The 62,905-nt window shown below is 34.9% G+C and overlaps 1 protein-coding gene across 4 annotated transcripts; it reads right to left on the bottom strand.

Moving 5' to 3' along the window:
* Window positions 1–2,563: 2,563 nt before the first annotated feature.
* LOC132311063 (DNA polymerase I B, chloroplastic/mitochondrial-like) lies at window positions 2,564–32,338 on the bottom strand. 4 transcript variants are annotated; one of them, XM_059808776.1, is made up of 13 exons: window positions 31,984–32,336; window positions 30,466–30,923; window positions 29,993–30,393; window positions 29,639–29,830; window positions 28,682–29,355; window positions 13,663–14,134; window positions 9,266–9,361; window positions 6,020–6,112; window positions 5,721–5,915; window positions 4,520–4,612; window positions 4,204–4,416; window positions 4,003–4,092; window positions 2,564–3,142 (listed from the first exon to the last, which is right to left on the bottom strand). In XM_059808776.1, exons 1-13 carry the CDS (start codon window positions 32,265–32,267, stop codon window positions 2,981–2,983), a joined length of 3,423 nt encoding a protein of 1,140 aa, XP_059664759.1. In that variant the 5' UTR covers window positions 32,268–32,336; the 3' UTR covers window positions 2,564–2,980. The 4 variants fall into 4 exon arrangements, with proteins under 4 accessions (XP_059664759.1, XP_059664757.1, XP_059664760.1 ...); XM_059808774.1 differs by having other exon boundaries at window positions 29,993–30,923; XM_059808777.1 differs by lacking the exon at window positions 2,564–3,142 and having other exon boundaries at window positions 4,000–4,105; window positions 29,993–30,923; window positions 31,984–32,337.
* Window positions 32,339–62,905: the final 30,567 nt, after the last annotated feature.

Genomic DNA, 62,905 nt, shown 5'->3' with positions numbered 1-62,905 from the left:
AGGACTTTTATTTTTCACTTTTTGGGGAGAAGATCAATTGGAAGAAAAGCTACAATCAGATAGAATCTCCATCCTCACAGCGGGAGGTTCTCTATGCCACCATCACTAAGGTCCTGAGAGAAAACGTAAGAGACAAAAGCATGACTAGCTTTGTTAGCTTCATGAGGGGAGAACACCAAGGACCAACTCGTATTCAAGTATGAAATTTATGGTTTTCATTCTTTTTCTTTTCTTCCATAAAGAGAGGAAAACAAGGTTGTGGTACTGGAAATGACCAATCAGTTGTTACATAGAGTCACTTTGAAATATCTAGCAACGTTTGGGAGCACCGTATTGGTGGCTTGAATATGGAATTGGAGGATATTTAGTTCAAGATTGATTCACACTTATTTTATCATATTAACCACACGTTTTAATTCAGGCGTAAATTAAATTTGGCTGGTATTATTGTGTTGCCCTATTGTGACTGCACATTTTTATTTATTTGGTGTTTGACAGCAATATGGTGATGGATATTCTCAACCAGTCCAGGACTCCCTAGTTAAGGGAAATAGGTTTATATGAAAGGGCCATTGGTGATTACTGGACCAGGATTACATTGGGAAGATAATGTTGCAGGTTCATCCTGACAAAGTATGGTTCAACTACCAAGCTCTTGTTTCTTCACCTTCTGTTCTTCAATTGCTATTTCAAATTATTATATGGAACTATGCAGCTGTTTCTCATGTTGGATAGCTAACCGGGGGATAAAAATTGTTATTTTGGGGCTGAAAATGAGGAGGATGAGATTAAAATTCTCTTAATGAGTCCATAATCGGTATTCGATTGGAGTGTGCAAGGTCACTCTTGATGGACACACTGATCTGAATGTGGAAGTAGGGTCATTTCTAAAGGATCTAGACAGACTTGATCCTTAACGACACTCAGAAGTATGGATTCTAGACACATGACAAAAACGTGTCATGCTTCAATACTTTATCTCCGTAGAGAATTGTGTCTAGTATTTCTTTTTCATCAACGTGATTCTTGGTTCAAGACATCGTTCCAAGTTCCTAGATAAAATCAAGGATACTTATACTAGGTGATGGTTCAAGTCCAAAAGACATCATTATTGATGCACAAGACTATACCAATCAACAAAAGAAATTTGAAACAAGTGAGGGATTGTTAGAGTTATGTGTTTCAAATTAATTAATTATTAATTTACTAAAACTCCAACTGATGTCTTAATGAAGTTTTAGTAAACTATAAATAAAGTTTTCTTCATATGATGTATTAACTTATTTTAACTTATATGTTATTTGTTAATTACATCCCCACTTCTACTAGCATAAATAGTAGGTTTACGATGCCTACAAGATACACACTCTCAATACAAGTAAGAGCGAAAAAAGAGATTTGAAAAAATATTTTCAAACTATTGAGTTTGAGTGTGTGAGTTTCATACTTTCAGTTGAATCGGACAGAGATAAATACACAGGTTCATGATGAGAAGTGCAACCTTCATAAATATACAGATTTGATATCTAGCCTTAGTTGAATCCTGGAGATAGTGCTGCCATTGGCTTTCGTTGCATGTGAGAGAGGCTTCAACTATCTTCAAGAAGCGATTACGCGCCTATAAACCTCAATATTTCCCATTTCAATTGATTGGTTCCAACTTATTCCTAATGAATGATTTTTCAACTTATTTCTAATGATTGAATTTATTTGGTGCGCTCTGTGGAGGTAACCCAGAATTTGCGTGATTGTCTATTTTCCTTTGTGATTGTTTTGCGTGATTTACTGCTATGTGGAATCCGTCCGGACCCGGGGCTTTATTCGGGTTAAAACTGAGCACAACCTTCTCGATTTCATCTGCCGTGACCTATAGAATTAATCCTAGCTACTAAACCTTTGAACTCTCTCAAGAGTGATTAGTTTAGCCCAGAATTTGGGTGATTGTCTATTTTCTTTTGTGATTGTTTTGTGGAATCCGTCCGGACTGAGGGCTTTATTCAGGTTAAAACTCAGCACAAGCTTCTTGATTTCATCCGCCGCGACCTGTCGAATTAATCCTAGATACTAAATCTTTGAACTCACTCAAGATTCCGATTAGTTCAGCCTGTAATTTGGGAGACGGTCTATTTTCCTTTTGCGGACTTCCCACAACACAAACTAGCTTAAGAGCCTAACACAATGGGAATTCTGTATATTGATGAAATTTGATGTTCAGATTTGGAATTCACCGCATATTAAAATCTCTTAAGAGACACAATACACGTCAACTTAACATTTTAGTTCTGTTCAACAAAATTACAAGCAATGAATTGACATACCTTAAAATATGCAGGGTTTCCTCACTGCTAAAGTGATTAATTGACCAAACAGTTTTGCTGTGGTAAGCAGAATTAATGTGTCATATAGCAGCAGCAATTAAACTGAAGTTGGCAGTTGATATCCTACATTCTTTAGGGGGGAAAACAAAAAGAAAAAAAAAAAAAAAAAATAGTAATAAAAAATAAATAAATAAAAAATTGATTTACCAACAGAAAAAAAAAAAAAAAAAAAAAACACAGTGGAGTGCATTAAAGACATCCGAGCATGTTAATTTTTCCAAAGAATGATCAAGTGTTCCTCAAAATTACAGGAAAAATTTCAGGAAAAAGATGCTAACAGTTGAGCCTTCATCTCTTGCTTGAATAACAAATTCAGTGTCAAATGAACATTAAAATGGCAAAAATCTTCAACATACAGCAAACCAAGCCCCTGTAGGTTCCAACCCTGGTGAACTGTGGCTTCCTTACTGTCAAATATGGTGATTAATTTTACACCAACGTGATTACACGACTGTACTCTGGTGTCAAAACCTTCCAAGAGGCAAATGCCCTTGTCGGACTCGGAATGGTGACATGGAAGAATCCCGTCCCCAAGGAGCAAGGACTCAGAATAGGGGGTTCTCCACCAAGATCCAATTTGTTTTGCCAATGCAACCCATCAACTACTTGGCAGAATACCAGTCTTTAGCACATTTGGCATCAACAGATAGATCCACTTTGAGGATATTCTTGCCGTCGAAGGGGTTGGACATGCACTCAACAACTATGGCCTTGGCAAGCTCAGCCGACTCAGTTGGCCCTTCCAAGATTACTTCATCGTGAACCTGTTCTCCAAAGAAAAAAAAAAATTCAGTAATTACTGAGCAACACCACTATGGATAAGTTGCAACAAACTCATTCTATGTTTACCTAGAGCAATCTCAATATCACTTCTAAATAGGCTTCATGTTTCAAGAGAATACAGAAACACAGAAAATTGTTTTAATTCTTGCTGCCAAAAGGGTTCTGAAGAGTCAAAAAAAAATACCCTTCGTCATCAGATTCAACTCTCTTCAAATCCTTGGTTCAAGTTATATTGAAATAGTTAGTGTCATGACATTATAAAGAGAGTGAGTTGTGGGGTAGCTGTGAACGATTCAGTATGGAACGCATTAGAATTAGGTTGGACAGCATATTCATTTTAATGTTACCATCAAAGAAGTGGAGGAGACGTTCTGATAAAGGATGGCAGCAATATATTTGTAGCTATCTAGAGATTGAATATAGAGAAGACGAAGCCTGGATAAATTGCTTCCACAATTTATCTGAAGGCGAAAATTAAGTAAACAGAACAACTACAAGGATAACAAAGAATCCAGCCATCTTGAATAAGCACACAGCCTATATAACTAAGATTTTGCAATTTCATAAATTGAGAATCAAATGAAATCCAAGACAAGAATGTTGAAATGCATGAAAAGAAAGACTGCTAAAAAAACATACCCAATTTAAAAAAATAAATAAGGACAAATGATAAACAAAGTACAAATAGATCTGAAACAATTTGTGTGTGTCGAGACAAAGAAAGAGAGTGCATGTTTCTGTGCTTGTTGCGGAATTGTTGGTGTGGGGGGGGGGGGGGGGGGGGGGGGGCAGGCGCTGGGGGTGGTGAGGGGGTGATGAGGTTAGACCAAGCAAACGTAACCTGTAAAAGCAGCTTCCATCCAAGCTCCTTCAAATGTGCATTCTTTGAAATTTCTAACATGGCACACATAGCAACATCAGCAGCACTACCCTGATGCATTAATCTAAATCAAAATGTAATAATCTTGAGAGAGAGAGAGAGAAAAAGGAAAAGAATGTTTGAGTCCATTCTAGGGCAAAAGAATAAGAAGAAGAAAACAACCTGCACTGGGGCATTAATAGCAGCTCGTTCAATATGACCTTTTTGAGAGGGAGAAGCATGAGTCATTAAAGGGAATGTGCGAGCCCGTCCCAGCAATGTGTGAACACGGTTATACTTGCGAGCTTCTTCTTTATGTTTTTCCTGCCATCTCAGCACTTCACCTCTCTCCCTGTACCAGAGATCAACAGTTTCCTTTGCTTCCTTCACAGAAACCTGGGAATATGGAAGGTGATCCCCCATGTCATAGTGAATTACATTATTTCCAGTGAAATAAAGAACTTCACTTCTTACTTTAGGTTTATTGATGCAACGATACCTTCCAATCCCGAGCAAGCCCCATTGGAGTTTTTCCATATGCAATGGAAAAATTCAGCATCTTAGCTTTCCTTCTTTCAGAAGCAAAAGCATCCTGGAAAGCATAAAAATAAATAAATAAATAAATAAAGAAGTAACATGTTTGTATCAGCAACCCATAGCAATAATTTGTGGATGCTGGACCATCGCTTGCAATTTCCAGATAGCAAACCTGTAGTTCCATAAACTTGGAATCAAAGGGGTTCAATTTGACAGAAGGTGCAGAATGCATCTTTGGATCAACTTGTTGGTCAAACCAAACTCAATTGTGGAGGAAAAAGAAAATTTAACTTATACGGCGGAAAAGTTCTATGAGTCTACTGTCTAACAAAAACTAAAGATGCGCAATTCGAACTTCCCTAGAGTGATTCGTGGACATTTTTATTAAAGTTGTGAGAGCTGACTGAAAAATCTGCACCCGAGAAGAACTCTATTTCCAACCCACATTCATCACAGCTTAAGCATATATTTTTTACCACTTTTAGAACTGATTATTATTGTTCCAAGGGCCTCTTTTGAAGATCTTTCAAGTTCCTGTGGCTCTGGCATATTTAGTTTTTGAGTCAGAAGTCTTGTGTCTTATAATTTTATTTGCTTCATAGTTGGGTTGCTTGTTTTCGTAAGTGTGAGTGGCTCTGGATTTCTATCTATGGTTGAAGATTCAACTATTGCAAACTTTAAAGTGCCTATGCTTTTCCCCACCAAACTCATATTACATAGACTTGGGTGTGTGTGTTGGATGCAGATACGTATTTAAACATCAAATTTGTTACATCCCCAAACCCAACCAAGCACACATGGACACAAGTAGCATTTTTTTTTTTTTTTTTGGTTGTCTAACATGGAGTGTTCAATGTAGGAACACAACTAAAATTTTAAAGCAATAATGTACAGATGTAAGAATTTTACATACAACTATGTAAGAAACATATATTATTAGATATGCTAGTTAAGTCATGTCTAATAAGTGACGAGACATATTCTAAACACATGTCACTGTGCAGCGTGTTCGGCACAAGTATTAGCACACTTAGCTAAGAACATGTTGAGATGCAAATCAAAAACCTACCAATAGTAAGTCTTTCAAATTAATATAGTTAATAAAACAATACTATATAATAGATATTTTTTAAAATAATAACTAAGAAGACTTCATAGATTACTTTCAATAGAGGAACTGGGGGTTTATCTTCACCAGGTTGAGGATGCCACTCGAGAAGCACTTGCTTTTGTTCAACAGCTTCACAAATATGGGGATACATATTCATTGCAGTCCTTGAATGGAAATCTCCACCAGCTTTAAAAGCATCCAACATGCTCTTACAGTTGGCAAGATGAGCAAGAATCCTAAGTTCCAGCTGAAATATGAATATATATCTCCATCAAAACAAAATAGTAGATGATGATGAGGCTTGCAAAATCAAAAAGAACTACTTATAGGTAAATGGCAAAGGTTACTTGCCTGTCCGTAATCAGCAACAATGAGGGAATTCCCAGGAGCAGCTATGAATGCTTGACGAATCTTATACCGGTCCTTTTCTAAAGCAGGCTGATTCTGTATGCAAGAACAAGAAAACTTACACCCAGAAATTATGAAAGAAAAGACAATGGAGAAATATGGTTTTGCTCATCAGTCCTCCTAAGTGGATGGCCTAAGTATGATATTTGAATGTCATAGACAAAGGCCAATAATCATTAAGGATATCAGTGTCAAGAGCAGTCAGGGAAACCTTTGCTTAGGCTCTAAAATCTATGGCCACAAATGCATTCGGTGCCTAAGTGCCTGTTTTGTTCAGTTTTCATAAAACAGATCTCAATAACTCGGAAAACAGAAAACTATAAAAGACAGTTCTTTTAAAACAGGCCCTTTTAAATTGGGGATTTGAGGTACGATCTTTATATTGCTATTTGATGGAGGTTCAGGGGATATTCTTTTGGTGAAAAGGAATCTGGCGCTCGAAAACCCCCCTAAAGGTGGCCTTTTTTTGCTTGGACAACAGCTCTGGGGAGAATATTCACTCCCCCAGAGCTAGGATGGCCCAGATGGGTGGGAAATGTTGTGTGTCATTTCTGGGATCCAGTGGGTCATGCAACAATCCAAATTGAGCTTGATTGATGCTTGGGGAGGGTGCTCAGTTCAACCCCAAGTTAGAGGTGCGTGGAGTATCGTCCCTCTTTTTCTTTGGTGGGCCTTGTGGAAGGAGTGTAATAGGAGATCCATTGATGGAATGGAGTCTCCTTGGGTTTGTTAGATTTTCTAAGCTTGGTTCACTATTCTTTTGGGTTCAGGGGTCAAACTGTAAATCTATATAGATTCTTTTGTCTTTTGTGGATAGCTTAAGGCCATAGCTTTTTTTGTACAGTTGTTCTGGGTCGTGTCCCCCGTGTGGGCACTCTTTAATGAATACTTACTTTTCACAACCAAAAAAAAAAAAAAAAAAGGTAACACACTCACAATCTCTCAATTAAACAGATTTTTTATGATTTTTTTATATTCAGTTCTCAGAAAATAGAAAACTGAACCAAGCAGACCCTAAATTGACAATGGAATTTCCAGAAAAATGACAATGCAGCTTGAAAGATTTAACTAAAGGACTCTCATGGAATTTACCATTTAGAAAGCAAGCTATTCTTTACCTAGCACCAAGTTACATATAATTATGTGTGTGAGCGATCTGTGTATATTAAGAAGCACATACACTTCTATGAAGTGCCGTGTCCGTGCCCGATACCGTGTTGGATACCAACACTTTATGGACACTTCTCGACACATTTCCGACAATTCATAGTTGTGTCCATAATTTTAAATTAATTTTTATTATTTCAGATACTTGACCGACACATCTCAAACAATTGGTTAACACATTCCGAACACTTGTCCAACACATCCCTCGGTCTTTGTCTCTATAAAACAAACACATAACAGTCTTAGAAACAACATTATGCACGTACATCAAAGTGTCCAACCTCCTTTTCCTTAAAAATTGACATTAAACATATGTGAAAGTATGCAATAAAAATAAAAAATAAAAAAAAAAACGCAACTATAATGACAAGATAGGATAGTAATATCATATATAATATAATATATTCTTTTTCATATTCAAATAGCTTCAATTTCTAAATTATGTACCTTTAGTATGGAAATTATAAATTATTTAATGGAATATTATATTATTTAATATTCTATAATTGTCTTAGAGTACTAGAAATTTTAAGAGCCAAATTTTAAGTGCAGATGTTTTTAAGTGGTAATTAAAAAGTAAATATTTTTTGGTATCTTTTTGAATTTTCAGTGTTCATGATAAGTGATGTTCTTGTCACTTAAAATTTTACCCCATTTTAAGTGGCGCCTACCATTTTCTGTGGTATTCAAATTGCGTAATCAAACGCGCTTAATTGGATAAGCATTGAAATTGTTCAGAATTAAGCACTGAATTGAGTTATCAAATAGCACCTTAATAGATCTATAAATGAAATTTATATCTACATTAGCCGTGTCCGTGTCCTACATTTTTGAAGTTTGATGTAGTGTATCTGTGTCGTATCATGTCTGTGTCCCATGTCCATGTCCATGCTTCTTAGTCTGTATATATACTTCCTAGCTCTGTTGTCAATCATAGGCCTTTTTGTGATATTTTAGAAGTGTTGGATCAATAGGACTTAGATTAGCATATTTCGTGAATCTGTACCGTCTATTCTTATTGCTAGCTTAATTAGATTTTTCAGAGTTAATTAGTGTCAAGTTAGTTACCTCTTTTCTAAGGGCTGAATCGGAAATAAAACTTCAATTAAGGGCAGAACTGTAATCCTCAAAGCCAATGGTACAAAGGTAAAGATACAATTCACTATTCACTACATGCACTCACCAAATTAGGGTTCAAATATTATGGTTTCATGACTAGGAATTTTGATTGTGAAAAATCTTGAATGAATTGGTTTTAAACCATTTTGGGAACTTACTAAATCTGAAAGTTCCAACAATAGAGCACAGGGCACTTTAATTGAACGGCTGATTAATCAAAGGCTCGGGTGAATTGAAGGTGGTGGTGGTGGTGGTGGTGGAAGGTGGCTGTGGTGATGGCGGTGATGGAAGAACGAAAGAATAAGAGAGAATAAAGGACAATCTTGTCAATCTATGAAAAGTACATGGACAAATTAGTAAAATTAAAAATATACCTTAAAAAAAATGGCTTCCTAAAAGGAGGTATTTCTCTGAAATGGACTTCTTGACCATTGGCTTTTTGAAAAAGGCGTTTGCATATGTGTTACCAAAGGTCATATTTTTGTAAAAGGACTTTTGAAACTTCGAAGGACTTTTTGTGGCCTCAAGAAGCTCCCCAAACATGGCCTAAAACACATAACCCTATTTTACCTATAACTTTATTTTGTCTATAAACACTCCATTATCTCAGAAGAGACACACAAACTAGACAGAGCTGTTATAAATACAGATACACCCAATACATCGAGACTTATTGGCCATGGATAAAGAAAAACCATTTCAACATCAAAAACAACAAAAACTAGCGCGAACATAAAATAAGTGAGCATATTTGAGTGTATATACATTTTTCTTTTAGCATTCATAAATCATATTGCAAAAGATAGGTGAGTATAATAAAAGAGTGTTGACATCTGAATTACTATGGAGCACATTTAGAGATCAACACTAACAAAGGCACAATAGCTGAAATTTATCAAAAACCTGCAAGTTTGGCCTCCTAGCTGATAATCGCCCAGTTTCCGTGTTAATATTCAGTGAACAATGAATGCGCCCATTTTTGCCTGATATATGACTGCCCTGAAGTAGGAAGAAACCAATATATCACAAACTACCTCATACATTTGAAGTTAGAAAAACCGTAACACAATTGAACAAGTACTGACCGAAACAAAGAAAGAGTACCAGAAATTCTACCCCTCCCCGTCTTCCTCCCTTGAGGTAAATAGACCATTCTAAATCTTTTTTTATGATAAGTAGTAGACCATTCTAAATCTCATGATGCATTCTTAATAATTCTTCAGATGCACAAATATTATTAGGTATTGTTTTCCCATTTTACAAATCTTACAATTCTCAACCTATCCTATGATCCCATCCTGAAGATCACTCATTGATACAATATAAAATCCCAGTTTGAACAACCTTGCACAACCAGAATGTGCCAACTATACAAAAATAAGGGGAGAGATGGAGCAAAAGGTGTAAAGAGAAACAGGATTTACATCTGATAATTATACCAACTAAAGCTCTTAAAATAAATATATACATTAGAGGGCGGGACATGGCACAATGGTAAGGTTGCTCCATTGTGACCTGGAGGTCACGGGTTTGAAACAAGGAAACAGCCTCTCCGCATGCAAAGTTAAGGCTGTGTACATTTGAGCCTCCCCAGACCCCATAATGGCGGGAGCCTCATGCACTGGGCAAGCACTTTCTATTTGCATGGATAGCTCTATGTATATATCAACTGGCATACGCCATCAAATCAATATTTATTTCCTGGCCACTGACTCAAAGTAAAATGAAAATTCCAAAAGATTCCAGCAGACTAGATGGTTAAAATGACGTAATCATTGTTCTTCCTCTGAATAGAGTATCTGCTATATTGGGAACACATTATTAATGCTGGTTCCGCCCTTCATTCATTTTTATTTTCTTTTGCTGGATCCATATATTCAAATGACTGAAGATACATCTGATTATCAGATTGACCTACCATAATAGCATGCAATCATAACGAGGATATCTCCCTGACTAATGCAAGAGCTATGCAATCATAAGAACTTAACATTAAACTGAACAGATGCATTGTTATGTCTACACATATCAAATTAGTGCTTAAATGTTTGAAGCCAATATATATATTGAAACTGACCACGGTCCTCTAGTAGAAGTGGTAACTAGAGTTCTACTTCATGTAATAAGGGTCGGGGACTTGAGCCCCAAAAGCAAATTCTTGAAAAGGGATAATGTAATGATGTTCTGACTAGCACCCAGAAAACATTGTTCAAAAATACAGACATACCTCTTTTGGCAATTGCATGTTAGTTGTCAAGTGTCAAAGGCTATCCTACTTTATTGAAACTGAGTAACAGTGTTTCTAGTGAGTTTTCCATTTAGTTCTTTAAATAGAAGTTTTGAGTGAAATTTAAAACCCTAATTTTAACACTCTTGAGCCTCCTCTAATTTCATCTAATAATTCCATATGATGAAAAGTGGAATTTTAGGTGAGCATTGTGCCAGCACAGAATATGAATGCAGAAGTAAATTAGATGTACAACGTTCATGTACATAAAATGAAGGGGAAAAATATTAAGAAATAAAAATACATAATCAATACGATGGACAAGCAATGAAACTTGAATTCAAAGAGGAACACGAATGTAACAGGGAATTGATTATCGAAACTGTCAAGAATTATAAAATTGAAAAAAGAAATTAAGAATGAGCGGCACAAGTATAACATGGTTTGGCCACTACGCCTACATCCACGGCACACAAAGCCCAAAGGGCTACATCTCTTTCATTATATTCTCTCTTAATTTTGTTTACAATGACCACCTCTATTATAGGTGAAAGCATACAAACATGTGATAAATATGAAAAATATATTGGTGGCTTAAATCACTCATATAATTTTTTTATTTTTTGGGTAAGTAAGGTTGTATTAAAAGCGCCGAAGCGAGGAGTGCGTGCAGCCCACAAAAACTCCCATAAAGATATTCTGCAACAACCCCACCCCACCCCTCCCTCCCCCAAAACCAAAAAAAAATATTGGTACATGGAGATTTGAACTCCACTTTAAACTAAATAAGAAGTTGTCGAGTGTCCTTGGTTTCGGGTTTGTCACCCATGATATTCGAGATGAGTAGATCCAATCACAAAATTCGAGTGCGACAAGGAGAGCCGAACGAGTCTACATCATATAACCGAGAGGAATGGTATAGGTAATTAGGTCTCGATCAAATGGTCTGATACCATGTCAAGTAATTAGACTTAATTGAGAAATTAAGCAAGAACGACACAAAAGTATAAACTATAACGTGGTTTGGCCACTAGTTACTACATATATAATATCAACTCAACTCATGTCAATTAACCCTAAACACAACTATGAGATATAGGTATCAATATTTAAAGAGACAACAATGCGAACAAAGGGCATTTAATTATGTGAGCCATAAAATGATGCAAAGGACACAACTATGTCAAAGATTCAAAGTTATCTTAGTTATTATGCAATAATATGCTATAATAGATATATATATATTTATAATATATGCATAATAGGTGGAATTGTTGAAATATACAGGCACAAATTGATGCTAGACAACTACCTGCCCAGCCAATTCATGAATCCCAATTTCGTTTATTTTTTTTTTTTTTTTAGCTTTTTTCATAATTCAAAAAGATAATTATAATAACCACTTTTGCGAACTTTGACAAGAAAAAAAAAACAAAAACAAAAGAAAAATATATATATATATATATTTTTTTTTCCCTGAATGGGTTTAATTTTATTGATACAAAAAATGAACAATAAGTTCCAATAGAAGAAAGCGGTCAGAGAGCTATTATTATTATTATTATTATTATTATTATAAGTTAAGGTAAGGTTATCTGGCTGAACTAGGGCAAAAAAAAAGGGTCTAATCTGGCTGGACCGCACTAAAAAGAAGCTGTTTTGCTTGACCTGTCGAAGAATACAAAATATGTACAGGTTGCAGACCTACAACCTAACATGGTTTGATCCAATCAACATGCTAATTCCACTTCTACAATATCCCTTGGAAGTAAATTATTGTTTTTTAATTACAAGGCACACACCCATGCCCCACCTGGCACTTGAATTCTGCACCGTCCCCTGTACAAATGGCAAGATGTACAACCCAAGTTTAACAGCTGTTGTGTCTGAAAGTAAACTATAAACAGAAACTTCAAATTTTCAATACAACACCACTGCAGAACCAGGCTAATAAAGGCTAAAACATTCCCTTGGAACAACGGACAAATTACAAAATTATAGATAAGTATATAATTTATGACCCTTGTATTTTGGAGAATATCATTATAATAGTGATTAAAGCCCTTAAAAACTCCTTGACAAAATATTGATATAAATGAATCATGAGACTTATTTTAGGAATCTTTCCTATATCATATGTATCACATGTTTTCTTTCACCTATAAATAGAGGTGATCATTGTATACAAAAATTAAGAGAAAATATAAATGATAGTGATGGTAGCCCTTTGGGCTTTGTGTACCGTGGATGTAGGCCGTAGTGGCCGAACCACGTTATAACCGTGTGTTCTTCATGTTTAATTTCTCTCTTCAATTTTGATATCTTTTGGACTTCCTATAGTTGTTGCCATATTTAGCTCCTTTATTTTAGGGATTTGATTATTATGATTGTTGTAAATTAGAAGCAGATTGTAGGGTTTTGTTTGACTTTTTTTTCCTTGTATAATTTTTCTCTTTCCTATATATACTTGTGCAAGATGTAAACATATTAAGATGAAATAAACAGAGAATTTTTCTCACTAAAAATAACATCGTATCAGAGCAGATTTATCATACCCTACTCATTTCAGATCTTCGGATCAACCCGTCTCGGATCTCAAACCAACTCATCTCGGATCTTTGGATCAACTCGTCTCAGACTCTCGACAACTTTGTATTTAGTTTCAAGTTGGACGCTTGAGTTAAAATCTCCGTGTACCAACTTGAGGAGGGGAGTTGGAGAATATCATTATAGTAGTGATTAAAGCCCTTATATTACTCGACAAAATATTCATATGAATTTTTTTTTTTTTTATAAGTAAAACAAAATATTTATATGAGTGAATCATGGGAGCCTTAAAAAAACTTTCTTTCATCGATAAATAGAGGTGCTCATTGTATACAAAAATTAAGAGAGAATATAATGAAAGTGATGTCTGTGTGCCGTGGATGTAGGCCGTAGTGGCCGAACCACATGTATCCTTATGTTGTTTCATTCTTTATTTCTCTCTTCAATTTTGACACCTTATTTGAGATTTCGTGCGAGGTAAGAAATTCAAAATGCAAAACCAGTCAAATATGGCATCATAAATAACCTGCAAGGGAAGGATGAAGTTGGATATTAAAGAGTCTATGGAGCAAACTTGACATAAAGCAGCAATGGCATAGCAAGACTCCCTCCCTGTCTTTCCCCTTCCAAACGCCCCATAAGCTGTTCCATAAGCAGATATGTCGGTATCTTCACTGCCATCCACTCCAGTTGTCCATGAATATCTATCACTTGTTTTTTCATGCAAATTCTCAACAATATTGTCCGACTGCAATTGATGAGCCCCCTCCATAAAATCAAATTCTGCAGAGACCTTCCCAGCAAGTGCCTTCAAAGCATCTCCACTACAAGAGGGCCAACCAGATGCCGTATACATCTCTGTTTTCATATCATCAACAATTTTATGCAGTTTAATAGTACGATATTTTTTGGGAATCTTCTTGCCTTCTTCAATCACTTTATCAACATTGGGAACTTTGAAATCCTTCACAACAGGAAGACTCTCGGTAGGATCGTATCTGTCAAAAGAAAAAATAATGAGAAATGATTATTCAAATTATAAAGCTCTGCTTGGGCTCTATATGTGTCTGAACATGCAGAAAATAGCAACTTTCAAGTTATTTGACATCACCGTTGTGATTGTATAGCATTAGATTCAGACTTTCCCAAATATATATATATATATATGTTGGCCTAATGTCACGCCCCGCCTATGGAGGTTGTGCCACGCAGGCGACACGCAGACGCTGAGGAGGATGCTGCATGGCAAGTGGAGTTTCTAGAGTCTTCCGGAGTAGTCTAGAGTTGTGTGGAAGATTCTAGATATGTGTAGAAATATGTAGAAGTGTGTGGAAAGTTCTAGAGTTCTCCAGAGTTGTGTGGAGTAGTATGGAGAGTTCTAGAATGTTGTAGATATTTATGGATAAGTATGGAAGTGTGAAGAAGGTGGGAGAAGATTCTAGAGAATCGATCTCCGCCATCGGTTCAAATGCATCCTAGCCGTCCATTGGGGATGGGGATGCCTATAAATAGAGGTAGGACTTCATTTTGTGGACAACAATTCCTAGAGTGAGTCTTGAGAGCCTTGTAGAGAGCTTGAGTGTTAGCCTTGTACAAAGCATTCTTTGAAGTAATAGAAGTGTTCTTTCCTTGCCAACTTAAGTGCCTCAGTGTGTGTGAGTGTGCAAGCCAAGTGAGGAGAGGGCAAGGGCAACTACAACACTAGTAAGCGCACGAGGGGAGTGTGTTGGCTAAGGTGTGCACGGGAGTTAGGCTGACCAAGTACTTGCGAGAGTGAAAGCAACGTCTTGGTGCCGCACGGGAGCAGCTAGAGTGGTGCTGAAACTCTAAGCCCGTGACACTAAGGATTTAATCTAAAGGTCAATCTTATATTTTGATGATTACAAACCATTAGTGATGTTTATGTACTAATATTTTCCTTGAGTGCTATATAGTTGATCAATTAATTCAATCCTCAATAATGAGCCAGAAGCATTCCAAGTACTCAAGCAATGGATTCAAGGAAGCATTGAAGTTGCAAGAATTCAAAGATTATTCAAGCAAGAATTCAAAGATTATTCAAGTACTCCATCAAAGGCTAACCGATCATGGTCAAAGATTGAAGAAAAGGGTAGAAAGGATGGTGAGAGCTTTAGATTTAAATGTTAAAGCATATTTGAATATCTTCTGAAGCTCAAGTTTTTAGGTTCATGCATATTTTCTCTAAAAATCAGTTTTTAGAAGGCCTAAAATCTTTCCATGAACTTTACTTATGCATGCTCTCATAATAGGAAGTGCACAGAACAAGATGTGTTTCATTCTTAGTCTTACACAAGGATTGGAGCCGCCTCCCAAATATAGGAGCCTGCTCTTTGCACTCCAGTAGCCAAATTGTGTGTCGTAGAATGCATTTTGTGAATTGGAGCCGCCTCCCATTTATTGGAGTCTCCTCCAATTTTTTGTAGAGCCGGCTCTTCTAAGTAATTTGAATCTACAACGGCACTTTTCTGCATTTAAGTCTTCCAACTACTTCTAACAGACATATTAAGCTACGGTTATCTATATAAGGAAGGCTCATTTACTGAAGTAGATACACCACTGGATAATACATTCAAGAGAGCATTCAAGAGCATTCAATAAGCCATTTAAATTCTTCTCTGTGCTTTCACTTTCAACCATCACTACATTCTCTCATCCTAGAACTTGAGCTTCATTATTTTTCTGATATTCTCTAGTTGTGAGCTTACACTTGTATATCTATTGAGAGAGATTCTTGTATTTCATTTACAAACTTTGCTACAATCTTGTAAGGGTTGGTGTGACCCAAAAGAAGCCTAGGAGAAGGGTGTTCTCCTAGCAAGGAAAAGAAGCAAGGTCTTGCTTCAAATTTGAAGGTTTGCTCTCCACCATTAAGGAGAAGCTCTAGTGAATTTGGGCAGTTTCAAGGGGGATCTTGAGCCGAGGAGTAGGAGTTTCCGAACCTCGCTAAATCACCGAGTTCATTGTTTGCATCTTCCTATCTCTATCTCTTTTATACTTGTGCTTTATATTGCTTGAATTTTTCAATTAATCATTGCATAATAGTTGTTGTAAAATAAATTTCATAAATTGCGAAAATTGGCCATTGACTCTATTCACACCCCCCCCCCCCCCCCCCTTTAGAGTCAATTAGTGGTTAACAATTGGTATCAGAGCCTAATCTCTATATAAAGATTAATCATCTTAGAGAACGATCATGGCCAATACAAATTTTCATCAAGAAGGTGAATCTAACAATAGACCCCCTTGGTTTGATGGAAGTGACTACAACTATTGGAAAATCAAAATGAGAGCATTCTTAAGAGGCATAGATGTAGATGTTTGGAAAGCCATAGAAAAAGGAGACCATGTTCCAACCAAGATAGTAGAGGATGAAAATGTTCCAACACCCGATATTGAATGGACCCTCAATGACCATAGGCTTATACAATGTAATGTCAAGGCTATCACTAATCTCTATTGTGCCTTAAGCAAAGACGAATTCAATAGAATTTCGGATTGCGAAACGGCTAAAGAAATTTGGGATAAACTTGAAGTTACCTATATAGATACTAGTCATGTTAAGGAATCCAAAATGAATATGCTTGTCCATAAATATGAACTTTTTACCATGAATAACAAAGAAACTATTAGTGAAATGTACTCTCGTTTTACTAACATTGTTAATCCTTTGAAAGCTCTTGGAAGAAAATATACATCATCCGACAATATAAGAAAAATCCTTAGATCTTTGCCAAAGAATTGGGAAGCAAAGAAGACCGCCATCCAAGAAGCCAAAGATCTTAACACACTTCCCATTGACGAACTCATTGGTTCATTAATGGCTTACGAGCTAGAAATGAATGATAGAGATGAAGAAACTCAAAAGAAGGATATAGCTCTACAAGCTACTACCAAAGAAGTTGCAATTGATAAGGCTCCTCATGATGAAGAAGAAGAAGTTGCTCTCATTACCAAAACCGTGAGAAGAATCCTTCAAATGAAGAAGTTCCAAAAGAGCAACAACTTCAAAAGAAATGGGTCATCTAGTAAGCAAGGAAAAAGAGAAGCACCTACTTGCTTCCATTGTGGAAAACCGAGGCATTTCAAATCCGATTGCTATGCCTATAAAAATGAAAAGGAAAGGAAAAAGAAAGGAAAGGCCATGTAAGCTACATGGGAGGATGATGATTCAAATGGATCCGAAAGTGACGATGAACTCAATGAATTGGTTAATCTTTGCCTCATGGCCGATGACGATGAGGTAATTTCTAATCATGACTCATTTAATTTGGAAACTACTTATGATGAATTGGTTGATGCACACAATTACTTGCTAGATGCCTTTAGAGAATTGCATGATGAATTAGGCAAAATGGTTCAAAAATGTGCTACTCTAAAAAGGGAAAAGAATATCATCTCTCAAAACCTTGAAAAATTTCAACTTGAAAATGAAGCTTTGAAAAAGGAAAAAGAATTAGCAAAAGAATCGGTTTCAATAGATTTAATTTCTGAAAATAAATCATTAAAAATTATGATTGAAGATCAAATTGAGACTTCAGCAAAATTCACAAAAGGTAGAGAAAATTTGGGTCTCATACTTGGAAAGCAAAGAAATGCTTATGCCAAGGATGGACTTGGATTTGATCCTCACAACAAAGACTCTTGTTTATTAAAAAAGAGAGAACCTTTGAACAATTATTTTGTTAAAAATTCCTCTTTTAGTCCACAATGTAATTATTGTAAAAAAATAGGACATAAGATCAATCATTGTCCTATTAGGCCATGTAGGACAAAAGAAGTTTGGGTTATTAAAGGGACTTATACACCTCTTTCTAACTCTCATGGACCCAAGAGAATGTGGGTACCAAAAGAAGATTATTCAAATTCCTTTTGTAGGTTTGCTTGAAGTCTCCATATTTATCCAAGGACAAATGGTTTCTTGATAGCGGATGTTCAAGGCATATGACGGGAGATCAATCAAAATTTCACTCCATCAAACCTCATAAAGGAGGAAGCGTCACATTCGGTGACAACTCAAAAGGCAAGGTCATTGGCATTGGAACTATTGGTATCTCCTCCTCCTTATCTATTGATGATGTGTTACTTGTTAAGGGCTTAAAACATAATCTATTTAGTATTAGTCAATTATGTGATAAAGGATATGATGTCTTGTTTAAATCGGACAAATGCATTGTCAAAAAGGATAATGTTGAAGTTTTCCATGCTCTAAGAAATGGTAATGTATATTCTTTGCTTTTATGTGAACTACACGATCAAGATGTCAAGTGTCTTGTATCCTCAAATGAGGATAGTTGGTTGTGGCATAGAAGGTTAGGTCATGCTAGTATGGATTTGATTTCAAAACTATCTAAGAATGAATTGGTCAAAGGCCTCCCAAAGACTAATTTTTCTAAAGATAAAACTTGTAGCGCATGCCAAATAGGCAAGCAAATCAAGTCATCATTTAAAAGGAAAAAGGATATAACAACTTCAAGACCACTAGAATTAATTCATATGGACTTATTCGGTCCGGAGAGAATTGCTAGTCTTGGTGGAAAACTCTATGCATTTGTCATTGTGGATGACTTCTCTAGATTCACTTGGGTATTTTTCCTTACACATAAAAATGAGGTTCATACAATCTTTACTAAATTTTGTAAGAGAGTCGAAAACGAAAAAGAATGTAAGATCAAGTCCATTAGAAGTGATAGAGGTAGAGAGTTCGACAACCAAGATGTGGAAAGATTTTGTGATGAAAATGGATACAATCATAATCTTTCGGCTCCTAGAACTCCTCAACAAAATGGAGTTGTTGAAAGGAAAAATAGGTCTCTCCAAGAAATGGCCAGGACTATGTTAAATGAACATAAATCTCCTAGATCTCTATGGGCCGAAGTTGTTAGTACCTCATGCTATGTCATAAATAGAGTCATCATTAGAAAACTCCTTAATAAGACTCCTTATGATCTTTGGAACAAAAGGAAACCAAATATTGGATACTTTAAAGTCTTTGGGTGTAAATGCTTCGTGTTAAATGACAAAGATAATCTAGGAAAATTTGAACCTAAATCAGATGAAGGTATTTTCCTAGGATACTCTTCTCGTAGCAAAGCATTTAGAGTGTTTAACAAAAGAACACGAGTGGTTGTGGAATCAATACATGTTGTATTTGATGAATCACCATTATCCCCTCTTAGATGCTCATTGGATGAAAATGAAGATGTGGTTGAGATTGAAAAGAATGTTGAAAATCTTGATTTAAATGGTCCTTCTCATAAAGATCTCTCCAAAGATGTTCCAAAAGAAAGTCACTCTCATGAAGACACTCCTCCTAAGGCTTGGAAGCAAGTGCTTAATCATCCAATAAATCAAATTATCGGTGATCCATCTAAAGGTGTAAGAACTAGATCTCAAATGAGTAATATTTGCAATTATGTAGCTTTTGTTTCCCAACTTGAACCAAAAAATATTCATGAAGCCGAAAATGATGAATCTTGGCTTTTGGCCATGTAAGAAGAACTTAACCAATTCGAAAGAAATAAAGTTTGGCCTTTGGTTCCAAGGCCTAAAAACAAAACTATCATTGGCACAAAATGGGTATTTAGGAACAAAAAGGATGAATCGGGAATCATAGTAAGAAACAAGGCAAGGCTTGTTGCTCAAGGATATAATCAAGAAGAAGGAATTGATTATGAGGAATCCTTTGCCCCCGTAGCTAGACTTGAAGCTATAAGAATGCTCCTTGCTCTTGCATCCCATAAGAACTTCAAGTTATATCAAATGGATGTAAAAAGTGCTTTCTTAAATGGTATCATTGAAGAAGAAGTATATGTTGATCAACCACCGGGCTTTGAAAGCTATAATTACCCAAACCATGTTTTCAAATTATCAGAAGCCTTGTATGGTTTGAAACAAGCTCCAAGAGCTTGGTATGAAAGACTAAGTGGTTTTCTACTTGTTAATGGTTTTATTAGAGGTAAAATTGATAATACTATTTTCACTAAAACCATCGATAACAACTTATTGGTCATTCAAATTTACGTTGATGATATTATCTTTGGATCAACCAATAGTGTGATATGTGAAAAGTTTGCTTCTAGTATGCAGAATGAATTCGAAATGAGCATGATGGGTGAACTTACTTTTTTCCTAGGATTGCAAATCAAACAAACACTTGATGGCATTTTTGTTTGCCAATCTAAGTATGTTAAAGATTTGCTAAAGAAATTTGGCTTGGAGGAAGTCAAACATGCCCATACTCCAATGAGCTCATCTTTGAAACTTGATAAAGATGAAAAAGGCACTGATGTAGATATTAAAAAATACAGAGGTATGATTGGTAGTCTCTTATATCTAACCGCAAGTAGACCGGATATCATGTTTAGTGTATGTTTATGTGCTCGTTTTCAATCCTGTCCTAAAGAATCTCATTTATGTGCCGTTAAACGAATCTTTCGCTATTTGAGCTATACCACATTCTTGGGACTTTGGTATCCTAGACATACATCTTTTGACCTTGTTGGTTACTCGGACGCTGATTTTGGTGGATGCAAAGTTGATAGAAAAAGTACTAGCGGGACTTGTCACTTCATTGGACAATCATTAGTATCTTGGTCTTGCAAGAAACAAAATTCCATAGCTCTATCAACGGCGGAAGCCGAGTATATTGCAGCCGGTAGTTGTTGCGCTCAAACACTTTACATTAAACAACAACTAGAAGACTTTGGACTCTATTTTGATCACATTCCTATTATGTGTGATAATACAAGTGCAATATGCATCTCTAAAAATCCTATTCAGCATTCAAGAACAAAGCATATTGAAATTAGATACCATTTTCTTAGGGATCATGTTTTTAAGGGTGATATTGATCTTATTTTTGTGACTACTGAAAAGCAATTAGCTGACATCTTCACAAAACCACTCCAAGAGGAGAGATTCTGTCTACTCAGAAGAGAAATTTGAATGATCACAGAGCAGAATGTCATGCAGTGAAGTAGCAGCAGCAGAGCCGGCTCCAATCTAAATAAGAGCCGCCTCTATAGAAAACAAGAGCCGGATCATCTCATTCAAGAGCCGTCTCTCCAACCTGCATCCAAGAAAATCACAAATTCTAACTCTCGGTATCTCTAGAGCCAGATCACAAAATTTCATGAGCCGGCTCCCCAAAACCTGCATCCATGTCCAAACTCTCGGGATCTCCCAAAACTCATCAAGAGCCGGCTCCAAAAATCAAGAGCCGGCTCCAAAAAGCTCTTGAGCCGGCTCCAATTTCCCATGAGCCGGCTCCAATCAGGTATGTCTCTCTTAAATCCTTTCGGCAGTAGCATTTTAGGCATTATATTCACAAATTCCAGAGAGTATAAACCGTGAGAGCTTCTTCACCATGAGTATGAGTGCTTCAAATTTTAAGGTCTCAAAATGATTTCATCCATCATATAATATCAAGTGGCCTTTATTCTGCATCCTAATTCATTCTTCTCTCATTGTTGTGCAAGAATTTCCTCATCTCAGGTAAAAACTTCAACCTCATTTGTTCTCCTTTCTTCATTATTTCATCTATCATTTATATGTATTGATCCATGCTTTGATGTAATACTCCATGAATTGCTTTAAACTCATCTTAAATTGAATTTTGTTGCATGAATTCCTTTCAATTTTGAACAAAATTTTGGTTTAATCTCCTTTACATTACATGTTCAAACCCTAGAAATGTCATATTTTGATCCAAAATTTTGGTCTTGCTTCATGAATCTAAGCATTTTCTTGTGGATTATGTTGAATTTCCCTCTTGGGTTTACATTTCCATAATATTTTACCAATTCCACATGAATTGTCATAATTGATTCAACATTTCTCAAGACTTAATTTTCTATCAAACCCTAGAAAATTAATACTTTCAGCAAATTTTTTTTGGGGGTTGCTTTGTGAATTCATTTCTTTTTAATTTTATTCCATTAAAATTCCATTTTAAGTCTACATTTCAAAATTCATTTTTCAAAATCCAACGACAATCACATTGTTGCTCACAATTTTTTTTGGGTTTTCAAACATAGTTTATTTTATTATTTTGTTCTCCAAATTGTCTAGATATGAAAAATTTTCGTTCAAAGTCTTTTGAAAATGCCTCCATATCTTTCAAAATTAATATAAGTTTAGTTTTTAAATTGTGACTTGTTTAGGTCCCTACTGAGTTTCCATGGCATCATCCTCCCGTCGAAGGAATCCTTCTCGTGGCAAAACTAGGATCACTCAATCTCATGACTCTATCCCAAATGAACAAACTCCTCCTCCAAGTCCAATTCAAATTTCTGCCACAAAGTTATATAGAACTCCTACTCACAAGAGGCTATATGAGAAAGAATTTCTTCATAGGAAAGTGGCCAAAGGAAAGGTTCTGTCACACACAATTTGTGATGACCTCAACCTCAACACCTACAAACTCTTTAATGCTATTGGCCTTGGGTCATTTGTTGGGATGAAAAACAAGTATTATCCAAGACTTGTTCAGTTATTCTACACCCACCTTGAGAAAGTGCCTGGTGTAGAGAAGTTACAATGCTATGTGGCTGGAGTGGAATTCGATCTTGATGTTAAAAGCATTTCCAAAATCTTTCATTTTATGGATGATGGTATTCAATTCTACTCTCCTCAAAAATGGTTCACTGGGAAAGATTTTGACAAACTAGCAGTCATTCGCCAAATGAGCTATGATTCCCGCACTACCAATATCAAAGAAGTCAAATCCAAACAATTGACTATGGAAGCTCGATTGATCCACAAAATTATTGCATACTCCATTCTTCCTAAAATCGGCAGTCGCTCAAAAGTCTCTCGCATGGAAATCTTTCTGATTTGGTGTGTCTTAAATGGAAAAGATTTTGACTTGGCCTACATTATCTTTCATCACATGTTGGCATGCAAGAAAAAGAAAAACACTCCACTCCACTATGCCATGGTTCTCACACACATTTTCATGGCTAACAAAATTCCACTTGACAAAAGTGAATCAGCCAAACTAGGCCCAAGAGATATCCTTGATGCTTTCAATCTAGACACAATGAGGCTAAAAAGGGATCCCGATGGTATGTGGTTTTATCCTAGGCAAAGAAGATTCGAAGAGGCTAGAGCTCGTGGAGAAGAGATTGAGGATGTTGATGATGGGGATGAGGAAGAACATGAAAGCCATGACAGTGCTGAAGATGAGGATGTTCCAGTTGCACATCGCTCAAATCATGATCTTTTATTGGAACTTCTAACTGTTTCTCGTCAAAATCAAGCCACTCTTCAAGAACAACAAACCACTCTTGAACACCAACAACAACAACTTGACGAAGTGCTTATGACTGTCACTCATATCAGTGAAGACTTTGAAGCCTTTCGAAAAGGCCTTGAACCCCCTCCTCCTTCTACTTTGAACAATATTACCTCGTCTAAAAACTCTTCTTGTGCACTCACTTGTTTTATCTGCTTTGAAGAAGCCTCTTTTAGCTATGTTTTTACTTATATCGTTCTTCTTTTGAAGTCTTTATCATGATCTATGCTTTTGTCTAACATCTGCTAGTTATGTTCATATTTTCCGTATCTACTGCTTTGACTTCTGTCATCTATAAAATGACATATTTCCTATTTTATTGCCCTTTAAATTCTCATTCTCTAATAGTTCATGAATTGGCATGTATTTTCTCTTTCATAGAAGTAGACTTTTTGAGATGACAAAGGGGGAGAAAGATGTGTTATTATGCTATATTGTATCTATTCTATTGCATTGCTATTTTGATAGACGCACATTGATAGGGGGAGACATATTTTTTTTCAAATATTTGTTGTTGACATAAATTCAAGATATGCTTATTGATAGGGGGAGGATTATTTCAAAATGCAACTCCACCTTGACAATAAACACATCAATGTTTTGTCATCATCAAAAAGGGGGAGATTGTTGGCCTAAGGATTTAATCTAAAGGTCAATCTTATATTTTGATGATTACAAACCATTAGTGATGTTTATGTACTAATATTTTCCTTGAGTGCTATATAGTTGATCAATTAATTCAATCCTCAATAATGAGCCAAAAGCATTCCAAGTACTCAAGCAATGGATTCAAGGAAGCATTGAAGTTGCAAGAATTCAAAGATTATTCAAGCAAGAATTCAAAGATTATTCAAGTACTCCATCAAAGGCTAACCGATCATGGTCAAAGATTGAAGAAAAGGGTAGATAGGATAGTGAGAGCTTTAGATTTAAATGTTAAAGCATATTTGAATATCTTCTGAAGCTCAAGTTTTTAGGTTCATGCATATTTTCTCTAAAAATCAGTTTTTAGAAGGCCTAAAATCTTTCCATGAACTTTACTTATGCATGCTCTCATAATAGGAAGTGCACAGAACAAGATGTGTTTCATTCTTAGTCTTACACAAGGATTGGAGCCGCCTCCCAAATATAGGAGCCTGCTCTTTGCACTCCAGTAGCCAAATTGTGTGTCGTAGAATGCATTTTGTGAATTGGAGCCGCCTCCCAGTTATTGGAGCCGCCTCCCATTTATTGGAGCCTCCTCCAATTTTTTGTAGAGCCGGCTCTTCTAAGTAATTTGAATCTACAACGGCACTTTTCTGCATTTAAGTCTTACAACTACTTCTAACAGACATATTAAGCTACGGTTATCTATATAAGGAAGGCTCATTTACTGAAGTAGATACACCACTGGATAATACATTCAAGAGAGCATTCAAGAGCATTCAACAAGCCATTTAAATTCTTCTCTGTGCTTTCACTTTCAACCATCACTACATTCTCTCATCCTAGAACTTGAGCTTCATTAATATTCTGATATTCTCTAGTTGTGAGCTTACACTTGTATATCTATTGAGAGAGATTCTTGTATTTCATTTACAAACTTTGCTACAATCTTGTAAGGGTTGGTGTGACCCAAAAGAAGCCTAGGAGAAGGGTGTTCTCCTAGCAAGGAAAAGAAGCAAGGTCTTGCTTCAAATTTGAAGGTTTGCTCTCCACCATTAAGGAGAAGCTCTAGTGAATTTGGGAAGTCTCAAGGGGGATCTTGAGCCGAGGAGTAGGAGTTTCCGAACCTCGCTAAATCACCGAGTTCATTGTTTGCATCTTCCTATCTCTATCTCTTTTATACTTGTGCTTTATATTGCTTGAATTTTTCAATTAATCATTGCATAATAGTTGTTGTAAAATAAATTTCATAAATTGCGAAAATTGGCCATTGACTCTATTCAACCCCCCCCCCCCCCCCCCCCTAGAGTCAATTAGTGGTTAACAATATATATATATATATATATCTTTTTTTTCACAATAGGGATAACTTCTCCATTTCTCAAGGGTAGCTCTTACTGCACTTGTGAGACTATTAAGTCCTTCAGCTATCCTACACATGCGCCCCCCTTCCCTCCCCCGAACCAAAAAAAAAACCTCTCACCAAAATAATAAACTTAAAACGGTTAGTAAATAAGGACACTGTACTACCGGGCCACTAATTTATACATACTTTAAATTACACTTTTACCTTGTTAGAAGGAGGAGGAGGAGGAGGGGGGGTAGGGGGGTATGAGGCGAAGTTACAAAAAGATCCCACGGTTTGCTTTGACCTTTAATGTACACAAACTGCCCAAAAACTGAATGGTGTTAATGCAAGTGCTACAGAGGAACCCAAGGGCCCTAATATAGAGTTGCACAAGGTCCAGATCTACACCTAGAAGGGTGAATAGGTCTTGTAGAACAATTTAATTATTTTAACCAGTTTTTAATATTAACTGAATTAATAGAAAATTAAACTAGCATCAAGTAAAAATCATGCACCCCACACAATTAAAGCAATAAATAGTGGACACCAGATGTTTGCATGGAATACCTCAAAAAGGGAAAAAACTACCACGGGACCTAGTCCAGGCAAACCGAATTTACTATCAGATTACAACTAGGTTATAGTTCAGTGACCCCAAGGACCCCTGGTTACCTCTAGACACAGATTACGTCAAACTTTTCTCCAAAAGTCTCGCCGCTCGTCTAAAGCATTCGCTCCTTGCAATTTTACTTCTCTAGTGAATCACTCTCAACCACTAGTCGTCCGGTTGTCAATCTGGTTGTGGATTTAATTGATATGTTGAATAATCTTTGAGAGTATGCAGCAGCACTATTAGTGCATATAAAGATATTCACTAAAGCTAATGCATATGATGAATGTAAAAGAAAGATGCACACAAAATCATCAAAATGTTTTTTCTCTCAAAAATATGTATTAGATGTGCATCTCATGTGTTTAGTTTGCCCATGAGTCATGTATTTATAGGCAGCCAAAAGGTTGAGAGGAAGTAGGTTTTTTGTAGAGTTTGAAACCATTAAGAAACTGTTGTTATGAACAACTCAATCGATCACATTGAACGTCGACCAATCAACGGAAGTCCAGAAGCCCTTGATCAGTCCCTCTATCAATCGAACCCTTTTGCAGATTTATACTTGTTATCTTTTTAGAAAGGAATTTCCAAATTTTGAACCATGCATTCTTAAAACATATTTGGGAATCAAAATAAGTTATAAAGTTGTACATTAAGAAACCCTAGATATGCAATGCATGTACCCCTAGTTGGTGAGAGTGCATCATTGTGTCAATTTTCCATTTTACCTTTTGTTGATGAAAAATTACCAAATTGCCATTTGTTGCATTATATATTCCATCTTCAACTTGAAAAGGTGACTAACACTAACTCGTTTTTTTTTTTTTGTAAGTAAACACTAACTAACTTTTGAAAGCTTCCAAACTAAGCTAGAAATTAGGAAGAAGTACACACCCTCAGTGCTTTGATCTACAGAAATTGCCAACATAAATCCTATTGACCTAGCAATTGTTTTTGTGTGTATATAGCCACTTATCTAGTCAATCAACCGGCTACTCTTGTCCACTTGAAAATCACCATAAGCAGCTAAAAGAACTTCTACTCACAACATCACTCACCAACCCCCAAAAAAAAAAAAAAATTCATTCTTCACCACCGCTATGAACAGTGTGAAAGAACAAAAGGCAATCACATATACATATATACATACACGCGTCCTTGTGATCACATATACTTATATGTATATACACACGCTTCCTTGCGATCTATGCGGCATTAGTTTCTTCTCTAATCAGTTCATTTTTGAGTCACTAAGGTCAAAAGTGACTCATGACCCGCTGAAACATGTTCTTAACATTGGGGGGGAATTAAACCAACAAAAAACCAGTTAAATCAAAGTAAAACCAACAGGTACACTGTGTATACTCTGTTTGATTGTAGAGAAAGTACAGAAGGAATTGGAAAAGATTTCGCTGTTGCAAATCCTAGATGAACAACATAGAACTTAGCACAATCACCTAAACTATAAGATTCCAAATCTTGTTTCATGGAAGTCCACCTAGGTTGACGAATGTTGGGCTTCTACGAAATTCAAAAATGCTTGCTTAATGGAATAATTGCCACTTGATGGAGGGGGATATGTGCACACTACCCATCGTTGCTTAATAATTGATTCCACGCTGAGATTTGTACATACACTGTGCGTGTGTGTATGAAGAGAGGAGGAGAGAAGTAGAGTAGGAAAGGAAAAAAAAAAAAAAAAATTCCTGATAAGTAAGATATCATTAAAAGCACTCAAAAGGGGAGGGCGCCCAAAGATTTACAAGAGCAATAGAAACTCCACCTAGCCCCAAGCTTCTACACATTAAAACTATCAATAATAATAGGGGTAAAATAAACTTTTAAACTTCAATAATAAAGGTAAATTTGAGTAAATGGGGTAGGATTTTTAATACAGGGTCATCAAAAATGAATCAAGGGTATAACTGTCATAACAGTAAATATATATTAGTGTTTTTGCATTTTGCCCCATGTGTGTGTGTGTGTGTAGTGAGTGGTACAACTTGTTAGCGTCAACCACACTTAAAGACGACCTCACAGATTCCGGTTCTATGTACACAGTCATCAAAATGCCAAAAGAATTCAGAATACTAATATTATTTTGTGACCATTACTACAACTTAAGCAACTTGAGGAGTTGATCTCCATTGATTAGTACAAAGAAGTTCTTCAACAATCACAAGTTCAAGTTTCCAGAAAGGGATTTACACAACTTAAGAGAAGACAAAAGATAACGAATATGTGAAAAGGAGACTTTTCCAACCCCCTTCAAATGAGAAAGTGGCAATTACACGTAAATTAGCACCAGAAGCAATACTTCTTCTGATTGTTAGATTTATATGTCAAAGGCTCTACAGCCTCTACCGTTGTTGGTGCAGGCAAAACCGTAAACCATTGTATAATAAGTGTTTTGTGCAGTAAGTAACAGCCTACATTAGTAATATCACATTTTTAAAAAATATATAAATAAATAAATAAGTGGTGAGAAAAGACATGTTGACATAGTTTACGATAAGGTATAATTGTTTATTGTAAAATGGTGAAACAGTAATCATGTTTGATCACCAATAGAGTAAACAACAGTTCTATTGAGTTAAATTTATTCGATATAAAAATAAAATTCAAACCTGTTTGTTATGCCACCAAAAAATAGCTGGCGCAATTGTGTGTCACTTCCCACATTCATGTATCTAGCGTCAGGGCAATACCTAGCTGCCCAATTGCGAAATCTAGTAGCTGCAACTTGTTGTTCTGCTTTAGCCACCTTTTCCATCTCAGCAAGGCGTGTACGATCCACAAGCATTCCCTCAGTTTCCATTTTTACTAGAAGTTCACCAAACGGACGCCAATATTTCTCATAGAAGGCAAACATGCATCCTTTATTCTCTCCCTCAAGCTTCCAACTCATTGATAATAGCTTGCTTTTCAAACTTTCATAAAGCTTTAGTGTGCTCATCGAATCCATGGCAGAATAACATATCCATGATCTACGCTCTACTCTTTGAAGCTCTTTAACAGGAGCAACCGCGATAATTTTTCCCTCAGTTCCATCTTTCTTCACCTTCCTCCTACCAAAGATGGTTTTCATTGATACTTTACCAATAAGCTCTCCATCACGGCATTTTTTATCACTCGACATGACATTTCGATCACTTGTAAGTGCTTCAAGGGAATACCCACCATTTATTCGCCTTGAAGAATCCCATAACCGCGCCAAGTGCATTGTGTCAGCATGAAATCCATCAAGTTTAAGTCCATAGTTTTCTATTACATGGTTATCAAAACTATAGTTATGCCAAACCTACATAAAGAATTTCACCTTGTTACTTCCACATTTGTTAATGGATTGACAACAAGCATACTCACACACACGCTGTTCTCATAACCAAGTAAAGGGGAGGGAAAAAAAAACAAGAAGAAGATGAACTGTAACAAATATATATATGTAAACAATCACACTGACCTTTTCCATTTTCTTGTTAATTAAAAATGGACTAGTTTTACCATAAAAAAGAACAAGACTTCTAGCTCAACTGTAATCAAAAGGCGCCACGGATCATGAAGACCAACAAAATAAAGTTTACCTTTTTAATGGACGGGTCCTCAAAAAAGGGGGCAAATTCAACCAAAAGATCCTTGCCACCACCATCAAGAACATCTACCCATATACAAGACTTGCCACCTCCAAAATCTGCTTCTGGTCCAGAATAAATACTGAAGCATATTATCTCCCCATGATCAACAGGAGTTTCCAGCTTCACATCAATCTGGGCCACCTGCAACGTAAGAGAATTTCAAATAACTTGGGAGTTTACATAATTATGCATACAAAAGGATATACGGGGAACATTAAGTATTATACATCTCTATGTTTCACATGCACAAGTAATAAAAAAAAAACACACATACACACAATGGAACTTAAAAAAAAGACCTGCCTCTGTATCGCATGCATGGACAAGATGCCTGTACTGATTTGTAAGCAACCCAACAACTTCCTTTGCAATAGAGATATTATCAACTACAATAACTTTGTCGTAAATGCGATTAAGCTTCTTGCAAAGATCTGGCAGGGGCACGTGGTGTGATTCTTCGGCAGTCTTTCCTTCAGTGATAATATAAGAATTTGTATCCCCCACATTACATTGAATTGCATCAGTGTGGAATGGTCTGGAATTTGATTCTTTCCTTCCCTTTGTTCTTGACCATACATTACATTTTTGTTCTTGACTACTGGGTTTATGTCGCCTAGGGGTTTGTGGGTTAATTTCTTTACAACCCTTGTTTGTATGGTCAAATGAATTTTGTGAAGCTCTTTTACTCGGAATAGTGACAATCTCTGAAATAAAAGAATCAGTCTTATATTTCAAATTTTCATAAGCAATGCCATCTTGCAAGTCCCTGACCTTACCTTGTGAATTGTTCTCGCTACTACAATGGGTTGTCCTTTTCATTTCCTTAACTTCTTCAGTACTCAAATTCCAATTAGTAAGATTACGGGACAGTGCTAGTTCAGAAGCAGTACTCAATATAAAGGAGCCATGTAAATGTATTGGAAGTTGTTGGTTTCTTTTTTCTATTCTTTGCTTTTGAACAAGCACAGTAGAGAAGTGTTTTCCTTCGGGAGGAATCTTATTCAGGAGATGAGAAAGGATCTGAGCAGATGAAGTAGATGGACTCCTTGACTCTGAACGAACCACAAGCTTCCGGAAAGGAGATGGACTATAATACTCCATGTTATCATATCTATGACTTTCACTGAATAGCATGGTGTTATAATTCGTACTTCTTTTACACTGACGCAAACTACTAAATACAATTACATTGTGAAAAAGACAATTGACACCCTGGAGTCTGTAAACTTCTTGCCTGAAAGTTAAATCAATGTGGAAATGTGAAGGAAGAAAAATTAAATCAATAAGGAAATGTAAATGACGGAAGAAAAATTAATGAAGATAAACAGAACTTAATCCCTTTGCAAGTTAAATTTCAACAATTACGAGCAACTATTTACTTGGGAGGGGGGGAGATTAAAGCATGAGTTGCATGGTCTCCATGTCCAACTATTGATCAAATTGAACTCAACCAAAAAAACATCATTCCAACTAGTTAAGCCATCAACATCTATATTTAATGGAATATAATATGTTATCCTTGCCCTAAGAATTAACAACAATTTCCTTCTGGTCCCACTCAATATGTTCCTCATCATAGTCTTCAGCTATTTTTTCTTACAACTATGTTCTCTCTAATTCTACTGATTATTTTATGCATAAGACCATAGTTGATCCATTTCAATGTGAAGTAAAACGAATAGTTCATAAATTTTTTTCAACTCAATTGAATTTAAACTTCAATTCCATATGCAAACTTTGGTCATGAATTACCAATGCGGTGAGAAATCCCTAATTTTCATAAAAACATTTTAGATTATACAATGTGTTAACAGTGATAGCTTGACAATCGCTGGTTTTGACTCTGTAGCTCATTAACAAGTATAGCAAATTGATTAAACTCCAAGAGCCTGAAACCATCCAGTTATGACAATTACCATCTCAGCCCTCCAAGAGCCCACTCCATATACATGAAATAGAAAAACATAAATACATGCACACGCGCACACACGCACACACGCACACATATAGCTCGAGAAAATCCAACTTCAATGATCTACAAAAGAACACAAAATTCCATAAAGAACAGCAACACCTCATTCCATAAAAACAGAGATATTATGTGTTATGGAACAATGCATTAAAAAATTAATAAATGGGCACAAGAACAAACCTGCTGCTCCTGGTGTTGGCCAATACCCAAGAAACCCAAACACGAAATAGTAACAAATGGGTAAGGAAAGAAAATCATAGTAAAAAACTTTTTAAAATAAAATAAAATAAATAACGAGGTTTGATTGCTATTGAAACCAAACCTGTGGAGGGCTTTGTCAGAGGAAGCCCAAAGAGAGCGAGAGTTAGAAGAAGCCATAGAAGAAGAGTGGGGACGTCGTGAATGGGATAGCCAGAAAGGAGGGCAAGAGGGCTTGAAGGGACTGTTTTGGGTGAAAACAACCTCCACAGCTCTCCCCAGCTTATTGATAGAAGAAGCCGTTTTATAGAGCTTTTGGTGGGATTGCAAATGTAGGGGTTTTACAAGGGTTTTTCCCCTTTGTTGAGAGTTGAAACTGGTGTCTGGTAGTTCTGAGGAGGAGCACATAGGGGATACAGCCGTGTAGAGAGAGAGGGACTTGAAAGCTGGGACCCAAGGTTACAGAGCCCCTGTTCTGAAATCGTCCTGATATTACGGCAATTAATCCCTGACAAATATTTTTGTCTCTCAATTTTTTTTTTTTCTTTTAGAAATATAGATTTTTAATGCAATTTTATAATATTTTATGAGTTAAATTAAAGAAACAATGTAAAATTTTAAAATTAGTGATTGCATTTCATTACTTAAATAAATTGAGCGCACTCTTTAAAATTAAATAAAATTAGCACAAATTATTTTTTATATTTAATTATATATTATACTGTTTTTTATGTATTTTTTTTTTTTTTTTGAGTAATGATAGAAGAAACGAAAAGAATCTTCGAATTAACACCAAATTTGATGTGATTGATAGATTATGTGGACAAAAATACATCAGATTCGATGCTTATTTAGGATTAATTTTTCATTCTTCCTATCATCATCATTTTTTTTTCTTCTTTTTTTTTTTGTATCCTAGTGTAATAAGCATTTCCCATGTCATGGTAAATAAATTAAGCATAAATTATTCTTTTATAAATTTTTTAAAAGTTAAAAAAATAAAAATAAAAACATATGCCTTGGATAACTACAATTCGAACACAACAGAAAAAGTTTAATTATTTACTCATGCATCCCTCACTTCAAAACCATATACAAGAATCTTTAAATTCATTTTAATTTCTTTTTAGGTACCCAATTTGGCAAGGATAAACATACTAGAAATATATATTTTTAAAAAAATGATAGGGTTACCGAATGATTTTCTTGAATAAGTATCAATTATGACGTATTTTTGTCTACCTTATTTATTTAAACAGTTTTCAAAAAATAATTGTTTAACATAATAAGTATAATTAATAACGTCAAATTTTATGTTAATTTAAAAGATTCTTTTCGATTCCTATCATCACTCATTTTTAAATTCTAACCTACTTAGTCTAATGGCCATAGTGAATGATTGGATAGGTTAGTTTTATAATTTAATTTCAATTTTTTTTTTTTGGTTTTCCTTTTTTTTCTTAATTGAAATTTGAAATAATAGACAAGGAAATTAAACAAGACAATTGTCTTTAATGATGGGAATGACTAATTTAAATTTAATTGTCAATTTAATCCATTGAGTCTTAAAGGACAATCTTCTTCTCTCTTTCTCTCTCATCAAGATATATTTATCTCTCTCCCTCTCTCACCGATATATATTGTCAGCCAATTTTACAGTGAAAATGGCTGAAAATAACTAGGCAGATCGATACAATTATAATTTTATAATTGTGTATGGCAGTTTGGAATGCGGACAAAACTTTATGTTTGGTTCTATTTTCTTATTTCGGCAGTATCTTTGCTGCCTGCAAAAAATAAAATGTGTCCATCAGCCACATTAAAGATTCTAGAGAGTTCTTACACACGTCTCTCAAATGTTTAAAATTTCATATTAGAGATCGCAAGGAAGGAAAGAAGACCCAACACAATGAGGAGGCTTTGAAGGCTAAAAATTATTTATGCAAGAGCAACGAACTATAATCCAATAATAGGATATGTTAGGCCATGCTTCGTAATTTTAATATCTAAGCTAGGGTATTTTAGTCCATTTATCTATCTTACTTTCATGTTTTAGTTCTAATTTGTGTTTTTGTGTATTTCAGGTCAATAAGATTCAAACAGGCTAAAAAAAGCCTTTTAGCTCCTTTTCTGGAGTTAAGAAGAAAATTCAGAAAAACTGCATTATTCAAGCATTGATCGATTGAAGTAAGCCAGGATCGATCGAAGATATCTACAATTAATCGAGATGTAGGCGATGTCAGCTCAATGGATAAGGTCACCAACTGTCAAAATATTTTTGCCACATCAGCTTCGATCGATCGAAGTAAGTGTTCAATCGATCGAAGCCCTGTTCGATCGATCGAACCCACTGCTGGCAATAAGCTGTCTAATTCCCGAGCGCGCCCGAACCCTACCAACTCTTGTAGCTGCGAGATTACACCAATCAAAGGCCTTATTTCTGACTTGTTGCCTACTCAAAGAGGCTTGTATATAAATCAAATGAACCAATTTGTATAGGGTTAACAATTTTTAGTTCCAAGTTTTATTTCCATTTTAAGATGTAGCTTTTAGAAAATTCTTTCTATAGAATTAAGGTTTTTTTGGGAGCAAAGCAAAGAGGAAGAAGATGGTGCCTACATTGAAGATAGCCCTTGAGGGTTGGATGACACTTACCATGAGTGGCTAAATCCCTCTCTTGGGGCTAAAAATAGCCCCTAGGTTTGCTTCCTAAACTTAGTATTTTGTAGTTTTTGGGGATTTATGTTATAAATAATGTTTTGACCATGAATTTTTATAGATTTTGAGTTTTTACATGAATTATATGGATTAATTTTTCCAATTGATCTTTTATTTCTATCCATATGTCTATTTATGCTAGAATGAATGGTCATGTGCTTACACTAGGTTTTATGAGTTTGATGCATGTCTATGTGTGTTAAAATTATAAATCTAGTGCTGGTGAAGGCATGGTGCTTAATTGATTACTCTTGTGGTTTGTTTAATGAATCATGCTTATTTCTTGATGGATTGTGCTACCTCATTAGCTTAATTTCCATGTCATTAGTGTTGGAATTATGTTTCAAATTTATTATTTATTAAATTATTAAAACTCCAACTAAATTCTTAATGAAGTTTTAATGTAGAATCAATAAAGTTTTCTATAACTTATATATTAACTTACCTTAACTTATGTGTTTATTTAAGTGAAAAATTAAGTATAACTTCATTAATACTAATTTATTATATCCCTACTTATACTAGTATAAATAGAAGGCCTACGTAGCCTACTAAACACACACTCTCAATATAAGTAAGAAAGAAAAAGAGATTTGAAAAAGTGTTTTCAAATGGTCCTATGCATTACATTTTCTAAAGTAGGATTACAATGTAATTATTGATACTTGATGGATTGGGTTGTACTTTCCAATTTGGTGGTTTAATTAGGAGTATGGTTTTTTATACAGTTGGATTGTGGTTTTCCAACTTATTTGGTGCGATTTAATTCTAACTATTAATATTTAAGTTTCCATGATAGGAAGGGATACTTAGGTATGCTTTTTGTAGAGAAGCCGTCCCCCCCTGTTGTTATATATAAGGGTTTTAAAACCCTTATTCAGACCTATTGTATCAACAACTTTCAGAACGGGGTAAAACGCTCTATTTTTTTAGATCTCTCAAAGGGCGATAAGGAATTCTCAAAGGTATGAAAAGTTTAATTTTCTAATCAGGTGTGATATCAAAAACCTCTCTTTAATTCATGATCAATTTTGATTTTTACTTATTATTTGTTATTTAAACCCAAGGCTGCTTAAAAACCAAGGGTTCAAAGCACCCCGTCATGTGGAGAAAAAGACAGATGTTTTTGATTTTAACCTTGGGGTTTAGAAGTCCAGCACAGTTCAGCTTAAGACTTCCCATCAAGCCCGTATAGGTGATGTGATTTATTGGGGAGCTCCAGTTGTCTTTGTTGCTCTAGTACCGGCTGCTCCGGTAGCCCCTGTTGCGCCGCCATCGCCGGCTATATCCCGTGTTGATTATTTCTCTCTCAGTGCTCGTGTTAATGCACTTTACATGCTAGTCGGGAACATCGAGGGCATCCTTAACGAAACTCAGGAGGGGTAGCAGGTTTTGCAGACCATGCTCCAGACTCTGATTGACCATACCCGAGACGGCACCGGTGGTTCATCCTCCATTCCGATGGAGTGATTTTATGCTTTCCATATCTATTTTGCTTCTAGTAGTACTATTTAGATTTATTTTGGGCTGCGTTTGGCATTTACTTTCCATTCCTGTTTTGCACTTCTAACTGTAAGTCTTTTGTTATTTTGCATGGATATTTGGTTTTTAGGTAAATAAAATTGCAGTATTTATATTCATCTTTGTCTGAATTCATATGATGATTGTTGTATACAGATGTGTTTTGACAAGTTTTTAAAATCAAGTTTGGGGGCATGCTCTTAGAATTCACAAGGTGGCTTATTTTTGCACCACCACTGAATTTCCTCCTCCACTTGGTATTATTGCTCTTTGTACCCTCTTTTCATTTCCTTTTTCATTTTTTGTCTTCTCTCATTGAGGACAATGCGACATTCAAGTTAGGGGGGTGCATTTTTGGTATTACATTTTTGCTTGCATGTTTAACTTGATTCATGTAAGTTAATAAAAATCATTTTCTGGAAAACAATGATAGAGTAATCTTGGAACTTGTTGGAGATTGAAGCATGTGTTTAATACTTTGTGTATAGACGCAAATGATAGTTTTGAAAATAAAGAAAAATCTGAAATGTTCATGTTGATTCATATTGGTTTGTATAAATATTTCAATTAGATTTTTGTCAGATTTCATACTCTTCCATGCTTCACACTGCATAGATACACGCCGGAAACTCAATTGTGAGGCATGCAACCTGATTGACCTTGACTCAGTTGATTTGAATTGATGACCCTAATGAATGGATATCTTTGGCATTGAATCTTAAAAAAATAAAAATAAAAAAATTGATGAAAAATGAATAAGGATAATGACTAGTTTAAGTTCGTAACCTTGCCAACTCGAGTTAATAAGCCCTTGGAATGTCTTTATCATTAGCACCCTAAAGCCATCCGGTTTGGGAGTTGTTGGGCTAACACTTGCTATATGGGTTAGTTAGAAAGCTTAAGGGACTTATGCATTGCACGGTCATTCACAAAAATAAAAATAAATAAATATGGTTTGTTGGAGTTTGTAGCCTTGCCAATTCAAGTTATTAAGCCCTAGGAGTGTCTTTACACTTAGCACCCTAAAGCCATCTGGTTTGGGAATTGCTGGCCTAACACTTACTACATGGGTTAGTTAAAAAGCTTAAGGGACTTCAGCATTGCACGACCATAATATGTATCATAAAAAAAAATAAAAATAAAAAATAAAATAAAGAAGAAGAAGTTATATTTTGAATAAATTCAGGCCTTAGAGACTTCATTCAAAAGGGAAATTCAATGATTTGAAGCATGCGTTTTGAAATTGGAAGAAGAAGGTAAAAGCCACATATTGGGAATCCGGTCACTTTCATTGAAGTTAGAGTTGATTTCTATTAAAGAGATGACAATTGAAATATTTATATAAACTATGATGTTGATGTATGAGAGTTGAAATATGTTTAGCCATTTTGTATATCAAAGCTTCATATACGCAAGGTAGTCTGCAAAATGATTTCGTTTCCAATATTCTATCTGTTCCAAGTTGCTAGTGAGCTCTGTGTGTGTATTTTCTTGCACCTTGATTGATGCATGTTGATAGCATTTCTAATGTTATCATTTTGTTAAACGTTTCATTTTTGGTTTTGCTATGGGACTAGCAAAATGTAAGTTTGGGGGTGTGATAAGTGCCGAATATTGCATATTCAAGCGCCCTTGTTTGCATTAGTTAAGTCCATTAGTTAATTATACTGTATATATTAGCTTTATTTGCAAGCTTTTGTCTATTTTTAGGTTGGTTCCCCAAAGAGAGTTAAAAGTGATGCTTTGATAAGTTTTTGAAGATCAAAGTATGCCGTTGCCGGGGACCTTCATTCTGGCCAAACTTGTGACTCATCGAACTCATGGTTATCCCTGCAAAATGCTAAAGAGGAAGACCGCATCAACGGACCATTCCAAAAATAGTTCAAGTTGAAAGGGTGAAAGTAGTGAAGTCACGCAGTTGCAAGCGCCCGCCCAGAACCTGAAGGCGCCCGCCCATTCGGGCAGCAAAGTCTTACATCCGCCAGCGCCAGCCCAGAATCCGCGGGCACCCGCTTAATTTACCAGAGACTTTGTGCATCCGCAGGCACCCGCCCAGCGCATGCGGGCACCCGTCAATTTGCAGACAACTGGGCATGGTTTGCATTATTTCATCCAAGGCTGTCCCCTTGACCCATTGTGTGGTTCTGCACTCTCCTAGGGATTTTGTACCATGAAATTGGAGTGGTTAGGAGTCTATGGTGGCTTATAGAAGGCTTGGAGGGCTGTATTATCTCAAATCTCACAATTTGTAAGGTTCTAGAGAGAGAAAAAGGTGTTCTTGAGAGTTTTGGGTTGAAGCTTCCCTCTAGGTGCGAAAATGGAAGGTTAGGCAATCACAACTCCTTCCTCCATTGCTTCTATGGGTAACTAACTCCATTTCTAGGGAGGTGATGAAGCCCTCCCTTGTAAGCATGGCTTAGTTTTGGGTTTAATTTTGGGAAATATGTATTTATATGATATTTTTATGATCTAGAACTTTGCACTTGATGTAATGGACCTAAATGCTTATAAATGATCATTTTAAGTTAATTATCTTGTCTTAGATTGTTTCCTCTCAATATTATATTGCTTTCATTTCCATAGTGACAATGGAAATGAGATTGTGGAAGTGTTTTTATTGGCATGTTTTTGAGAACCTTGTTAGTCAATGGCTTAGGGTCCCCTTTTTGATGGACTTTTCTTGATTTTTGGCTCCATGTGTTATCACCATAGTTATTGAGGGGTTTGATAGTTCCCAACTTAGTGAAGATGTGAAGCTACACTCTAATTTAGGTAGTCAAGCATGTGGAACTTTAAGGGACTATGCTTAATTCTTGATTCTATGAAATTCTTGAATATAGTTTAGCAATTTTGTGTTGCTACATATCATTACTATATATCTAATTTATTTCCTAAATTAACCACAAACTAGCATGTTAAGAGGGCAGGTAGTGGATTTACTTCCCTAGTCCCCTCTACATTATTTTTATCTCTTCAAATCCTTGTAAATATTGTTTTATGCAATCTCTAATTTCTAGTTTCTAGGTGACAAATCAAACACAACTCTTATACCCCCCTTTTAGCAAACTAAAAGTGATTTTACAATCTTAGTTGCCATAAACTAGCAATTCCAAGGGTTCGACTTAACTGCCCAATAGCCCTATTTTACAATGATTTGTGCTATTGCAAAGGGTTAATTATTATTGATAGTCGACGAGACCCGATCAATCTTGTTGGCTGTGATTTGATATCAATATGGCCTGTTGTTTTATTGCATGTTGTTAAATATATTTACAAGTGTAGTTATTGATTTTGTTTGTTAACTATGCAACTTTGTATTGTTTTATAGTGCTTTATAAACTAACTTTATTTTGGATCTGTCAAATATTTTTGAGAGTGACAATGCGGATTCCAAAAAAAAAAATAAATAAATAAAAAGCTGGTATTTAGACAAATATGACTACTGAACACATTTGTGCATATGAACCTGTATAAAGAAGGAAAACCATTATTACCAAGTTTGTGATATCTTTGTTACCCATTATGCATTGTTTTGTTTCCTAGGAATTAAGTTTAGCTTTCCCAGTAATGCTTATTTGCATAAAGGATTTCAAATAGAATGATGTTTAATGATTGATTTTGTGTGAATCATATACTGGTACACGTGAAGTTAAAAATCTATCCATGTATATATGAGTTAATGTGTGCATGAAAAGAAAACTGTGAAGTTTTGACTTTTCTTCAAAACTAATCAAAAAGATGGTTTTATATTACTGAGTTTAATTAAAGGTTTAATAGAAGTAAGATTGGCATGAAACTGTGAACATGTATATAGTTATCTCAGTGGACATAACTATTGAAGAATGCAAATTCCTATGTTTTGCCAATTCCTTCTAAAGATTCAAGTTTATTTGTTTAGTTTTAGGTTGAAAAATCTATGGGACTTGTGTGCCATGATCAATCAGTATTAATCTAATTGATTTAAAGATTCAAATACTTTAAATTGTTTATTAGATATATAATATACATGCGCCAAGTTTTGTTAATTTATTTTAATTAAAGTATATAAAGAATTGAGATTTTTAAATCTTGATTGATGTGCATGTTATTATTATATTGTTCACCATAATTTCTTAAGATATATGAAGAAGCTTTATTTTATTTATTTTAAAGTCATTTATATTACAATGAAATCAAGTGTTCCATAATGTTTGGGTTTAGTTTATGTGCATTATAAATAAATTGTTGAACTTAAATAAATGGATTTTTTGCAGTTTAGGTTCTTCCTTGAGGTTTAGGAAGAACGGTAAAGTGATCGTTTCAAATGTTGTAGCCAAAATGGGTGATGCCTGCGGTGAATGCCCACGGAGGTTATTATTATTTTTTTTTTTGAAATTTTAAGAAATTGGTCTCATTGAGGTCGCACAGTATACTTACCTATATGAGGGCCTTTGTTTTGCCAAAAGGTGATCAATGTCTTAGTGTGGGATAAGTGAGTAGAATATTTAAGAGTGTTTGAATTATAACTAAATAACCCTTTTGCCAAAAGGTAGTAGAAGTGTTTAGCAATAATTCAAGTATAATCAAATAGGTCTATGTGCGATTTTTTCGCAGGTTTGGGGGTAAAGTAAAATCTAAAATTCTGTCAAAAGGTGATTTTTAGATGGCATTTTATTTGTTCCCGCATGGTGGATGGTTTTTGCACATAGTAAAACATCATGAGAAATTCGGCTTAAAACCCCAAACACAAATTAAAGTATTAATCCCTAAAGCTATGACATATTATTTTATATGTTGTTTATGTGGTGTTATTCAATATAACATTTATTCAGGTTATAGACGCTTCCGCAATTTAAAGACATTTTATATGTTGTTTATGTGGTGTTATTCAATGTAACATTTATTCAGGTTATAGACGCTTCCGCAATTTAAAGATAGCTCGTATGGATTGAATATTAATCCCTAAAGCTATGACATATTATTTTATATGTTGTTTATGTGGTGTTATTCAATATAACATTTATTCAGGTTATAGACGCTTCCGCAATTTAAAGACATTTTATATGTTGTTTATGTGGTGTTATTCAATGTAACATTTATTCAGGTTATAGACGCTTCCGCAATTTAAAGATAGCTCGTATGGATTGAATATTAATCCCTAAAGCTATGACATATTATTTTATATGTTGTTTATGTGGTGTTATTCAATATAACATTTATTCAGGTTATAGACGCTTCCGCAATTTAAAGACATTTTATATGTTGTTTATGTGGTGTTATTCAATGTAACATTTATTCAGGTTATAGACGCTTCCGCAATTTAAAGATAGCTCGTATGGATTGAATATTAATCCCTAAAGCTATGACATATTATTTTATATGTTGTTTATGTGGTGTTATTCAATATAACATTTATTCAGGTTATAGACGCTTCCGCAATTTAAAGACATTTTATATGTTGTTTATGTGGTGTTATTCAATGTAACATTTATTCAGGTTATAGACGCTTCCGCAATTTAAAGATAGCTCGTATGGATTGAACCATTTAATGGTTCAATCCATACGAGCTATCTTTAAATTGCGGAAGCGTCTATAACCTGAATAAATGTTACATTGAATAACACCACATAAATGGTTAAAATTATATTGCCTAAAAGACATGTTTTGATATTATATTGGGTTTCTTAGACTATGAGTCTATGTTGTTTTGAAGAGGAAACCTATATGCCCAGTGCGGAGTCTTCTTAGGTGGAAAAATTGTTACAATTTTAGGTGGACTAAAAGTACTACAATGCCATTAGGTTAATTTATGCTTCTATTAGTGATACTATTCAGGGTGGTATTCTGGTTTTTGATACTACCAATGAGCTTCTTAATTTTATCAAGAAAAAGTTAATGGGCATTAAGAAGCAACTATAATACTGTTATCTGATATGGTTTATATTAGTCAGATACGATGGCAATGGTTCAGTGAGGGAGTACATCTATATGATGTGTAAGCTGGTTAATGATCTGAGGTAGTAGGGAATCATATTTGATGATAAGTTATTAGTCCATATGGTGATCTATTGTTTAAGTTAATTTTTCAGCTTTTTCAAGGTGAATTATAATTCACAAGAAGTTAAATATGGCATTAGCCAGCTGTTAGCCCTTTGTGTGATTGAAGGGGAGCGACTCAAAGGTTTAAAAACTGAGTCAGCTCATTTTGCTGTGACATCAAGAATCGTTTCATAAAGAAACTAGACGGCAAGAAAGTGTAAAAGTTAAAAACAATAAAGAAAGGCAAAACAATACATGAAAAGACATTGATCATGGAATGATAAATGTTGGTTCTGTAGCAATAAAATGACATAAAAAAAATAAAAGGTTATTGTGGTGAAACAGAAAAACAAAGCATGAAAGAAAATTGCCATTTTAATTTTTGAGCCTAACTTGGTAAAAGTATAGGTACAAACATGGTAGATGGATTCAAGTGTGATCCTACCTATTTCTTGTTTTTCTATAGACTCGATACCTTCTGAATAAAATCGTGCTTTGGTTACAGAGGATTCATCTATGCTATGCATAGGATATTAGGGAATGTCTCTCAAAAGAGACTTGAACGCTTGGTCAAGGATGAGATTATTGGGCCACAAATTTTATGCGTTGGTTGTATCAAAGGACAGATACAGATAAATGTAATTTTAAGGCTAGTCGGTCATTTGGTCTTTTAGACTATATTTATATAGAATTTTGTGGTCCATTTCTTATTGTACCTCGTTTGCGGTAAATGTATTTCATTGTCTTCATTGATGGGTTCTCAAGGTATAATTGTGTACTTAATTTACTAGAAGTCCAAAGCACTTGATGTGCTTTAAATATGCCAGGCTAAAGTTTAAAGTAGTTGGGTATAGTGATTATGGTTTTAAGATTGGACTAAGGTGGTGAGTTTTATTGGGAGAATGGTAACGAGGGTGTAAATCGTAGTACTTTCAGTACATACTTAAAAAATAGGGCATTGTGCCACAGTACACCATTCCTAGTTCTCCTGCGTAAAATAAAGTTACAGAAAAGAGAAAGTGTAGGGATGTCTTATAGAGATAGAGTTATATAATGCAGATATCAAGGAGCTTGATACTCGCACTGTCAATGATTATTTTATTGGGCATCTTGAAATATTAAAGGATTCGAGATTTTACTATCCTATTGACCTGTGGAGATTATTAGAATATGTCATGCATATTTAATGAGAGTGGTGAATCCAGTGGGAGTTTAAGATATTGTAGTTTCTTTTTACAAAAAAAAAAAAGTATTTTCAGCATCTATTCTATTTATTCCAAGCTTCATTCCACTTTCTTTAGTGGTTTTAGTTAAAGTTCATATTCCCACTCTTTCAGTTATTTCTCCTTTGCAAACCTTTCTTTCAGTTTCCAATCTAGTTCCTACGCCAGTTTAGCTTAGGAGATCTTCTAGAGCTTGGAAGTATGCTGTAGTTGGTGATTTTAAGGTGTCTAGTGGATATAAGATAAAAATTGATGGCTAAGTTCTTAAGCAAAAGTTAAGTATTGATTTTTTTGAGATTTTTTCTCTAGTTTCATTAAAGGAATCTTTAAGAGTCATTATTTCATCATCGCTCGTTTATGGCTTAAGTAAGTTTTACAGAAGTGGTATCCTGATACAATGATTGCTAATTGTAGGTTCAAAGAGAATGTTATGGATAAATGCATATACCTCAAGTTCAGTGGGAGTCATTTTGTTTTCCTTGTTCTATATGTTGTTAATATTTTACTAGGTAGCAATGACTTTCATGTGATACATGATATTGAGAATTTTATGTAAAGTTTTTGACTTGAAGGACATGGGTATCCAAAGCATGTCTTTGACATTAGAATCCATAGAGATCACACTACTGGAATACTTGGACTTTCTCTAAAGGATTATATTAATTAAGTATATGGAAACAATTTAAAGGTGACCAAGAGTGGTAAGCCCATTGACATAGAGTATATTTTTAAGCATGAGAAGGTTAAGGTTTAAGTGCTATTAAGATTTCCCCATATGGTTACAGAAAGATTATTGCAAATCCTCTTACTAAAGTCTTCATCCGAAGATAATAAAGTATTTAAATAGCACGTGATTCGGAGAGGTGTTCGAGAGTCATTATGTTATGATGTCTGGTATTTCTTTTGTATATGCTATATTGCAGTTAGTTTCTTTACACCTTGTGGTGGCAGTTATTTTTCCTCCAATTTACACCTTATGGTGACAATTATTTGCATCCAAAATAAAGTTATGATACATCATTATTATTATCTTGATATACATGGTTTATGCACGTGCTATTATGTTTGTCTGGGAGTGGTATTTCACTCATGAGGTTGTTTGGGCTAGATATGAGATTGACACCATATCGGTAAATCCAATTATAAGATTTGTCTAGGAGTGGTATTTCACTCATGAGGTTGTTTGGACTAGATATGAGATTGACACCACATTGGTAAATCCAAACATAAATATTAAAGTTTGCCTGTGGAAGTATTTCACATTTCATGAGGATAGCTTGGGCTAGATATGAGATTGGCTCCATATCGGTAAACCCTCACACTGAACAGAATATTGTCGGTTTGCTGTAATATGTTCAGGTGACATACCACGATGGTATGAAGCAGGACGGATAGTGAAGTGAGTGTTTGGACCACATGCAGTTTGCACATCTCATGAAATACAGTAAAAACCACTATATTTGCTTGAATCCTAGATGGAATCGATTTTGAGACCATGGAATTGTTTAGATTAATATATTACTTGTCTCCACATTCATGATCCACTATTGAGGAAATTTATGGAGGAGAGTGTTCTAAAGTTTCAATCCATTAATTTCGATAATTAGGTTTTCTAAATAAAAATGAGTGGCCACTCGACTTTTATAAATTGTTGTTGTAATTCATAGTGTCATTTTATAAAACTTAAAGTGCATGGACCAAGTGGGAGATTGTTGGAAATTTATATATATATATATATCATAAAAATTATTTTATGGTCCTATGCACTACATTTTCTAAAGTAGGATTGCAATGTAATTATTGATACTTGATGGATTGGGTTGTACTTTCCAATTTGGTGGTCTAATTGGGAGTATGGTTTTTTATACCGTTGGATTGTGGTTTTCCAACTTATTTGGTGTGATTTAATTCTAACAATTAATATTTAAGTTTCCATGATAAGAAAGGAGACTTAGGTATACTTGTTTATAGAGAAGCCATCCCCCCCTGTTGTTGTTATATATAAGGGTTTTAAAACCCTTATTCAGACCTATTGTATCGACAACTTTCAGAAAGAGGTAAAGTGCTCTATTAATTTAGATCTCTCAAAAGGTGATAAGGAATTCTCAAAGGTATCTAAAGTTTAATTTTGTAATCAGGTATGCTATCAAAAACCTCTCTTTAATTCATAATCAATTTTGATTTCTACTTGTTATTTGTTATTTAAACCAAACAACGTCTTCTTCTTTATTGGAATCACCTCATCATTGTTAGGTTTTTCTTTTCTTCTTATTCTCTGTTTTTTACTGTTTGATGTTGAGAAAACCCCTGGTTGTTTGGGCTTATTTCCGGAATAACCACCACCACCACCTGCGCGGTGGTTCTTTGTGGTTGTACCTTTGGGAAGCCTAGAAACAGTGAACTTTTGTTTGGATTTCTGCAGAGAGTTGTTTTCGCAAAAGATCTTCTCGTTGATCCTACGACCTTTGCACCGCCAACTGCGACGCAGACCGTCCGGCCACACTGCTATTGTCTCCTCCTCCGGCGCTGAAGATGAGTCTCCCATTGCGCTCCAAAACTTGGGAATTCTTTTCAATTTCTCTATGTGTTGAAAAGTGTGTTTATAGAGGGAAAGGGGGGAAGATGATAAATTTAATAAAGAGAGAGCACGTGTATGTGTTTTACACAGTGGCGGATGGGTTACCCCGCACATGGTTTTAATAAATTACTGTACAAGTGATTAAAGAGCTACACTATTGTACGCCTATGGACGCTAACATTTAGGCTACGTTTAGTAATGAGAAACGTTTTTTGTTTTCTATTGTCAACCTCTAAAAAGGCAAAACGAAAACAAAAATCGCGTTTAATAAAATGTTTTTCTTTTTCTATAACATAAAATGTTTTCAATTTTTGTGAAGAAAAGAGGAAACATCAAAATGATGGTTCTAATGTTTTCGGCATTGTAGCGCATAAACATTTTCACTAATGTTACTACACATGCACTATTCATTTCAAATAAAATTCATATTATTTGTGCTATATAGTAAGCTGCATATTAAATGTTAATAAAAATATATATTTTTAATATAGAATATATTAAATATTGTATATTATTTTTTATTTGATAAAAATATATTTTAATATATAATATATTAAATAATAATGTAAATTATTTCTTGTGACAAAATAATTTTGGATATAGAATATAACGTTATTAAATTATTAAGCAGTACATATTTTATATTATTATATATCATATCTATATTATATTATATGTAAATATTAAATTTTAATTAATTTACAATATTATACCACAATATATATTTTATTACATATAAGATATATTATTTAATATTTTTTATTCATAATAAATTATCATATGCTAAATATATTATATATCACATAATAAATGTATACATCATGCATATACATGTATTTATCTATATAATTAGTGGGAATGTTTTTGTAATGGTATATCTAATTTTGTACTTATGATGTATTGGGTATTTTTAAGATTTATAATTTTAAATTAGACTTTCTAGATTTATGACTTTTTAATATTAATGGAAGCAAGTGTCGTGCCTGAGTGTTTGGGTTGCTCCATGTGTCCGAGAGTTCGTGTTCAAGTCATCTACCCTCCCCTCCAATCACTAACTCTTAAAATTCTTGCCATGAAAAAAATAAAAAATTTAAAGGATATTATGTACATTTTGTAACAAATATGTTGTATTACTAAACACAATTATTGTTTTATGTTTTCAAATTTGTGGCAACAATGAGTGTTAATAAACATCATTTCTGTTTTCTATTGTCACTCAAGAAAGCAAAATCATGTTTCTGTTTTCTTAAGATTACAAAAACATAAAACAAAAATGTTACTAAACGCACCCTTAAAGTTTACAATTGTTTTTCACTTTATGTACAAAGTGCCTTGTTTTTATATTACTTTTATCTAGTTTGTTGGGTTTTCTATGAAATTTAGTGGCAATACAAGGGTGGGTCTTGAGTTTAGCAAAAATCAGTGGCAACACAAGTTGTATGAGGTAGTTGGTTATATATACTAGTTGTCCATACTGTTGTATATATATAAAATATCTATGTTTTAATATACTGCTATGATTTAATTTAGGATAGTCATACATATATGTATTGGCTGGTTTTATGGTTTTATATATAACATGTGGGCACGTTTACTTACATGATATGATTTAATTGGAATAGTTATAGCTTATATGTGGGCTTTATGGTTTATTGGTTTAGTAACTATTTCAATGATAATATGTTATTATAAAGGAATATATTTGAATTGCAAGTTATTAATTTAATGTCTAAAAAATGTTTACTTTGCCATAATAATTATCATAGAGGATGATATTATGTTAATTGTTCATGTAATACTAAATGGCTTTACTTGCATTTTAAGTTATTAGCATTATACTCTTAATAGCTTGTATTGTTATATTTATTTCTATAGCAGTTATTATAATAATTGATCATGCATCAGATAATGTAATTAATTTCACTTGCATTATAAATTAATTGCATGATATGTATAAAAGCTTATACCGCCATATAAAATATTTCAGATAAATTATAATAATAATCCTGCATATGACTATAGCTGTGACTTTACTTGTGTTGCAAGTTACTCCCATAATACTTATGCCAGCTTGCATTGTTATATCAGTTGATATAGCGTATAGAATGATCATAGTCATGCTTGTGACTGTATAATTGTATATGAACTTATGCATACTTGTATATACGGGTATAAAGGAGGACCATTGTTGGGATATGGTGTTAGAAACACCATTGTTAGGATATAGCTTGCTGACACATATATGAGCTGGCTAATAGATCTAGACTCATACATTTTGGTCATACTATTGTCAGGATATGGTTATGACCTTAGATTGTACCATTGTTAGGAATTAGGATATAGCTATAGTTACATACATATGTATTTTTTATTGTGTACCATGATACGAGCTTGAGATCTCGGGATCGATGGTTAGGGTTGGTGTTTATTACTAGATGAGATGGGTAGCTGGATGTAGGGGTGTGTGTGCCCTGGTAGAAGAGGTACTCATAATCACCTTGCGTGCACTTACATAAGACCTATAATCCGGTTGAGTCTACCTCCAGTGAGAGTCTATAATGTGTATACTTATGTATATTGTGATGACCGTGTCATCTTTGTCCTTTTTTCGACGTTTAATTTATTATTATTTATTTATTTGTTTGTTTATTTATTTTTTCGCGTTACCTTAGGGTTTGTAGGAACCGAGGTAAGGTTTGGTGTCTGGAATAGTTTTTTGGCACCGTAGGCATTAGCTTTATTTTATTTTACTGTCAATGCCTGTTTTAATTTCATAGAAAAGCATGCTTGTTTAATTTTATTTTCTAGGGGTATGAATGCATAGTTTCTTAGAAAACATTTTCATTTTTTGGGGTGCTTTGTGTAATTAACTTTTTGAGATATTTTGTCTTAGAGATCTTTTTGTAATTATTTTTGTGAGATATTTAGTGGAGGGACCAATTTGCAATTTTTAAAAAGTGTGACTTCATTGGACCAATTGTTGACTTTAGATTAGAACACTGGTTAACCGAGGGTGATGACAAGTGTAAGGCTTAGATTTAGCCTTGTGAGGAGGCCTAGGATGGTGACAAGTGGAGAGTGGATGTGTGTGTGTGAGAGAGAGGTAGTGTTAGTATAGTATATGTGACTAAAAATGCCTTAGGTTAGTGGAAAAGATAGAGAAACTTTTTTTCTTCTTCATTTTTCACACCTAAGCCGCCATTGTTGACATAGAACCCTAGCCTCCATTGCTTACTTTCAAGCCTCTTCCTTTTGCCTTTTGGTCTTCCACCTTGAAGATAAAATCTTCCTCACATCCATCTCTACCACACCTTTGCTTGGTTTCCCATTTTGCATCCATTTCCTTGAGATTTCTAGAGATACAATTCTCTAGTGAGGTAGGGGTTACCTTCTATTTATATTCTTTATGTATCTTATGTTCTTTAAGGTTGATATATATTGTATGCATGTTATATGAAGTTCTAGGGTTGTATTTAGATGAATGTTGTTATATCTTACCTAGGGTTTCATTTTGTGCAAGACTTATATATGATTAATCTCTTGTGTAGTTGTTGTTTCATTTAGTAGAGATTAAATTCTAGTATTGTTTTGTTGTTGTAACTATAATTTTCTAAAATTATTCTTGTCATTAATTATGTGTGAAATTAAACTGTTTGGTTGTCTAAATTAGGGATTTAAGCTTACTTTGATAGTATGAATGAATTGCCTGTGTTGACAACCTTGTAGTAGTGTAGTTGTATTTACATTGTAAATGCCATTGTAGTTTAGAAGACTTAGAGTATGAATTGTGTAATTGCATGTCTAAGGTTTACAGTATTAGCATGATTAAATTCTTTATGTGAAGGACATAATATGTGTATAAGTTAAGAACATGATTGAATGACTATTGAGTAGTCTACATTGTTTTAGTATTGTGAACTTGTTGATATATGCTCCATATGTGTGAATCAAGGGGTGTGTGTGTATGTGTGTGTGTGTGTGCTCACCCCATTGTGTCGCCACAAAGGGTGTTGTTTTTACTTAAACCTTTGAGTGGTGTGTGCTATGAAAATGTGTCAATTGTGCATTAAGGAATAAATATTTATAAAACCACTTAACACTAATACAATAAAGTATAGTGAGAAAGGGATCATCCACAGGGAGTTGAAGGTACTTGGAAGTAAACTTGGTTTAGTAGGCCAAGAAATTAAAAAGAGTTTGAAATGGGTTGTTACTCTAATGATCAATTAAAATTAAGCAATGCAATTGAAACTAAAGCTAAAGAGAGTAAAGTTTAGAAAATATCAAAGGAGTCTTAGGGCATAGGAATCATCACTAAGCTCATTCACTAAACCACAAGTCTTCATCTAATTGGGGAAAAATCATGTTGTAAAACAAATGTGTCCTACCAATTGAAACAATGAGCATGGATATCAAATTCAAGAATGAAATGTCTACTTAACAACAAGTAAACTAGGATGTAGCACAACTTATCAAGTCTAAGCATAAACTATCTAATTAATCCACAATTGTAGCACACATTAATTTAGAGAATCATACAACTTTCAACAATAAGTATGGATTGTCTACCTGTCTAGGAATTTAAGTGCAATTAAGCTACAATTAAACTAAGACAATGAACTTAAAGCAATTAAACAAAAGGTGTAGTACAATCCATTAAGCATAAGCATGGCCCATCATATTAATTAACAAGTGTATCTAGTGAAATCCATGCATAGCCACCACTAAATTCTCAATTAACCACATATAGACATGCAATTAATATAGAAAAATTAGTGTAGAGACCTAATCCTCAATTAATCACACAGACATGCAACTAATATAGAGAATTAATAAGAAGAATTCAACCATAGAAATCATAGGATAAACCAAGATTTATATATTCACAAGGGTATAACATTCATTACAACAATAAATTCCCCAAAAAAACAAAGAAAAGGGTTTAGATTACAAGCTTAGGGCTCATCGAAGGAGAAGTCTACCCACTCATGGAAGAGGTGGATGTAATGTTCCTGAATTTTAGCATTTTCTAATTTCTAGAATTTTCTGATTTTTGGGGGTATTTTCTTCTTTTCTTACTTTTCGTGCCAGACATCATGGGGTGTGCCGGAAGTGTCCGAGAGTTGGTTTGGACATTTCCTTGAGATCAGGACTCTTGAAAGTGCACCGGTTGCCATTTCGGCATTTTTCTGTTTTCGAGCCGGAAGGTTACAGGTGGGACCCGCTACTAGAATTATTATGCACGGGAGTTGTGTCACGGGTTCATTACATTTCATGCATAATCATTTTTGTACATAAATTGTGTGGTTGTGAATGAAATTTTGTGTGGTTGGAGTTATATATATATATATATATATATATATATATATATAGAAAAGAAAAATAGGTCGGATTATATTTTATGGTGGGGCCCACCAGTAATCTTTTAATGGCTTTAAAGCCATTTGAACTGAATTTCCAACCTCACATTCTCTCTCTCTGCTAGCTCTCTCTCTCTCTCTCTCCCTCTCAACTTTCCCTTTTTCTTTTTCTTTCTATAATTTTAAACCTTGATTTCGCACCAACCGTTGGGAGTTTTGTTGTGCCATTTGCGGCAAGTTCGAGAGCTCTTCAAGATATAGGATTTTATTGGAGCCAATCTCCATTTGGCCATCATTTTGGGGTTTCAAAATTCTAGGGGTTGAGGTGAAATATGGGGATTTTGAGGAATTGCACTCTAATTGAGGTAGGGGTCTTCCTAATACCCAAGTTTTGATTTCAATTGAGTAAATTTCTCTTTCCTTTCGTATGTCTTTAAAATTATTAGACTTGGTATGAAATTTAGGGTTTAATAATGCCTTTAAGATGATAAATTATGCTATTGTGTATATGATTATGTGTCAAGCATGCTTATGGATAAATTTGTACATGTTTTACCTTGGTTGATGATGTTCTTATTGTATAAGGTTTCCAAATCTTACCATGATTTTTCCTTAATTATTATAATATGCAATGATGAAGTGTTCTTGTTATAGTGATAAATTCATGATTTTGAGAATAAGTGGTTATACATGGCATATCATGGCATGAAAAGGGATTTTGGAAATGAATTAAAAAAGAAAAAAAAATTTCTTTATTTTGAAAGTGAAGTTTTTGATAATGGAAGGGAGTTTTTTTTTTAAAAAAAATGAACCAGATTTTGTGAGTCTAGGGCTAGCTTGACCTAGAGGGAGCGTGGCCCGGTTTGGGCGTGAAAAAGTTGATACTATACCATTTAATGGTTGCCAGGCAGTGCCAGAATTAGAATCAGGGATAGTCATCAATCTCACCTCGGTAAAGTCAGCTAGTGGGTTTACTAAAGTTATGGGTTAGGCCGAGTCAGACCGAGTTGGAAATGGGGTGCATTTACATTTCATTAACATATACGGCACTAGTAAAAGTTGTGTTATATGCTATAAATATTATTAGTTTATTGTAGTGTTCTACATACCCCAATGCATGACCTTTTCATCTCATTTTCCCTATGTGTTATGTGACTCAAGGGAGTCCAAAACTAACGTCTTAGGTGACTTCTATTGGGCTTTATGCTCACCCATTAACTCAACATTTTCAGGTTCGGGAAAAGGAAGTGGCGGAAGAAAACCCACCACAAGTTTAGCAGACTAGAAGTTTTTTATTGCCTTTTGTATAACAGAATTCCATTCCTTCTCGTAAAATATTACTTGGATGAAAATGCAATCATTTTGTGTAAAGTATAATCATGTTTTGTAATTATAACAATGACATAATTTTGATGTATTTAGGACTATGTCTAAGTTATGCTTGAACGGGAAAATGATGTATAATTCGGGAAGTTGATTAATACGTATAACCATGGAATGTTATAAGAATTAAAAGGAAACTGGATTACATGTCTGTTATTTTCCACTGAAGGTAGCCATGAGTTATACTGCTTTGTTTATGGTTTTTCGTGTGCAACTCATAAATTAATTCATGTAACGGGATGTATAATGTATGTGAATTGATATACAAAGAATTAAATTAGCTTGTAACACTAGAAGATATTAATCTGGGCTGCATGTTTAGGTTCATCTGTAACGGTTTATGTTTATATGTTTCGTTTTGTTTATTTTAATTCTTTCTTGTAGAACTTTGTTTTAATTAGAGTGAATCTAGGATTAATGGTTTTTATAATATCTGGGACATTGAAACTTAATTTTAATCAGTAGAAATCATTGGAGTTAAGGACTGATCAAACTAGACGTCACCGAAGAAGACGTAGTTGAAGAGAAGAAGCAGAGAGGAGGGGAGGAAGTTGGAGGCGGCTCCAAAATATTTTGGAGCCGGCTCAAATTTTTTTGGAGGCAGTTCCAAGTGATTTGGAGCTAGCTCCATCTTGTTTGGAGGCGGCTCCAACTTGTTTGGAGCCGGCTCCTTCAAGGTTTTTCCAATTTTTGATGTTTCAGCGACCGTTTGGGCTATGAGGGTTGGATTTTGGAGATTTTAGATCCTGTTAGAAGGTATAATTGGGGTTTTCCATATGTCCTAAGGCCATATTAAAGTTTACAAGGGTTGGTTAACGTGGATTAAAACACTGGTGTTTATAGTAAAACAATGCATAAATTGTTAGATGCAAATCTGGTTACCGTTTGTGGAGATGTGGAGGTTTAATTGCCTATGATTTAATTTGTAGTTTACAATGGATGGTTACACCATACTAGTCATGGAACAGTGGTAGGAATAATCATACTTAAACTCTAATTACTACTAGTTGTTGATTAACTAACGTATAGAATTTAGCGACTTGCTTCAGTTAGTGTTGGTTTGGTATAATAGTAAGCATATGAATCTGTATATGCTGTTAGGCAATCTTGGATTTAAATTGATGCTTATATGTATGACATAGATGGTCAATTATTGGAACTTAGTTGCTCTGTTATCCTTAATGGGAACCTAGTTGCTAAATATACAGTATTGCGTCTTATAAACTTACTGAATATCGTGGAATGGTTTAAAGTGAGCATGTTAATTCTGATAATATTATTATTATGCTCATAGTGAATTACAGAATGAATTATACCTATTCTTCGTGTTTTTAATCTTATTGGAGAATCATGCATTGGTAGAACAGAACAAACATGTTATACACATATACTGGTTATACATGTGATGGACTTTGTTATTTTTGTTATGGATTAATTGGTATTTACATATATATATTTGTATTATCATCTACTGGATGGATGGATTGTATGCACCGGTATGGGACGGTGGCATACTAGGGATGGATTAGTAAAACACTATATCCTACCCATTTTGGAATGAGTTGGATTAATTATAAGAAGTTAAGTCCTACTTATAAGGATGTCTATGCACCGGTATGGGACGGTGGGATACTAGGGACGGCTCAGTTCAAAACACTAAGACTTACCTATATTGAGAATGGATTAGTTCAAACACTAAGTCCTACCTATATTGAAATAAGATGAATTAACTACAAAAGTTAAGTCCTACTTATAACTAGGTGTTAGGTCAATAAATTTTTTGAATGACACACTTGGAACGGACTTTATATATTTATGTTATGGTACCGCGATATGAGCTTGAGTCTCAGAGTCGACGGTTAGGGAGCGTATATGCAGTAGGATGCATAGCTGACTATGATGGTTAGATGTGTACCCTGCTAGATCTAGGTAGTCATGCCTACCTCAGGTGCGTTTTGCATGGTGCCTACTAGTCAGGTTGAGACGGGCCTATAGTCCAGTGAGAGTCCTGTAGTGTGAATATATATATATATATATATATATATATATATATATATTTACGTACTATTTAGTTATTGTTGAGATGGTTAAATGTATATGCGTATCGAGTCTCTGTTTGGATTGTAGTAGGTTAGAACTTATTCGTGGGCCTGACCCCACTTTTATTTTTCAGGTACTTGTCAGTTCCAGACTTAGACTTGATTGTGCTGAGCAGAGACTGCTACTCACTCTTCCGACGACGTAGGACTTTTCTCCATGGTTTACTCTGGATGTTCTTTAAGTAGCTTTCATTTCAGTTTGGATTATTATTAGGGGTCCATTAGAGATGGATTCCCGAGTTGTATTAGAATTGGGGAAATTCGATGTATCAGACTAATTATTTATTTAAAAATTTTATTCTGAGATTTTCAGTTTTGGTTTATCATTCTAGTTTCTTTTCAGCAATTTATTTATACCTATTTTTTAATTATATTCTGTGTTCGTTTGTTGCTAATTGGTTTGATATCCTCGGGTAATCGGGCGTGGGCTTGGCCAACCTGGATCCGGAAATTTGGGGGTATCACAGTTGGTATTAGAGCACTCCAGGTTCTACTGTCCTTTAGAGTGTTTTCGTTATAAGACTTCCATGTTGCGTCTCTTAAAAACTTAGAGCCATATTAGGATTCGTTGTACTCTATTTATGGTTCATTAGGAGGAGTTGATGTCAATTAAATTCTGTAGATACAGAATGGTTGACACTAGGAGGAGGATGGGGTCCACGACAAAAGCGATACGGACCCAATGGAGTAAATGAGTAGGTTGTTGAGTTCTTCGCCAGAAACAAAACTTGGGATCGAAGGTTTAGTTCCACGGTTGGCATTACTTAGAAAGTATACACCAAGAACGGATCAGGGTGTAGGTGTTAGGTCACCATATGTCGGGCCAAAACAACTTCAGATGATCTCAAAAAGGAGACAAGTGAAGAGTAGGATTCTGAAGAGGATCCTAAGGGGGGAGGTATCAGCGTGTTCAAGAAAGGGGATATTGAAGCTTGAAGATGAAGGATCGCACGAGGGTGCTCTCATTCACCAGCAATATAGTGAATGATACTGGTAGCGTTGGTGTGAACCAATCTACATATGGATGAATTTTTGTGTCGTCTCTCAGAGAATTAATTGAAAAGAACTCTTTAGGAATTTGGGAATCGAATGGAGTTCTTATCAGAACAAAGATGTGATTTTATATCACGTTTTGGAGCGAATGGGGATTAGTTTATGATGTTCTACATTGCGTTGTAAAGCCATGATAGATGGTTTGCATTCCGAGTGTAAGGAGGATAAGGGGTAAGCCTTTGGTATTTGCTTAGGCAAAAGAATGTTGCTTTTAAGCTATGTTTACAGATGGGTTTCAAGGTTGGATAATTACCAACGAAACTATAGAATGAACTTTTGCAAATTTGAGTTCAAAGTAGGTTTTCTTCTCTGGAATGGAGGATGTCTTAAGTAGAATTATTGTTTTGGTTGTTTTGTTGTATTGTGTGTACTTACTTGTTTCATCTTTGATTGTTATGTGTTCCAGTTTTGTTATTACGTGTTTTATTTCTGTTAATTAGTCCGGATGGGGAGTATAGATTGGTTGGGGACACAAGTATGTGAGCAACCAACTATTCTTTTGATGACATGGGTAATAGTGCTATGTACGCTAGGATTTGTGAATGTATGGTCATAGGATTGGGTAGAAATACAAACTTCTAGCCAATGTATTGGACCTGGATATGCATCATTATGGTATACTACTTAGGATAGGATAGTTAAGCTATAAATTCGAGTCAAATAATCTAAAAGGATTAGTTTGATATGCTTTATGCTAGGTAGGGATTCCTTGGTACAACGTTATAAAAATTGTGATTGTTAATGCTTTGGGGATTCGTGAGGATGTGGTAGGTAAAGATCAGTGTAATGCCATTATAGTTTGAATGAAGGATTTCGTCCTGGTAGGTACTTATTAGTATGACGCCGAGGGAGGATAGTGGACTGACGAAAGCTTCATCAGTCTATTCGTAATCACGACATGATTTTTGAGGGGGTCATTTGAAAGAGTTACTAGGGTTGCACTTGGAGGAGGAACCAAAGTTTCTACACTGTATAAAATGTAGGAAATTTTTTAGGGGTATCTTTCGCAATGATTAGCTGTTGCTCCGACACTGATGACTCTATGGAGGATGGGAGAAGTTCCATATTTCTTTGAGGCGAGACAAGGAGTTAACTTGACACTTACCTATAATAGAGAAGTAGGGTGTGTTAAGGACAGGAGGTGAGATCGAACACCTATATAAGGAAGCGGTGCACGGTGTGTGTGAAAAAGTCATACTGAGTTGGCCTTGTATGAATGGAATTACCGGTTAATTTTATTATTAGTAAGTTTAGTACTAACTGGTGATGCATAGATATAGTTGCTGGGTTAGTTTTTGACAATGCTTCGATGTAAGCAATGGGTGCAGATGGAAGCTGGTGGTACCAGACCAGTTGGTAATTTCTGTAGACAAACAGGAAGGAAGATATAAGGACTAAGATTCATATCTTTTAGTTCTTTATTCATCCCGGTGCAATATAAAATGCTTCATGGTATGAAACAGTTGTTTGGAGGATCGGCAAGCACAGGGATGTGGTGATTTGGATACCATTTCTAATATGATTGAGATGGACCATTTGAGATTACAAGACCCTTGTAGACATTTTCTATGTTCAATTGATAGACCCTTTTCACGAATTTGGATGAGGGGTTGCTAACTTTTACAAAGGGTCAGGATTTGGTTGGGATGTTGGTTCGTGTCTTTATTAAATTAGCTAAATTCTGGTTTATTGTGAACTGATGGGTCATCAATTCGTATGAATAGAGGGAATTACAAGATAACTTAGATGCCTCAATGTGGTGATTCACATTTTTGCATCAAGTTCTGTCCGGGGGAAAGGAATAGGGAGGTGGATGCTCTCAACAACTGATCCGATATTCGTATCCTGCGATTCATTGTTGAGTTCATAGTGGCAGGTTCGCTTGTATAATAGCAACACGGACTGTTATCACAGGAAATTAGGAAGTCAACTGCACATATTAGGGTTAATCTTCGTGGAGGTGTACCTTACTCAGTTAGAGCTTAAGGTATTGACGGGCGATTTGTAGTTTTGTTAGTGCTGTCAGAATGAATGCAATTTCACAATTGACACATCTTCTCAATGCACTCAGATGGTTATCAGGACCATTAAGACATCAACAGTTAGTTTTAGGGATCAGGTTTAGGGAAGAGACATGTATATAATTGTCTATACGAGTAAGACTTGTTTGAAAGGTGGACGATGGATAACCGGAGCTCATTGTGGATTTTTGCCACTGCCTAAATCAAAATGGGAGTGGGAAACAGTTGTTTTGGGGCTGTCTTCTATATCCGAAGCAACGTGCGTTACTAAGGAAGGTCAGTTTTTATATATTACATTGACGCTTATAGAGAGTGTTTCTCCATTTAGGCGGTAGCCTATCCATTCATGATTTACAATGTTAGGATGAGACGCATAGAACTATTACACATTTATGCTATGTACCTTGGAGGAAATGTGGATCTGTACCCTGTTTCAACACAGATTACAAAATGAATTTAAAAATAAAATTTAAGAGCTAAAAGAAATCTAAAAGATAATCCTTAAGAATTTAAATACTTAAAATTCGATAATCCAAAACTCTATAAGTTAAACAACTCGGGAATCCATTTCTAGTGGACCCCTAATAAAAATCCCAAACTGAATGAAAGTAAAGCTGAAGATAAAATCCAAATCTATTATCTGGAAAGAAGTCCTACATCATCGGTAGAGTGGAAGATCGTCTCTGCTCAGTACGAACAAGCTCAAGCCTGGAACTGACGTACACCTGAAAAAGAGGAGTGGGTCATGCCCACGAACAAGTTCTATCCTACTACAATCTAAGCAGAGACTCAATACACATGTACATACTAAATAGTTCAACAACAAAATAATAATCCATACATAAATATATCCACACTACTGGACTCTCGCTAGACTATGAAGAGGGTCTCAACCTGAATAGAAGGAATCACACAAAACGCACCTAAGTGGGCATGAGTACCTAAACCTAAACAGGGTATACCTCAACCCTCATAGCCAGCTACGCATCCTATTGCATATATGCACCCTAACCGTCGACGCTGAGACTCAAGCTTACATCGCGGTATCATAAAGCTATATTTAAACTCCATTCCTAACCATCCACAATAAATCCACTGAGTCGTTCAGTGTATTCAACCGCACCGACTCATAAATATAAGGAGGATTTTATTTAATTAGCTGTTCCCTTATTCCAAAATAGGTAGGACTTAGCAATTTGAGCTAATCGAAACCTAATATGACACCGTCCCATACTGGTGCATACAATCTCATCCATCCAATAGTTGATAAAGTATTTACAATTAAATAACGATATCAACAATTCCATACCAAGCATATTAGAATGTATTAACAACCATTCTTAAATAATACCAATAATTAATTAACATTGAACATATAACTATCAATATCAACTACTCCATACTAAGCATATTAAAGTAAATTATCAAACATGCTTAATTAAACTAACAGTTGATAAAATACTGACCATATAAATGTCAATACCAAGATTTCCAAACTAAGCATGTTAGAGCAGATTAACAAACATGCTTAATTAAACCAATACAAAAACTATAGCTTGATCACACAGGACTGTATCTGTATTATAACTCAATTCCTAGTTTCCATATAATTAACAGAGCCTAAATAAATATTGTCTTAGTCAATTCTATGACATGCAACATAAATATAAGTAAATTATCATACTTATAATTTTCTGCTTAACAGAATAATGCACTGCATTTTAGAAATTTAACCATCAATTAATCTTAAGAAAACATAGACTCCTAGCAACTATTTCTATTCTTTGAATATGAAATTAGCAGTGAAAAACTCTCACAGAAACTTCTAAAATAATTAAGAAATAAACTATCCAAAACCAAATAGGTCTGCCAAGCACATACAACTTCCATACAGTTTCAACGATTAAAACTCGGTGTCTAAATCTATGTTCTCTATTCCTTTAGACTTTAATCTTCCACTGGACAGTCTCTAAACATCAATTACAATATCTATTCTTCTCAGAATAATTTAAAAAATCAACCACAAAAAAACATTCCTTACTGAAAACTGAAAAAAAAAAAAAGAAACAGAACGTGGAAAACTGAAGGAACCAAAAATGGAGCAGGCTCCAAAAAAACTTGGAGCTGCCTCCAAGTGCCTTGGAGCCACCTCCAAAGGCCTTGGAGTCGCCTCCAATCAAAAACGAGCTGGCTCTAATCCAAAAGGAGCTGGCTCTCTCCCTCCTCTTCTCCGTGTTTTATTTTTCCGGCGTCGTTTTCACCTCCGGTAACTAAATCCCAGTAGCTTTCCACCCTTATTTAAGTCCTTATTACAATTACTAACAGGGATTTAAATAGAATACAATGCAGGAAGGTTTCAAGTGTAAACAGTTTATCAAGTATAAAAGTTACGACTTAAACTTAATCATGGAATCAGATAACATATATTTATTTTTTTTAAACATGTTATAAATAAACCTGGAACTAATCTAGTATGCAAAGAACATGAAGCCTAAGGGAGAGAGTTAAGACAAAACTTGCCTTTGAGACTTTTGTTTAAAATCTCTACGTCGTCTTCGAAGGTTCCCGGCAATTCCTACTGAAAAATTCCTCTGTTCCTCCTCAGCCTCCACAGACGTGTATAGGTTTATTTTTTTCTTTCCCTAAAACCCTAAACAGAGGTAACCTATATATTTATAGAGTTGTACCAAACCCTAAATTAAGTCCAAGCCCCAAGCTGAATCCTAATCGGCCCAAAGATACTTAATTAAAAACCTACGTCGGCTACAAAGGTGACTTCTAAAAATAAAACCCTAATTAAATAAAATTAAATCAAGAAAATTAAAAATTAAATTAAAACGATTAAACTATTATATTCAATTAAATTAATTCAAATAAAACAACTAAATTAATCCACTTAAACAAAAATAAAGAATTAAATACAACAACAAGTCATAATAAATTTACTAATTACACATAATGCGAGCAATTCAAGTATTAAGACATTTAAACACGCCAGAAACTTTAGACACCAATTTAAACAAATAACCAGTATGTCAAATAAACAATTAAATAATTTAAAATTCAATTAAAAGCATCTTGCGTTTTTTACTCATTTATCATTTTTCCCTGCTTAACCTCACTTCGGGTGTTCGGATTTGATTCCAGTTTTGCATGTATTCATGATACTTGAATTCCATGACATTGGTATTTTCACTTTTGTTGAAAAGCATGCTAGTTGCTTTTATTTTTCATAAAGGGCATGAATGCATACTTTAGTGTAATTATTCATAACTTTTGGGATTTTAGTGTAATTATGCAAAATTATTATTTTTCGTTTGAGGGACCTTTTTGCAATTTATTTTAGAAGATATTTTGAAAAAGGACCAATTTGCAATTTTTGGAAAGTGTGACAAGTGTCACACTCTCATGGAGCCATTTGTTGGCATTTAGGTGAAGAGACTTAGCACCATGACCTCTTGACATTTGGTGGGTGGAGATTCATCCATGTGCTGGCCTTAGATTGGTGCACACGTAACCATTGGATTGTTGACAAGTGTAAGCTTAGGATTAAGTCTCGGAAGAGGCATTGGATTAGTGACAAGTGTAAGGCCATGATGTAATCTTGCATATTGTGTGTGTGAGAGGTAGTGCAAGAGCACATAGTGAGTGGAGGATCTCTAGCCCTTCCACTCACCATTTTTACACTTTACTTTCTTTATTTCATTATCTCACATGAACCCTAACAAATCTAACATTGGAGGAAAGCTTAGTTCATAGCTTACCCCTTCAATTTGGCTCACTTCCATACATCTTAGATTAAAAACCTTGGGAGAGAAAAGTTTCCTCTCATTCTCTTCTTCAAGAACCCTAAACTTGTTTTCCATTCTGTGCTTGGTAGCTTGGATAATAGAGATACAATTCTCTATTGAGGTAGGGGTGGTAGTATGTTTATTTTCTAAGTGTTTTGAAATCCTTTGGGGTTTAATATATATTGTATACATGCTTTTAGAATTGTAGTATTGCATACTATAGGAAATCTTTATGATTAACTTAGGTTTTCATTGATCAAGCATGTATGTTGTGTATATATCTTGAGTAGGATTGTTGAAGTTGTATAGAATTCTTAATGATTTGAGTTACTATGATATTGTGATGCTAATCCTACATTCTAGTAGATTACTATTGATAATCATGATTGTTTTAGAAGCTATTTGCTAAAATGCAAACATTTAGTATATATGGTTTATTGTTGAGGCATGCTTAAATTGATAAGTTAATGATATTGTTTTGTGCATTATATCATGTTAAGAATTTGTCATCTATCATGCCATTCTAGACTTGGAACCCTAAGACATGGTTGTGTGGTTTCGAAGTTCTTGTGCTTGTAAGGTGGTTGATATGCCTTATTATTTATATATATAAGTTTTGAACTTGATATATATTTTGGATTCTCTTGGGACATGGTTACTAGTAACATGGCTAGAGTTTGGCTCTAGTGTGGGAGGTATGAGTTCTCCCCAATTGAGATAGTGCGCACTTAGGGTGGTCTTCCATGCGGGTTAATGCCCAGAATAATCGTTGAGGTCTCGGCAGAATTCCGAGCTTAGGTGTCCAAGGATTCCATTTTTTTTTTTATTTTGCATTCATTTCCAAGTTGACAATCAATGCTATTTGTAACTTGTAAATTTTGTTATATGCGATTTGATGTTGTTAAGTACATCCATTCTGATATTGTGTTGCTAAGAAACATTTAAGTTAGCTTAAGATGATCCCTTAGAACACCTTGAACATAGACGTTAAGTGGAATGTTCCCTTGAATTCGTCTATACTGATCTTGCAATGATATTGAAACTTTAGGGTATACGCATATACTTCTCCTACGAGTAACATGATTACTCACCCTAGTGGTTTGGGTTATTTTTCAGGTCAAGAGACCATGTTCTTGGATGCTCATCATCCCTAGAAGATTTTAAGCTATTTGAAGCATTTTTGTATATTGACATGCACTTGTTTAGCATGCCTTCCTTTTGGATGTTAAATTTTGTATACCATGGATGTATGGTATTGTAGAACCTAAGATGGCTTCGTTG

This window comes from Cornus florida, unplaced genomic scaffold (assembly GCF_030987335.1).
Source record: "Cornus florida cultivar Cherokee Brave unplaced genomic scaffold, ASM3098733v1 CherokeeBrave_3.0.0_Hap2_Chr06, whole genome shotgun sequence".
NCBI lineage: Eukaryota > Viridiplantae > Streptophyta > Magnoliopsida > Cornales > Cornaceae > Cornus > Cornus florida.
The sequence above is the reverse complement of the archived record's forward strand: the minus strand, read 5'-3'. Positions and strand labels throughout refer to the sequence as shown.

What these genes read in the sequence shown, in the direction of transcription:
- LOC132311063 (XM_059808774.1), bottom strand. Translation starts at nt 32,267, where the DNA reads ATGTGCTCCTCCTCAGAACTACCAGACACCAGTTTCAACTCTCAACAA. An exon ending in TTGTTGCTGATTACGGACAG is followed by an intron (nt 5,916 to 6,019) that starts GCAAGTAACCTT and finishes TTCATATTTCAG; the next exon opens with CTGGAACTTAGGATTCTTGC. An exon ending in GGCTTGCTCGGGATTGGAAG is followed by an intron (nt 4,417 to 4,519) that starts GTATCGTTGCAT and finishes CCATATTCCCAG; the next exon opens with GTTTCTGTGAAGGAAGCAAA.